Genomic DNA, 72,089 nt, shown 5'->3' on the forward strand with positions numbered 1-72,089 from the left:
GCTGACTGACAATTTGCATGGAAACTGGTAATTACATATATAAAAATCAGGGAGTACAGGCAAGCATACGTCTCGCACAAGAAACGCAATACTGTACAGTTTCACAGATGCATATAACACAAGATTCCATACACCCAGTAAACATACTTCTTTCTACTCTCATGCTGGGGCCAGCCTTGCCATTCGAGTGTAGTTATTTCATTTAATTTGGTAGGCACAGTGATAGTAAGAGGAAGAATTTGGTTTTACAGGTTAAGCAACTGATAGTCATATATCCAAACCAACTCGTCCAGTTTTTTGTCTTCCAGAAGTTTACTGCTGATAGTTGTTATTTTGAATATTGTGTTTGTTTTCTTTGTGAAATGAAATGTTCCCATGGATACACTCAGTGCAGTTGGCCAGACCAATTGGACTAAGATGGTAAGTCTCACTGTATGCAATGGGTTTGACCACGGCCGCTCAATGGGGGCGCACTTGGGTGCGGCCCGTCGCGTCGCCCAGAAGAGCCGTATTGCGCCTAGTTCTCATCGCCACTGCTGCGGCGCCACCGCTCCGGGACGAGTCCGGGCGGAGAGCTGCGCGCAGCGGCCGTGGCTGTGCTTTCGTTTCGGCGTCCGCGTGGTCGGCGCTTGCTCAATTTAGGATTATGAGCGGCGTTTCACACAGTATGTGATGCTATGTGCAAGTTTGCTATTGATAAGGTGATAGCGGCAAGTCATCATCACTAGGCTTTTCCAAGTCATTTGTGGTCTTCCGTTTACAACGAGAACGAGACAGTCGTGTGCTTCGCTGAGTGCGCACCCATTTAGTTGCGTTTCAACCACTGTAATAACGTAGTAGATATTGCAATCTTGAAATCGGGACATGGTTTTGGGTCATTATTCTGCGTGCACTTTTCTGGAAACTTACAATTCAGGATGTAGCGTTCAACATTATTGTTCAGCCTGTTCCTCTATTTTCACTGGAAATAATATTCAAGTGGGTACCACCACCAAAACATACTAGCTAACACAAACTGTTGCAAAAGAAACAACACAAGACAGCCAGTTCAACGACACGCCCGCAGGCTCAGGCAATTTTTTTCTCGTTTGATTATGAAGCCGTGTGATGCACAAAAGACACGCAAGCTTATTTTACATGCGAAGAACTTTTCTCGAAAAAGGTTTATGTGCAAACGTGATTTTTTCCACTGTCTGATTAATGTTGCCTGTCCAGTTGGTCAGCAGTGGTCGCATTAGTTTGGTTAGGTCATTAGTGTGACTGCGGTCTTCTCTCTCGCAAATCAACTCCGAAAATTGCACAAAATAGGGAAGACGGGATGAAATTAACATGTTGCATAGCTTGCTGCTTCAATTATGACCTGCGGGCACTTCATCACCTTGCTAACAAATGTGCATGGTGATTTTCTGATACCTTAGGCGTCCATCATCAAGAATTTTGGTAAGTCCAGGGTTTTGCAGGAATCACAAAGCACAAAGTTAATAAATGGATGGGGACTAATAAAATAAAATTATTGACACTCTAAAGCAAGCACTAGAAGTTATTTAAACTTGGGTAATATATAATTAATGAAAACACGGGCAGGCACTGAAAACAGAATAAATAAAAATGTTTCATGAGATTCTGTAAAAATATTCATACTTTCTCTTCAAATGGACGTGCAAGGTAACAAGCCAAGAATGCAATCGGTGCTAACTCTATCTCAGCTGCTGGTTCACACCACGCATGAATGAATCCAAGCTGACTCGAAAACTCTCTCGCAGCAGACGTGATATGGCAGTTGGCAAGGTACGACTTTCATAACCACGAATGCCAAGTTTTATAGCTGCCTATATTTGATAGGTGCATTTGCAGACATGATGCTTGCAAGTTGCTAACCTACACAAAGCATGGCAAAATGTGTATAATCTCAGTCGATATTTTTATTTTCGCTAGTGGTACCTTCAGTATTTTCTCCGAGGTGAAAACGGCAGCCCTTGCGTCAACTTTGTCGTTCCCGCCTTTGAATTGCCTTAGGCTGCTAAAAAGTGATACTACAGACCCGCTTTCGGAGCCTGCTTTAGGGCGTATCGGAAGCTGAAAATAAGATTCGGTTAAACGCAATGCACTAGTAAGGCACACAGAAGGCATTGTTGTAAGATACTTGATGTGATCAAGAAGGTACTTAATTTGCGCCACTGTGGATCTGGTTGTCATGATTGTTGCTTCGTACGTTTGTTTGGTTAGCCTTTGCTTCGACGTGCCTCCTTGCACCTGAATGTCTTCGATATAGCAAAGTCCAACTCTAACCAAGAGAGTCGCTCGTCATCTAACAAATAGAGCGGCTCCTCTTGGTGTCTCCGTGGCTTCACTTATGCGATGTTGGGCAAGGCATACCATTTTGATATCGTCATAAAAGTGATCGTGGCGCAGCTATCTTGAAACACACATGCTTCAGGATAACACGGGGGGTTTTCCAGGAGGAAATGAAGTGTAGCTATAGCAAGTGGGGAAAATGAAGCTATTGAACTGCGCACATTAATTTTTTCAAGGTTGTTTGGCTCAACATGAGCCCGCGTGAGTAACTTAACTTCTAATGTGGGCAGTTCGGGAACACGGAGGGGACAGCTGAATGAAGCAGGATCTTCAGTTTTATGTTCTTCCTGTAATCGTCATCTGCGAAGTGCAGTGAGTATACCAGTGACTTGTCACTCGACTCCCACCGGCTTCCTTTTCCATCCTAGCCCTCCCGAGATATGTTTTTCAGCCATGCTGCTCGACGTTGTGAATCGCACGGGAACTCATGGTAACCGATCTTTTCTTGCTTTCGTGGTGCACAGCGGCACACAGCAGTTGCCTGGCATGGTGCTGCATACGCTTAGGACGCTGTTGACACAGGCACCGATGACACGCATGCAGAACTATCAGAACCACGCGGTTATGCTGAGTAGTCAAAACGATAGCACACGCCAACCCAGCCAGCGCGCTCCTTCCGCGTCGTCTGCTCGTCCGTGCCGGCGGCGCCTTGTCCTGGAGTGGTGGCGCCGCCGCGGAGAATGACGGCGGAAACTGTAACTTCTCCCAATACGCGCTTCCCCAGCCATTGAGGCGCGACGCGACGGGCCGCACCAAGTGCGCCTCCATTGAGCGGCCGTGGTTTGACAAAGTGGGCTAACCAGTTGGCAAAGATTCATCAAACCGAGTAATGATTTGGAACATATATGAACTGGTTAATACTATAGTTATGCACAGATGGCACTCTAGACTACTTTGCACTAAAGGCCCTCAATAAACTAAAAGTAGCGCCAACATGTGAACTTTGCCGCCCGCCTCCTCTCCAGCGCTCTCCTTCGTCGTTCGACCTTCTCATTGGTCGAGCGCCGTCACGTGCTCGCGCGCGCTTTTTTTTTTGCTGGGCGCGCAGCTTCCTCCTTTCTAGCGGTGCGGGCGGAGCGCGCGCGGCATATATCGCCGTGTGTTTTGCTGCCACGCGGACTGCTGCTAAATTGTTCTCCTCCGCCGGCTAGTTTTTTTTTTTTTTTTCTTTTTTTTTTTCAAGCATGTTGCGCACTTTGGCCGGCGGCTGAAAGAAGCACGGAGGTGAAGGCGAGTTCAACCAACGCAGACATCGCGTACGAATGGTGTCACAAACTGACAGTTGAAAGCGAAACCGTTTCAGCTCAAAATATTAAAAAAAACTGCTACCACGCTTCTCAAGTTCAATGGTAGCTTACAATTCAGTCAAACATGCGAAGAAACCACACAGACTGCAGCTTCCGCCGCCTAGTCAAATTTTTTTCAAGCATGTTGCGCACTTTTATCAACGGCTGATGGACTCAAGGTGAAGGCGAGTTAAACCGACGCCGAAATCGTGTGCGTATGGTGACACACCATGACAGCTGAAAACGGCACCGTCTCAGCACAAAATATTAAAAAAAATAACTGCTACCACTCTTCCCAAGTTTACCGGTAGCTCCCAAGTCAGTCAAAGGTGAAAAGACACCAGACAGACTGCAGCTTCCGCCGCCTAGTTAATTCTGATCTGCAGCTGAAGTTGAAAATACATGGAAGACAACTGCTGCCACACTTCTCAAGTTTACCGGCAGCTCGCAAACTAGTCAACGCTGCAAAGAAACCATACATAGACTGTTGCTGAATTGTTCCTGTCCGCCACCTAGTTACAAATTTTTTAAAGCATGCCGCTGAGTTTGGCCAACGGTAACGAACTACGGACACACTGAGATGACGGCGAGTTGAACCAACGCCGAAATCGCGTACATGTAGTGTAAGACACTCACAGCTGAAACTATTTTGGCGGGAAATCTCTGTCAACATTCGGTAATTATGTTTCAACAGTGAGCAATATTTTAACCTAAACACATTACGGCAAAATGCAAGCTGAAATGCTCTGGTTAGACCCGGCGCCAGCTCTTTTACTGGCGCACGGCCGCCTCGATCGGCGCGCGCGCGCTGTTTGAGACAGCCGTGAGTCGTGACCAGCGCCTGCTCCGGAGAGCGCGCGCTAGTCGCGCACCCCGTAGGTGGAGCCACGGTCGAAATGCGAGAGGAGGAGCGGCGCCGCCGGAGGAGAAGAGAGGAGATGGCGCTACTTTTAGTTTATTGAGGGGTTTTACTTTGCACAAGTAGTTGCAGGATCCAATTGACCTATCAAATTGGAACCAACTGGAATGAGATTTCCAAATGGAATCAACTGTTCCAAATAGACTTTCCAATGGGTTTCATATGGAATATGAATTCCAACCGGAACCCATTGAGCCCAATTTGGCTGCCCACTTGAAAGGAAAATTCCAATTGGAAAAAAATTGAGTGCGTCAGTACCGATTGACATTCCCGTTGGTTCCAATGTTATTTTTTTTTACTGGGGCCACTTTAACTCCCTCTTTGCCATCGCACAAATGAATCGTAAGTGTATCATACTTTTATGTGGTACACTAGCTTCAACGATGACATTTGTTAGCACTACATGTTGACAGAAATTACCAGACAGAATTTTCAACCTCTAGTTGCTTATTTCATCTGGCAGTTTTCTAAATGACATGAAATAAGGAAAGGTTTTGGTCATATATAAACGACAAAAGAATATTTTCCAAGGGCTTTGAAAAGGTTATTCTAAGCCACCTCGACATAGCCAAGCACAATATTTTATCAAAATCTCGGCATGGCTTTCGAAAGCGCAGGTCGATCCGCCCTTCTATGGTTAACACATTAAAGCTGACAAATTCACTTTTGGCATTTTTGTTTTATTTATTATGCCATGTAACTCTTCTTCATAAATTAGATTGTTATAGTGTCCATGCTCTTTTGCAATCATATCTAACCGGCTGAACTTGGTACATTCACATCAATGGCTATCATTCCAATTTGCTATGCCAGGTGAAAACCTTAACTGGTCTTACTGGCTTAAGGAACAAATTCCCAGTTAATGGCAGTTGAATTACAGTTGGGAATCCATTGTTATCCAACTGGGATGAACTGGAAATTTGTTCCTTAAGCCAGTTAGATGGATTTGCGCCTATGTTCCACAGGGCAGCATTCTTGCGCTGTTCTTAAATCTAATTTATGCATAAATGATCTCGTGCATCAACTTAAATTTGTTTTTTAGCTCAACTAATAAACTTGATATGTTTGAAATGGCTAACAGCTAGTGCACTGTAGAAACTACTTGAACTACCAAATAAACAGCCTAAAAATTGATGAAACTAAAATCGAAGGAATTTTATTTGCACCTAAAAACAAACATGTTTCCCCAAGCCTCAATTTAAAATTAGGAATTCATGAAATAAACGTTGTGAAACAGCATAAAATCCTAGGTGTATATTCTCAAGTCGGCTGACGTGGGATGGTCATATTGAGCAGGTATCCAGAAAACTGTCCTGTGTTGTAGGTATGCCCTCTTTCAGACCCAGTATCAAGTTTACCATGTCATATTCTGTTCCCACCTTAACTATTGCATGCTGGTATGGAAGGCAACTACTAAAAAAAAGACATCAGTGCACTTCTTCCTCTAGAAAAAAAAAAGCCATTTGTTGCATAAACAATGTACTGTCAATCTTCAACAGAGCTAATCATGCAGCATCAAATTGTCTATCTATATTATTTCTTTATAATTTATAATTACCATCTTTTTATCACTTGCACTTTGATAACGAAAAATGTCAGCAATTCAATAACCCAATCAGGAGCAACATCGTTTTAATATTTTGTACCTGTGAAAAAGGGATGATTTGAGCGGGCGAGCAACACATTGGACGGCAGTGTAGCAGACGACGCGAGAGCGCACCATACGAAAAGGCCACGCCAACGCAGGTATAAAGCGAAGGCTTCCCCCTTTTTTGGCCTCGGGGCGGAAAGTAGTGACAGTGATTGCAGTATATCATGTTCACGCAGTATGGGGGAATGTAGAGCGCTTTCACAATCCACTCATAACGCACGTACGCATATACTATCTTCGTATTGTAAGAGCGTGTAGCGCGGGCCGTGTTCGACGTGACAGAATGAGACGCTCTCAGCGTGCCGATTTTCGGCAGACAGGAGAGCGCGGGGGCAGGGAGAGAGAAAGAGAGGTGGGGGGGACCTCAAAGGGCAAAGCAGCCAGGGGTTTGTTGATGCTGCAGAGCTAGGTGGAATCGTCTCCTGTGACTTCGAGCGGCGCATATGCGCGGGGTGTCTTGAGTTACCGCGCACAATGCGGTCACCGTGGCGCCGGCATGGTGCAATGGGCGTCGCTTCCTCCTCGCGTCATCTACAAGCGTGCAGCTATAGGATTTCATCTACGAAGCTCGGCAGAGAGGCACATATACACATCCCCTGAAAAGGGCATTATCCCGGCCGGAATGCACACCTGCAGGAAACGCGCGGCATTTTTATGGCAACAGATGATTCAGCGCTGTAGCCGGTTTCGGCCCTCAGGAGTCAGAACGGATGTGGTCGCAGTGGTGAAAAGGTTCTCGGTGCACAGAGAATGGTCATTCTGTTGTGAAAGGATCCACAACGTTCCTTTCTGCCTCCGCCGCGATTTCTGCAGAATCAACTACTTGGTGACACATGTGCATCTCTTACATATCGGATGCGCATCTCGGTCACGAACCAACCCTGTTCTATACGTCCAGAGCGATCCACTCTGCAAGTGAACGAGCATGAACCCTTGTGCCGGGCGGTTTCCTTGCCGTTGCAAACGGTTGTACGAAGACGACGAATATCAAGCTCCCTAACGAAGTGCATCTGATTGCGTACACCAAAGGAACAAAATTCGGATGCTTTGGCGTGCACGAAGGCGAGCCTTTAATTAAAAAAAAATACTGTGCGTCGTGCAGTGCGTCATATGCTCCGAGTGGCAAAAACACAGATACTACAGGTATGTATGCATCTAAACGAAATATGCATGATGAAAAGTACCTACTGGAGTTTGCACCCAGCCTGTAACGCACCAGTGATAGCTGCAATGAGGACTTCTTCGGTGCCTGATTGCTTTAGTTGCGCCGGGGCCAGAAGGCGATGTATTTTGTCGTTTCTTTTCTTTATGTGCGAAAGGGCTAGGTAGCTTAGATATCACAGGCGGCTGTGTGCGCTAGGCCGTAATATTTAGTATGTTTTATCGTGACTGCCACCTCACTAACAAGAAAAAATAGGGCGTTTTAATGCACTGCCTTTCGCGAGCCTCATGACTAGCTCAACCACTCGGCTCGCGAACGGCAGTGCACCACAACAAACGCCCAAAATGTTGTTTTTTTCTTTTTAGTCAGGCGGAAGTCGCGATAAAACATGCTAAATATTACGGTCTAGCGCACACAGCCACCTGTGATATCTGCGCTACCCGGCCCCTTCGCACATAAAGAAAACAAACGACAAAATACATCGCTATCAGACACGCCGAACAAATGCTCATTGCGGCTATCACTGGTGGGTTACCGGCTTGGTGCAAACTCCGGTAGATACTTTTCATCATGCACATTTCCTTTAGATGCATACATACCTCTAACGAAGTGTTTTTCGCACAGTCAAGCGTACGCAGTCGGTTGCTAAGGTCGGCCATTCACATCTTGACGCTTGGTGGCCCTAATTCAAGCTTCACGTCGTTGTTGGTCGCGGCTCGCCAAAAGAAACCTGAAAAACCGCGTCTTGCATCTCGGCACGCTTAGAGAGTGGCAACCGTACGCGGCAGGTGTGGTTGGCATCGCTTTGCCAAGCCTGTGACGGTCACCGTACCGCCCGGCGCCGCCAGCCCCCGTGCACTGGCGGCGCCGAGAAACGCCGTCGACGCCGTCCAATGCGTTTCCATCGGTCGCCGCTACGACTTCGCGCATGCGCCGAAAACTCGCGCAAAAGGCGGATTGCTGATTTGCTTCTTGTTCATTGTTTATTGGCATAGATGAAGCATGTATCTATGAGCGGAAACAGGTCTTGTCATCACCTTTGCATGCGGTTCACTCTGCGGGGAAGCACTTTACGTTAACATAACCGTGCCGCAATCCCGTCCTTTGAGCTGAATTGTAGAATATAGTTGTAGCAAAAGTTATAAATTTTCAGCATGGATCTTTTTTGTCATATTAACCGATCCCTATCACTGCTTGCCGGCTTCCGCCCACGATGCAGCATGACAGCCATAGAAGAGGATATCGAGTACTTTTTTTGTAAAAAAATATCATAATGGGTGGTCTTTACAGCAACATAAGTTGACATGCAGAGAAGCCCCCTGTTTGTCCGTTTGTATACTGAAAACGTCCTTGCATTCCATCATTCCACAGTGTACTTCTTTTTCTATTTCAAAAACAGCGTACCTGGAAAATCATTGGGGCGAGGCAGTAAGTAAATATTTTCCAGCGCTGAAAAATTCGGCACCTCTGTGCCGCGTGACCATAGTTGAACCAGCATGCATTAAATAATAATTTTAGCTTATTAATATTATTCTGCATGATCACCACAGCTCGTTTCGTAATATATTTCACCAGCTGTTATGCCCAAATGCGAGCACCCTGTTCTTTCTGTGGTATATATGTCTCACTTGTATATGTGGCACATATGATAACCCGCCGCGCGCACTACCGAAACCCTAGTGTGATTCGCATTTCATATAACCTAGAATTGCTTACACGAAAGCTCTACGGATAATATATAGCTATGCTCGGTGTCGTTTGGTCGGATGTCCTGTTCACTTCAGTTCTCTGAGACACTCGAAGTTGTATACTATCTCGTGTATAGTGTTCTCGCGTCTCACAGACCGCGTCGTCTGCCATCTCAGCTGCAGCCATGGATGGTATAACAGAATCGGCAGGCGAAAACTAAATCTTACTATCTATGCTAACCTTTACAGAGCCAGAAATTTAATTTTTAGGTACCATATTTTCATTTGTGGTTGCTTTCTTTTTCTTTTTTCATCAACAAATGGTACAGTGCGGCACTGCTGCAAGCTACTTTCACTGCGGGACGTATTACAGATGTGTCGTGACTCTTTCCAGGTACCTTATTACTACATTGAGACCACTTCCCGCATTGAATGTTTTGGTAAGGCTCTCTTAGCATTACTGAAGGTTACATAATAAGAATTCACAGTGGATTTATTGCATCAGTCATTTATCGCAAAATTTACGCATAGATACTTCAATCATTTGTGCTCCTGGAAACTAAGAGGTACGGTTTCTTCACGTCGTTGGGATACAAGCGGGACAGTGTGTGTGTACTTGTGAGGTTTGTGTACAGTGCGAGTTGCTTAGAGCCCCTTCGGTCACGTCTTCTCCAAGTGTGCAGATCTGTACTTACAGTAGTACGTAGTACATATGTTAATTTGGTGCGGTAGCTACCCGTATAGCTACTCTCTGTTGCAGTATTTTTTTTATGTTGCTTTCCCGAGAACTGGCCCTAATATTTAAGTGCATCGTTGTTGCTTTCAGCTGTTTTGCCCCCCCCCCCCCCCTTCCACTTTTGCCCTTAGGCACAGCCTGCCTGTATGCTAGCACACTGTTTGTTGTGTTCCTTGTGTATGCTTCGACCCTCTGTACTTGTCCACTGCAGAGAAGCACCAGGGCAGATGACCATCACTGTATTTTAGTTCATGTCATGGGCCGCCGGGACTTCATGTTCTGCCTTGTTGCACATGCTTACACTTTAGTTAACTGGTAATTCGTAAAATATAAACAAAGGTTAACTTTTCTCATATAGCTGTAAATATTCCGTCATACTGTCCAGGATGCCAAATGAGTTGTTGAAATGTCAGGATAACGCTAGAAATATATTGACCCTTGTTTACCCTTTTCTGCTGTGCTACTACCACAAATTCTGAGCAGAACCAGTCAGTTCATTTTCTATTGCTGTCCAAAAGAACTTAAGTATACTTTCTTTATCAGTTTAAAAGATATTTCTGCTTGTGTTGCCTAATATATGTTCTGTTTTCACACAGAACCTCTCCACCTTCCCCAGTACTTCAAGAAATAAAAGTAGTCACTGAGCCAAGCTTAATTGTCCTTTGCTACTTTCACTAGAAACACGTAACCCTGCTCGTCCATGTCATGGGCACGGTTAATGCAGACTTTAAAGAATACTGCAATATTTGGGCATTTTCAAAACATATTCATCACTGCTCGTAGCGGGCATGCCCATGTGGACAAAAATACTCAATCTTCTAGAAATGAGTCCTGCCTCGGCTTAAGTGTCATGACATCAGCTGTAGTTGATGTTGAAACTTGAGTCACAGGTGCTGACTCTGTAACTACAAAAGGCCTCAAATCAACCGGGAAGGGCATTCTAAAGTGTAAGCATGTACAACAAGGCAGAGCATGAAGTCCCGGCGGCCCATGACATGAACCAAAATACAGTGATGGTTATCTGCCCTGGTGCTTCTCTGCAGTGCACAGGTACAGATGGGCGAAACATACACAACAAACGGTGTGCTGAAAGCACACCGTTTGTTGTGAAAGCAACAACGCTGAAAGCAACAACGATTCACTTACATATGAGGGCCAGTTCTCGGAAAAGCAACATAAAAAAATACTGCAACAACGCGTAGCTACCGCACCAAATTAACATGTACTACGTACTACTGTAAGTACAGATCTACACACTTGGAGAAGACGTGACCGAAGAGGCTCTAAGCAACTCGCACTGTACACAAACCTCACAAGTACACACATACTGTCCCGCTTGTATCCCAACGACGTAAAGAAACCGTACCTCTTAGTTTCCAGGAGCACAAATGATTGAAGTATCTATGTGCAAATTTTGCGATAAATGACTGATGCAATAAATCCACTCTGAATTCTTTTTATATAACCTTCAGTAATGCTAAGAGAGCCTTACCAAAACATTCAATGCGGGAAGTGGTCTCAATGTAGTAATATGGTCCCTGGAAAGAGACACGACACATCTCTTCGCCGCCATTTGTAATACGTCCCGCAGTGAAAGTAGCTTGCAGCAGTGCCGCACTGTACCAATTGTTGACAAAAAAAGAAAAAGAAATCAACCGCAAATGAAAACATTGAACTTAAATTTAAATTTCAGGCTCTGCAAAGGTTCGCATAGATAGTGTGTTTTAGTTTTCGCCTGCCGATTTTGTTATACCATCCATGGCTGCAGCTGAGATGGCAGACGACGCGGTCTGGGAGACACGAGAACACTATACACGAGATAGTATACAACTTCGAGTGTCTCAGAGAACTGCAGTGAACAGGACATCCGACCAAACGACGCCGAAGCATAGCTATATATTATCCGTAGAGCTTCCGTGTACGCAATTCTAGGTTATATGAAATGAAAATCACACTAGGGTCGAGGTAATGCGCGCGGCCGGTTATCATATGTACCACACATAGACATATAGACCTTTTCACGATCCCGGGAGAAACCGGTTTGACTGGGCTGTGAAGCAGGCGTAGGGGGAGAATCCGCAGCTTTTTCCTGTGCTATGAGCACAGCCCAGTCTCCAGTATGGCAGCGCCCTTTGGCCAATTTTGAAAAGGTCCATATACCACAGAAAGAACAGGGTGCTCGCATTTGGGCATAACAGCTGGTGGAATATATTACGAATCGAGATGTGGTGATTATGCAAAATAAAAATAAAAACTAAAATCTTTATTTAATGCATGCTGGTTGAACTATGCAGTCACGCGGCACATACCTGCCGAATTTTTCAGCGCTGGAAAATATTTACTGCCTCGTCCCAATGATTTTCCAGGTACGCTGTTTTTGAAAGAGAAAAAAAAAGGAACAATGTAGAAGGATGGAATGCAAGGACGTTTTTAGTAATCAAACGGACAAACAGGGGGCTTCTCTGCATGTCAACCTATGTTGCTGTAAAGCCCACCCATTATGATATATTTTTACAAAAAGTACCCGTTATCCTTTTCACTGGCTGTCATGCTGCATCGTGGGCGGAAGCCGGCGAGGGACACAAGAAAAGCAGCTGCTGTGGGAGGAGAAAACCTCAGATAATATACTAACTGGTATTTAGAGAGGACATTAATACAAATAATCTCATTTTCAAGAAAAAAAAATATCTGCTGTTATGAGCTGTATAACTGTCTATGACAATTATTCTAATTACTTTCTTTTGAAGCATTAGTAAACTATTAACGTTAGTGCTTGATGTGGTGGCCCAGACCAAATGGCAATAGTTAAGATTGAAATACTGTGTTGTAGATTATCAACTTTAGATTTGGAGAAAATTCTGACATCTGCAAAGGACGCCAACAGACTGTGACACTCTCTTTGCAATATGTGTATTCTATTCTGTCCCTTTCGTATGTGCATCAAAAATGATGCCCAACGATTTAAAGCTGTAGATAATTTCTATTCTGTTATTAATTTTTAAGGTAAATAAAATGGACATTGCTAAAGTTACTTTAAAGTTTAAAAGTCAAAAAAGATTTCTTACTATTGACAATTTTAACAAGTCCATTTGATCTTAACCGTGACTGAAGAACAACGTTTCTTCTTTTTAATAGGTTACTTATATATAGACGAATAGTAAGAAAAAGCTTTTATCATCAGCATACAAAACATATATAACGTCGAAAGCAAGTTTATATAACTATATCATTAATACAATCATTAAAAAGAAACAGACCCAGAAGGCTGCCCTGCGAAGCTCCACATTGTATAGTTCTAAAACCAGGCAGAATACCATCAATACAGACAGCGTGTTTACATTGACTTAGATACAATCGAAACATAATAAGAGGAGAGCCGCGGATGCTGTACCTTTCAAAATTATTAAGTAATATTTTATGATTGAGGACATCAAGAGCTTTACTAAAGTCTAAAAACATACTTAGCATTGTATCCTTACATTCAGAACCCTACAAAATAATTTCTTTTTGCAGCAGCAGAGCAGATTCAGCGACCGTCGTTTGCAAAAGCCGAACGTACTGTCATTGTTATTAAGAGTGTTTATTGAAGAGTTCTCAGTTTTTCTAACTATAACTAGAGCTTTTGAAGAATCTCATAGAATGGATATTGGTCCATAGTTAGATATTTCTTTCTTATTTCATCCCTTAAAGATTATTGAAACCTTGGCAGGCAGGAATGAACAGCTCAGAAATGATGAAGACACAACTCGTCGTTCCTTTTCTTAAAGGAATGACCAGACAAATGAGTGCTCATCTTGTCGTTTGTTGCTATATGTGCCCCTATCCATTTTTGTGTTCTGTCATCCTGTCATACAACACAAAGATGTTCAATCTGCTACATTAGTGAGCTTCATTTCTTGTCATATGGAACACATAATTTGTTCTCAAATTACTTCATATCTTCACATTAACACATTCTGGCGGTTGAGCTGACTGCTGTGTCGGCCACTATAGCTGACACAACAAGGTTGATGTGAGAACCCTCCTGCACTGGACATATAGTAGAATCCTTACAGTAAAGTCACGGGGAGCAGCAAAAGTCTTTACTATATCAGGGTCTTTGCTATATTAGTTGTTGGTGATGACATGGTCCTGAAGATGCTGTCTAGTAGCTGTATGGGCACTTAATGAACATGTCTTGTTGCTTAATAAAAAAAAAACACTCTGAAATAGCTTCCATCCTTCCCTTATCATCTCTTCATGCAATTGTTTTCAGTTGCAAAAATTATTTACATCTAGTGGAAGTACCTCTTAAGCATGATGATGTGGCTACGAATACAAACAAGTTTGATTTCAAGTGAAAATCAAAGCCTTGCATGAACATGGTGTCACATTCTGCTATTTCTGTCTTTTGAAAGGCAATAAATGATAAATGCGAGTGGCAGTCAAATGCTGCAAGACTACACACGCTGCACCTTCACTTCTTGCCTCCGCTGCCTCATGCTTTCTGCTGCAGAGTGCTGGGAATGTTCGCCCTTTTCTTCCCCTTAACTATTTCTTGGTACACCTTTACTCTCTTTTACTTTCTGAACGGACCGCGCCGCTTGCCTTCCATGTATGTAGACAGCTTTTTTTTCTTTTTTTTATCCTACGCGCTGCGTGCTTTTCCTCGCGGCTCCAAGGCCTTCGTAAAGTAGGCTTCTTCTGAATATTGCTAAGCCTGGTGGTAAAGCCACTTAAAAGGACACGGTGTTATTTTTGTTTTGAAATACAAAAAAAAATCTTTTCCTCGCGATTCTAGGTAGTGCACGGGCGGCGATGTCATATCTTGGGAGTCGTCGCCACGGCCAGACCCACTTTACTATAACCGATGTTTACAAAATATATCTTTACTATAAAGGCCCTGGGGGGAGGGGGGGGGGGGGAGTACAGCTGTTTATGGAAGATGAACTGGGACTTCAGTTTTACTTCACATCCGAGTCTATTACAGCGGGATTCTACTGTGGGTATATGCTGCATCAAGTGGTGAACAAAGCTCAGGGTTTCTAAATGCATCCATGAGTTACCAATTAATACTATCGATATTATCATATACATATTCTGTCAGAATCAGTAAAACTGTACGCTGCAGAACATGCATGGTACAGTGAAGTGAAACTGCAGTTCCATTTTGCCACCTATAGATAACTTTATTTTTTGTCTTTTTTTTTTCATTTGATGTGCGTATATATACAGAGTACAATCCACATGGTAAGTATAAGTATTTAAATAGCGCTCCAACCTGATCTGGCTCAGTGATTGGGTGCTCGACAGCTCTATTCAAGAATATGAGATCGATTCACGGCTGTGGAGACCGCTTTTTGGCAGCACCAAAAAGCAAGGTGCCCATGTGCTATGCGATGTCAGTGCACAGGTGGTAAAAATTTACGAAGCCCTCCACTACAGCATGTCGCATAGCCGGAGCCGCTCTAGGATGTTAAAGCTCATCCCAGACGAAAAAAACACTAATTTCCTGCTGGATTATGGAACCGTGTACCGAAATTATCCAACTGGAAAACTGTGATTTCCGGCTGGGAAAAAGCAATTCCAGCTGGAATGACATCTATTTCCTGCTGGATTATGGAACCATAAATCATGTCCAGCTGGAATTTTGAGATTTCCAGCTGCAAACTTTACACCTCCAGTCAAGCCTCTAGCTGGAATATCATTTTTTTCCAGCTGGAAAATATGGCAGTCCAGCTAGAAATTCCGCTAGAAATGTGCTTTTCCAGCTGAAATGGGTACGCTTGAACAAAGTCTACTAGGTGTCTTTTTTCATGGGGGATAAACCGACCTAAACCTATTACTAAGCGCCGTTTTAGTGCACTCAAATTAATTGCCTTGATATGTACGCCAACTTAAATGTGTGTCAAATTCAGCTGCCTATGAAAACAGCTTGTATTAAATATATGACGGTACAATGCAGATGTTTTAAACATTAAATATCTCAGTTTCTCTTAGGCATGAAAATGTTCAACACAGCATGCCTCTCCAGGGCATGTAAGTTTCAAGTTACATATCATTAGCATAATTGCATTCACTATATAGTTAGGACAAAGGCAACTATAGCTTCTCTCCAACTATCCCTCTCCAGTGTAAACTGCTTCACCAGCCCACCTGGCTATCTGGGTCCCCTTGTGACATATATCTTTTCCAGGAATTTATTCCTTTACAACTAACTGTTGGATATCTTGCCTTTGAGCTCCTGCTTGTTCACTAATCCACTAGGCTCTCTTCCTACCTTTGCTGCTGTCTTAGATTCAATTTCAAGCCTTTTTGAAGTTTCTATCTCATCAATGGTCACAAGCAAGGTATCAATACTTGCCTTTAGAGGCATATCGATTACCAGCTGCTAGTCCTAATTTCAGTGGGAATACACTTGCCAGATGCACTACACTAGCATAACAATAAAGGTGCAATTCACAATAGCCCACATTATTATTTTAGATACATGAAAAGATTATCACTTAAAGTCAGGGGGGTGTCATGGTGTCTGAGAACCCTCACCAGTTTTTACGAGAGGTCTGAGACTCCCCGCACTTGAATATATCCGGTGTCCAGCACTGCACGAATATAGGCAAAAGCCTTTATTGCCTCATCATTGTCGTCAGCCAAAGTATCACACTTTTGCGGCAGCTGTGATTGGTTGAGACAGGATGACGTCATGGAGGTCTCGACCAATCACAGAGCACCACCACAGTATACGCGAATGCGTGGCTTATATGGCCATATGGCAATCAATTACTGTTTACTAATTAATGACTATTTAATCAATTAATTGATAATTAATGGCTAACTACAAATAAATGACTACATATTTATTTCATTACTAAGTAGACATTAATGCCTAATTCATTCATAATTACTAATTAATGCCACACTCCCGATAAAATCAACCACACAACAGTAAATGTAAACCAACTGTGAAGATACAAGGAGCGCGATCTTGTCGCTGCGCTGCCAAGCAGAATGCACTGAATAAATGCACTCGCAGAATGTGAAAGATTAGTCGCTCGCTTTACTTGTAGCAGCACTCATGGCTACATGCGACTATCGCGTAGCAGAATGCAGCACTCAGGCTTTCGCCTTTCATCACTTTAGTCGCCAAAGTGTCCTCGAATTTTATTCTTTTCAGTGGCAATCAGAGAATGCTTATGATTGTTAGAAAATTGTACAGCAACTTTTTGCAAGAATTATTACTTAAGTTTAGTAAAATTAGAATTTTCTAAAACCTGTGATGAAGAAAACAAAAGTCAGTCCCTTTACACAGAAGCTGGAACTAATCAAGGTATTCTCACATGACATCTCATCGGTTTTGCCGGTTCGCACTGCGTTTTAGGTGCTGGCTGAGCAAATTGCCAATATGCTCACGCAATATTATTCAGATGATGTACTTGTCGCCAGTCAGACCAAGCTGGTAGCTATTACAATAGTTTTTGCTAATTTTCATTGCGTTCACTTGAAGTGTAAAAATTATAGTATATATATATTTTTACTAAATTGGTTTTACACTTAACATGCAATTAAGATTGTACTTCCCATATGAAGTGCTTTAAAGAACATAGCTTTCTTGCTGCTTCTGTAAAGTGTATTCAAAGACATTTATTTGCAAAATTTCTATTTAAACTTATTCACTCTTATAAAATTTTCTTCGCAACCAGACAGTCAGAAGTTCAGTTCTGTATGCGAACTGTGCTACAAGATAGAGGTTTCAGAAAAAAATATTGCATATGTTACAAATGCTGACACTTTATTGTTTCACTATAACTGCTTTACATCACAGATTATCGATCATCCTGGCGGAGTGCAGGGATCAATTTTTTCAGGTGCATGTCATAAAACTATCACAAAACCTCCTTTATATATATATATATATATATATATATATATATATATATATATATATATATATATATATATATATATATATATATATATATATATATATATATATATATATATATATATATATATATATATATATATATATATATATAATTTCTCCCATTTAAATAGATGTGCAAAGGCCACCAGCCCTTTCTCTCACCCTCTTAGTTCCTCCTCAACAATTGCGCTCGAATTTATAGAGTCTCTCTGATAGAGCCAGACTTTAGGCACTGAAAGTAACCCATTCATTTCAAAATTACTTTTATTAAAGTGGATCACTGCTGTTTCTATGCTTCATACTATGCACTCCCGGTACGACGCCAAGAAAGCAGTAATGATATGCAGCAAGCCTGTCCCACAGTGATGGATAAGCAAAAAAAGACAGAATTGAGTAGAACTACATATTCAAGGCCTCAGACCTGCCCTGTGTCTCCGGGTCACAACCATTCTCTAAGCAGAAGGCATACATGTAAGGCGTTGAGGGTCTATCGAAGTGAAAGATGGTGCAAAATGGTAGAAGGTCAAAACTAGTTGAAAGTGTGCAGTAGCACTCACTGTTGCATATTGGCTATAGGCATAGTGGCGCCTGGTTACACTTGCCATCACGGGCAAAAAAGGGGTTTGGGGGAAGAGACAGGCGGAAATGTTCATGGCGTGGTTGACCATGATTCTGTTTTTGTTGCCATTGTCTTATATTTTTAATAGCCTGTTCTTTAGGAAAAGGGGAAGGAATAGTCTCACTGAATAGAATTTGGCGGGAAGATGAAAGAATGTGCTCTAGTGTTTGGAGAGAAGTTTTGTTCACAAGCTTTACTTAGTTTATATACAGATGAAATCCAGACAGTAATTAATGAGAAGGAATTTGCTCTACGGAAGTAATTGTAATGTCATTACTTTTGGGGAGCAGTATTTAGTAATTTCATTATATCTTTAGGGCTTAGCAAGTAACTGGTCATCATCATCATCATCATCAGCCTGATTATACCCACTGCAGGGCGAAGGCCTCTCCCATATCTCTCCACTTAACCCGGTTCTGTGCTAGCTGCATCCACTTGACCCCTGCGAACTTCTTAATCTCATCCGCCCACCTAACTTTCTGCCGCCCCCTGCTACGCTTTCCTTCCCTTGGAATCCAGTTTGTTACCCTCAGCGACCATCGGTTATCCTCTCTTCGCACTACATGTCCTGCCCATGTCCATTTCTTCTTCTTAATTTCCACTAGAATGTCGTTAACTTGAGTTATTTCTCTGACCCACTCTGCACGCTTTCTATCTCTTAATGTTACCCCTACCATTTTTCGTTCCATAGCCCTCTGGGTTGTCCTCAACTTAAGTAGAACTCTCTTGGTTAGCCTCCACGTTTCAGCCCCATAGGTGAGTACAGGCAAGATGCAACTGTTGTATACTCTCCTCTTGAGCGATACCGGTAAGCTGCTAGTCATAATCTGCGAGTGCTTGCCAAATGCGCTCCATCCCAATCTTATTCTTCTTGTTATTTCCTTTTCATGGTCCGGATCTGCGGTTACTACCTGTCCTAAGTAGATATATTCGCCTACTACTTCCAGTATTTCGCTACCTAGTGTAAACTCCTGTTCCTTCCCGAGGCTGTTGAACATTACCTTAGTCTTCTGCATATTGATTTTCAAGCCTACCTTTCTACTTTTCCTGTCTAGGTCATCAATCATTATTTGCAGTTCATCTCCCGAGTTGCTTAGCAAGGCAATGTCATCAGCAAATCGCAAATTACTGAGGTATTCTCCATCTACCCTTATCCCTAACTGCTCCCATTCCAAGTCTCTGAATACTTCCTCTAAACAAGCTGTGAATAGTACTGGGGAGATTGTGTCTCCTTGCCTAACACCTTTCTTTATGGGAATTTTGTTACTTTCTTTATGCAGAACTATGGTTGCTGTGCAGCCACTATATATATCTTCCAGCACTTTCACGTACGGCTCGTCTACCCCCTGATTTCGCAATGCCTGCATCACCGCCGAGGTTTCAACTGAGTCAAATGCTTTTTCGTAATCAATGAATGCTATGTATAAGGGCTGGTTATATTCCGAGCATTTTTTCTATCACCTGATTGATGGTATGGATATGATCGATAGTAGAGTACCGTTTCCGAAACCCTGCTTGATCATTTGCTTGATTGCAGTCTAAGGTTGTCCTGATTCTATTAGCGATTACCTTAGTAAATACCTTATACGTAACAGACAGTAAGCTGATTGGTCTGTAATTTTTAAGGTCCTTAGAGTCCCCTTTCTTGTGAATGAGGATAATGTTTGCATTCTTCCATGCTTCCGGTACCATCGAAGACACCAGGCACTGCGTATACAGGGTGGCCAGTTTTTCTAGCACGATATCCCCCCCGTCCTTCAGCAAATCTGTAGTTATCTGATCCTCTCCAGCTGATTTCCCCCTTTTCATAGTTTCTAGTGCTTTCTTGACCTCGTCCTTCGTCACTGGTGGAACGTCTGACTGTTTTTCCCTACCGCCAATCTCATTACGGTCCTGACTACTTTGGCTACTGTAGAGATCTGTATAGAACTCCTCGGCTACTTTGACTATCTTGTCCATATTAGTGATGACGTTGCCCGCCTTGTCCCTTATCGCACACATCTGGTTTTTTGCCTATGCCCAATTTCTTCTTTACCGCTTTAAGGCTTCCCCCGTTCTTTACAGCATGCTCAATTTTCTCCATGTTATACGTCCTTAAGTAACTGGTAATGTAATTTAATTGCTTTTGAACAGTAACTTTGCCAAGTATGCTGCCAATTTACCCCAGGCAAAAAGATACCATCTGTCTATTAAGAATGAAATAGATTAAATAAGACATGCCAGCTGGACTTGTGAATCTAATCATGTAGCTCAAATGGTTTCTCTACTTCTGATTGGCACTTACTTTGGAACATTCAATTGGAAGGCCCTGTTGAACATTCAATAAAAAGATGTTGCAACTTAAACTGCTGTGTAATAGTTTGCATAATTTGTATAACCACAGAAGTTGTGATTAAACGAAGTAACTCTGACCCCTGAAGATCCGCCACTTAATGCAAGAGGAGGGTCCAATGTGCAAGGTATATATATAAGCCCCAACAAAGAAAAGATCGTGTCAACTCTTCGGGTATATATAGTGTTCCTATGGTTTATGTCATATGAATGCATGCTTGCCTGTCGCCCGCTTGGAGCTGCCATTTCAGGTCAGTGCCAGCAAAATAAGCATTAAGACTGGAAGCCGGCCTTAGCTGAACTGCCGAATTGGAATGTTCAATTTATTCAAATTGTAGCTTCGAGTCTGTCCCAAAAGCGTATTTAGAAATTTTGCAATTGCAAACTTTAATTGGAAATCACTTTTTTTTTTCTTGACTGGGCCAGTGTCTCGATGAAAAACATACCATACTGCCCATATCGCAACTTTCACATAAGAACAAATCAAAAGACGATGCCACTGCACTGACTTGAACAAATCTCTGAAAGATGACAACTATAGAAATATGGGCGGGGAAGCTCCGCGAAAACTGCTGAGTTAATTCAGATACAGGGCACACTGCCGAGTACAACTGCATCTCCCAAAAACAGGAGTTTGCATTATGTACCCTTTTTGCTGACTTACAGATTGATCAGCCGCACTGCTGAGCCATAATGCAAACCCAGTCAGCGCTCATACATATGTAGTTTCAGATAAGTACCAAAGGCAACCAAAGCAACCTCGAATATTCACCAGCTGTTGCTGCCTACAGTTCCTTTCTGACAAGCGATATGCGCCGGCCGCGCCAACCGGCCATACAGCCTGTATTTCCTGTCTCTATCAGATACATTGAATACTAAATTATCAATTGCGGCCGCGTAGCCTAGCTGACCGCAAAAAGGAATTCGGAGGTATATTAATGCAGTGCCATAACGTACAGCCTTAGAGCTATGGACAGAACCCTGCAGCAACTGCGTATTTGAAGGCGGAATACCTTCAGCAAAACAACGAGATAAGCAGCCCACGGGGAGCCAAACTTCCTTGCGTCGAGTGAATAGCACAATGCAGAGCGCAGCTAGAAATTGCACTACACGACAAAAACTTCGTCTGCAACTGTGCGTTACAATCAAGCGCAATCAAGCGCGTCCAAACTCCGCGCTTGATTGTAGCAATCAAGCGCGGATTCCTCAAATCCTCCTTGCTAATCCAGAAGTTAGCACGCAAAACGCTTCGCCTGAAATAGGCCATGAGTAAAAGTGCGCGACTAACGCGCCAAACGCCGACGATACCTACATAAGTTAAAATTATTAAGAAAATAAACAGTAACCTTTTTTCAGCCAAATCTTTAAATTATAAATTAGTATTATAAATGTTTCACTTGCTGATGCGCCCATTTTTTCTTTTGCTTAGTTTATGATGACGTAGCGTGACGTATTTTGTGCGTGGCAGCAGCATTTTACTGGTGCCACGGTGCGTGTCACCACTCGCCACCAAAAAAATAGCGGGACGTTCAAGGTTCAAGCTTCGCCAGGGCGGAAGTACATACGCACAGTAGTGGCGAAGGCTGGGCACAAAAGCGGTTCAGCGGTACCACAGCATAGCCACCGGTCGGGCGGCCAATCACTCAGATTAGGAAATTATGCTACTAGAAATTAAAAAGTATCAATCAACATAAAAAGAATATACATTTTGATAACTTCGCTGGTGAATGAGGTAAAGTATTTTATAAAGACATTCTTTTTTTTTTTTTAATCTTGCAACACTCTTATCGCTTCCCTTCATGTTGCATCGGTCTTGACGAAACTTTTCAGGCCTCTTTAGGCATAGATAGCCACTGTAGCATAGAGTTCAAGGAGGTTATATAATATAACCTCCTTGATAGAGTTAATACAAAGACTCTAGAGGGAAAGCAGGGCAGGGAAACGAGCTTTCCACTGGTTCGTCTCCATCATGGAGGAAGGAAGTTGTTTCCTTCCTCCATGGTCCCTAGAAATATTGCTAGTCTCTCGTCCGCCGGCCGCGGCGGGGGCTGCCACTGAATGATCGCCGCGGTGGCGCTGCGGTGAAGTGGAGTGCGCCACTACTGACGGAGCAGACGACGCGCGCGCCCGTGCGCTTCGAAATGCATTCGCTGCGCACTGTCTGGTGCCTTGTACGTGCGATGCCACTCTTTAGTTTTTTTATTTCAGTTTAGTCGTAGTATTGAATTCGCGCCCCAGTTATTGGCATAACCATGGAAACGATTTTTTTTTTTTTTTTTTTTGTCGTGACCGAAGTTTTGCGCGCATGTCCCGGAGCCGATGGAGAAACGAAGCCGCTCTTTATACCCTATTATCATCACTGAATACTACCGCGGTGCCGTATTGTAATAACGTCTTCTGAAGATTTTGTATAAACAATTGCGCTTGCATGAAGGACTATACTAGACGCACATTCTAGGCTCAGAGGACCATATGTGCGAGAAAGAGAGTGCTATCGCCGGCGTTTTCGTTCACGATATAATTTCATCTTATCTTCTTGTTAAGTTATAACACGTAAGTAGAACTAGAAGCTTTCGGATGCATGCACGATTAAAGAACGCAAGATGGAAACCCGAGCCCTGCAAATCGCATCGCGCTTCAGGAAAACTGCTGATATGCATTCTTTGATGCTTAGGAAGCCAAGTAGCCACTCATCAGAGTATGCCATCAGTTTTGTTGACTTGCAATTTGCAGCCTCAAAACATGTTTTAACAACCAGCTGCTGCTTGAGAGGAAGGCCACTAACCTTTCTTTCAAACTCTGTCCTTGAAAGGTGTTCATTTTTCATTTCATAGACCTTTTACCAAATTTGTCACCAATTGTACGCCTTTCATACGACAACCTGCTCGAGGCTTGGAAGTCTTTTTATTCGTTACACCCGCCAGACTTGATCCTTTTCGCCTTGACAGGGTGTTTTGAGTTAAGGTTCGCAAGTATTTGCAGGCTATGCATGCGTGCTGCATCAGAAAAAATGGTACAGTTCGTCGCAGAGTAATGCCCATTGGGGGAGGGAAAGGTCTTTGCCATGCATGGGCTTCAATCCTCAGCCAGGACACAGAGTTTCGCAATGTCCTGAAGAAGATTAATTATCTCTTCTGTTTACTTGGCATCTGCTATCTCCTTCACTTTCTTTGCTCGAATGTACACTGCAGCATTCGGGGCACCTTCATCCGTATAACTGCGATGGAGCAGAACTCGCCGGCTTACGTAGATTGCTTCCGGAGATCCGTCCTCGCTTGAGTGGCATGTTCGAATGTTACTTGCTCATCATCAGAAAGATCGACATATGTACATGCGGTGGTGGTGACTGCAGCTTTCTGCATTCCTGGAGCAGACTCGCGTCACACGTACGATCCACCGTCACTGTATTCTTCAATCGGCTCACTGGTGCTTTGGGATCAATGCGCTTCTTTTTCTCTGCAGGTCTCCCTGCTGACTGTTTTTGCTCGCACAATAAGTTGCGCTCATTTCTCTTTTGAGGCGGGGGTTTCGGCAAGTATTTTGGAACGTCAGGAAACACTGTCTGGACGGCATCCTTCGTGAGATAACATCCCGGGGAATCTCAATTAACCTTTCCCTGAATCACAGTCGTCTCAATAAAGCAGCTAGGGTTCGAACTTCGAAGTGTCGCTCACAAACGGCACTACCTTCGTCACTCTGTGGCCGCGCTTGATGGCGCGCTCCCACTCTTGCCTCTTCTCTGCGTCTTTCGGTGTCCTAAGACAGAGCATTTCACTTGAACGAGCGCTACCCGCTCTGAACCCGCGAGCACGAGTTGAGTTGCAAGTCTTTTATTGAATAGGACGGCTCATGGCCATGGATGGAGGTAACGTGGAGTAGGCAGAATCTTTAGTGTTTCCACAGAACATCACTCAAATTGCTCTGATCAGGCCACTAAGGGAGCCATACTTAGCAAATATTATGTGTGTTAGCGTTAGTTCCTAGAAGGCGGTAGGGTTCGAAACACGTGCTGTCACGCTTGTCCCGTTGTGGACATGACGCGATCGCACATCCATAAAAAAGGAGCACCAACACACATGAACTTCATCGGATTCTGGCTCGCAAACGCAAAGAAGTGCACGTGGCGCACAAGCGTTACCACGGCACTAGCGGTTCAGTAGGGCGCAGACGCGCGCGCAGTACGGCACAACCTACACCATGCTCCGATAGAGTCACTGGAAAATTTCAGACTACCGCATTCGTTTTCCGCGCGCCGCCGGCTCGCCTACTGACTGATGCGCGTCACGTGACCTCACGTCGACATATCCCTTCCAAGCGCGCGCTCGGAATACGGGTCTTGAGCTGGAGTTCCTCTTTTTTCGATTGTTTCTCGCAGTGTACACGTGAGAGATTATGTTGGGCCTTTGGGTGCGGCACCAGGCCTGCGTTAGGAAAGGTGTGTTCTCTGTGCCTGAACGAAAAAAGTGATCTGCATTGGTGAACAGTGTGGCTTCACAGAACCGACCGGCGAAAATTCGTGCCTCAAGGAACACCTTGTGCTAGATACGCTGGTTCATTGGTTTCAAATTATTTTCATTCAGCCGCGAAAGAAGCGAAGGAAATACTCAACGTGAACATGGTGCGCCTGATCGCAACATGTGTTTACCTCCCAACGCAGTATATGTGTTTACCTTCCAGCACAGGAATATGCAGCATCCATTTTACTTCAGGAATTTCGCAAAAGCTACCCTCACAGTAAGGTAAATATCTAGCCAGCTGGCAGCAGATGCATCTATATTCAGTTGTGCGATATCACACACCCTACTCGTAGATGAAAGCGTATGGGCGCGTGTTCGTAGGCGGATCGATGACCGGCGACACCTCTTCGTTTTTTATTTTTATTGTTAATGTAAACGTGCATAAAGTTTTATGCACAGATTTATTAGTTATTTATTTATAGTGGCACGTTAAAGAAACCCAGGGGGTGGAAATTTTTGGAGCTCTCCACAACGGTGTTTCATAGTCTGAGTCACTTCGGGATGTTAAACCCCATAAACTAAACCAACCAATCGTATTTGTTGTGTGTTCGCAGCTGGCGACTTCTGGACAATGTGTGTCAACGATCAATGTACGCTGTTGATGCCATTTCAATTTTTGACGGCAGTTAATGAGCAAGGTTCTGGCAAATTGGCGGCACAAGGTGTACGGCGATGAAACATCAGGCGATACCATGAAACAATGAAAAGTACAATATTCACAACCACGCGGTGGTAGCGATGACATAGTAAGCCATGTTTTTTTTTTTTTTTCACGTTGAAAATGGGCGAGGCCAGTGCTTTAGTTCTCGTTCGCCTAATGACGTCGCCGCAAAAAAAAAATTAAGTTCGCGCAAAACAATATGCAACAAATTAAGCCTGCTTGGCGTTCTTGGCGCAGCGACGGCGATACTAAATTGTATATTAATTTGTTTGCGCTGTCTCGGCGAACCTGCCGTTTCACTTTATGTTGCTTATACAATGCGATTCATCGTTTCAGAGCGTGATAACGATCCACACCTCGCTCCGTGTTTTACCATGGCCGGCCCCGCGGCGCCGACGGACGGCATTCTCCACGACTTAACAATATGCCTACACCTTCCTGCGACCTTCGCTGACATGCAATTTCACACTCGGTCATTTTATCATGTTGTAACACCCCAGCACTGCGCGTAGAAAACAAGTCGATTCAAAGGGCCGGGGATTTGCAATAGCAGGCGACCTGCAGTTTTCGCCGATCCACCCACACGCTTATTTTTTTTCCCTCGATTGCTGACTACAGTATTAAAGTTAGCGACCGCACAATCACTGTTTGCACTGTTCTGAATAAACGTGCCATAGCCTTCCCGTTTTGCTGAGCTTAAAAACACGTTCCAAGCCTACAAATGCGGTCACTCGCCGTTCAGACAGCGGCCGGGCCCGGCGGTCTGGAAGGGAAATGGCACCCGCGGGCACCTTTGCGGTACTCTGAAAATTTTCCAGTGACTCTACGCTCCGAAGGTATAGTGCTCTAGAAGATTGGGCAGTGTGTCGACCGCGCCGCGAAATGCATGGGAGCGGGGGGCCGCTTTTGCGATGACGGAGGCGCCGCAGCGCAGAGGGCGCCACCAGCAACTGGTGTGCCAGCCGTCCGGGCGCCCGCGTATGCGCGCTGTGCAGCAGGGTGGATACCGCGCGCACTGTACGTTCTTGTTTGCTTGTGCGTCGCCTCGAGCTATTCACGACAAGATTTTACAAATATGCGGGTCAACAGGGCTCAGTACTGTTAGCAATCACCTAATTTATTTTTCATTTTGGCCGTCGGCAACACCTCGGGGAAGCAACATGACAGGAGTTGGGCTTTGAAGAAAGCAGCTTGGAGAGGGCGTACAAATTCAGACTCGCACAGCACGCTTCACTCGCCGTACAGCTCGCTTTAGCATTCTTAATGCACCTAATTGACGTCCAGCAATGTACTCGTTTTGAAAAGATGGCAGTGTGGAGACAGGACGTATGAAAAAGTCAAATATGTAACACGTGCGTTCGAGCGCTGGCCACAGCGACCCCATTACCAAAACAGTCCAAAATGGTATATTCCATTGTTTCACGCGCAAACTATGCGGTCTACTACACTACGTCACCTGAAGCCACAAGAGAAGTCGGTATTCAGTTCGAATGAATTAAATGTGGACTACCCCGCATGGAGGTATACATAGTAAGGACATGAAAAACTAACGACACTACTCCAGGTAAAGGGCTACTGAATAACGGAACACAATGGGCCAGGAAAGGTGGAAGAAGTGGGAAGTAAAGGTTTCACAGGAAAAAAAAAAAAGGAGACGTGTCGCCTACCAGCTGGGGAGGGAGAAAGGGGTTGGTGGAAAGCACGCAGCGCCGTGAAAAGAGCGACCGCGAATGTGAACAAAGGTTTGGAATTTTCGTGCGGCACGGCAGACGCACGACGGAGAAGAAACGAAGAAAAATGGAGATATATGAAAGACAATAAAAAAAAAGGAAAGAACCAAATGAAGGCCTGGGAAGAGGAAAGTAGTGCACAAACAGGCGGCAATCGAACGCGCATAAAGATATAAGCGTCGAAATTTAAGAGTCAACTGCAAAACTGTACACTAATCTAAGAACAAACCATTTTCTTTTCTTTCCATAAGCTGGAACATTGTTGTAACGGGTAGCTTTAAATACCCAGCGATGCGCGCTATGCTTAAGATATTTAACCTCAATGCACATAGTTTGACAATGACTTAATTGTTCCAAAAAAAGTCTAGGTAGTTTTTATTCTGCGTGCTTAAGCAACCGGTAATATGCAAGTCATTGCCCTCAGAAGATCTCTCTAGTCCTGTTTTGGTGTACATACGAAATGAGAAAAAAAAAAAAGTTTTGAAAAAGAAAGAACGACGGAAAATAGAGGATGCAGAGGCTATAGTAAATGCCTTATTCGCTTCCGCTAGATCATCCTTCTGCGAAAGAGAGGTTGTCAGACCGGCACGGTTTCTCGCCACGAACAAAAACTGCGCCATAGGCTCGAAGCTAGGTAGACATTTACCCAAAACTCTAGATCATCCTTCTGCGAAAGAGAGGTTGTCAGGCCGGCACGGTTTCTCGCCACGAACAAAAACTGCGCCATAGGCTCGAAGCTAGGTGGACATTTACCCAAAACTCTGGCTCGTGTGTACGGTCCTTTTGGACGCCTTTGCACTTCAGAGTTTTCAACCTTCCTGTAAAATGTGGAAGTTCAAAAATTTTACCTACCTGGAGCACCACAAAGCTCACACTTGAAGTAATGAAATTTCATGTGATTTTGCGGCTTCGCTCTTTGCGAATAAATCGAACCACGACAAAATTTCCCAAAGGGAAAACAATTAAATTCCCTTGGAAGTATTCCACGTGTAATATCAACCTTGTTAACAATTATAGCCTAACTAGTTCTGCAAAAAGTAGCCGCGGCAAGTAGCCCGACTGTAGTCTGGCAAGCAGTAGTTGGCGAGTATATCCAGTCGATTACTCACATTTCATACCACACACTCGAAGAATAAACAGGCATTAATGTCCGCATTTGAATTCGGCCTTATATTAATTGCATGCGCATTAGGTGCCCGTCATCATTTTCGCATTTTTCTTCTCTCGGTGCGCGCCAAGAACTGTATCATACCTGCCAATACGAGGCGCAATTATAAGTGCTTTTTTTTTTGCTCAGTACAATTTGATGCCAGTAAAGCGTCCCCACTCAAGTGCCCAAAATATGAACGTATTCTCTCGTAAACTTATGTGACAGGTTTAATTTTTCATATTTAATCTGAAGTATTGCCCTAGCTGTACTTGACTTTTTTTTTCATCTAAACAGCTGGTTCACCCTTTGGTGAGCGGCACGTAAACAAATGTCCACGATATATTTATTTGTTAATCACGAACAAAAAATAAATGCTTGAGTCGTGTACACGCTCCCTCTCTCTTTTTTTGCCGGTAACTGCAGTCCTTTAAATTTTCGCACACTGTATTTGTCATTTCTGTAAGTGGTGATTAGGGCATATAAAAGACAACGATTAAAGAGATTTATTACAGAGAACTGGCAATTCAAGATAAACGTTGTTATGTATTAATACGCACAAGATGAAAAATATGTTCGTAAATAAGGCTCGTAAAAAAATAAGGTGTTCCTAAAGAGGCCTTAGGTAGCACAAGCTTTGCTTCGCATGTATACTGTTTTTCGCCGCGTGTTAGTAGCGCTCCTCGGCAGTAGCCTTTATTTCCTTACTGGAAGAACGAATGCAGAACACCACGCTTCGTTGGAAGCATTAAGTATAAATTGCTCATCTGGATGATTTATGGCTGTCCGCAGGAAGAAGAAATGTTGAAAGAGTTTTCAAATAGCGATTCAAACATCGCGCGCTGCTCCGTAGGACTACCCAAGCGTGCACGGCGTCTCCAGATTAACGTAAAGGAATGGCAGGGATCAGTTTAAGAATTTGGAATAAGTAGCCTCTTTATTAAATATCGCACCAATTGCGTAGCGTGTGAAAATAGCTCCAAAGAGAACCACGACCCTCATCTGTACCGCCACTATCCCCGCGGCCGGTACGCGCCGAGCGGCGAACGTGGCACCCCTGTTGCACGTCGTGCCCTCTCGCGGAAGTCGGTTCCTGTCATCGCAAAAGCGGCCCGCTCTCCGGCGCCGGTCGTCACACTGCCCAATATTCTAGAGCACTATACCGATAAAGCCCCTCAATCAAGGGACTTTATATACCGAAGGCGAGCAGCGCCCCCTGCGCTTTCATCCGAGAAGCGGCCAACCGGTTCCACAGGGAACCCCGCTCGGACGGCAGACTATCAAATACTTCTAGGGACTCTAAAACAACTTAGGACAGGCCCATGCCATTCCCAATGCATTGGAGAAAGTGTGGCGGAAGTGACGTCAAACTTTAGGGTTAGCCAAGTCGGGCCATTAGCAACGGCGACGCTGTTGCTATGAAAACTAGGGACACTAGCAACAGCGTTGCTAAGGGCCCTAGGTACGTGAGCGTCGCGGAGAGTGAGTGAGTGAGTGAAAAGTTTATTGGATATTTCAAGGGTTTCGCGGTTGTGAAGCCTCCGTCGTCTTAATTCTCTGGCTCTGGCGACTTGAGGCTTCTCGTCAGCAAGGGTGGGCCCCTATTCCAAGGCTCCACTGAGTCGTGCTGCATCAGTCGCGTGCTGCACTAAGGCCCTTTGGGTCGCGAGCTCGCCGCTGGTGAGCCGACTCTCCCATTGCTCCGCACTCGGGTCTTCGTGTTGGTGGAATGCTTTGTTGCGTTCGCATTACCACGTGATATTTTAAAGTGTAGGTGTGGCATCGCACCAAGGGCAGGTGGCTCTGTATTGTGTCGGGAACATTTAAAGAAAATGCGGAGGGAAAAGAAGGAGGAGAGACGTTGGAGCGTCCGGTCGCGGCGCGGCGCGCCGGCTTCAGAAAAATAACGTCAGGGCCTCTCCTAAGTTCTTTCCTTCCTCCATGGCCAATGTATTCGTATAGTGCCTAGTATTCGAGTGGCGACCGCGTGACTGCCGCCATCATCACACAGTTTAATGGTTGCCAGATGATTTTTACTTGCTAAATCGGGCACATAAAGATCGTTTGAAGCTGGCAACGTAGATCGTCGGCAGATGGCGGCGTGCAATTAACTGGCGGCTACTGCGCTACTGTAGAGTGGGTGCTGTAAACAACGGCAGAATCGTCGCGTCTGGAACATTTCTGGTGGTATGTTGCGCCGCGTACCTACTGTAACATCACATATGTGTCCTGCCTCTTCCGAGTTGTTATCGTAAGGCGGGCTATCCCTGCGATTGTTACGCGCTTCGTATGCATTTCGTTGTCGAGGACACATGCATCTCCTCTGTGCCCGATCACCTGAAAACAGGTCAGAAATTTGCTTTGGCGCAAGACGGCGACCACAGTATATTAAAAAAAAAATCAGTGACGAATTCCACAGCAACGGCCCTTCTTGGTCTATCCGGGATGGCTATTGCTGCGTACAGTAAATGTCAAAGGGTGCTCGTGTGTGTTTACTGTTGATTTGCCTTGTGTGCGTATTTTTTATTTTGTTTCCTTTTATAAATGTCAAAGGCTTCTTAACTCATGTGGATCTTGTGCATTTTTTTACCTTGCGTTTCGCATAGGATGAAGTTGACGTATCTTTTCCGGCGCTGTACGATGTCACAATGGGATTATCTCACCACAGCATCATCTCCAGCCATTTTAACAGCTGTTTGTTCTTCAGTATACGGAGTAGCAGTTATGAGAAATCAGAAATGCGATAAATAATATCGTCTTTATTACCGCATGTATTAGCGATGCAAAACATTACTCTAAAACAAATTGAGATGCCACAGAAAACACTCGATTATTCACCTTTTAAAATTAGCATCGTGTCCCCTAGCAGGCTGAGGAAATGGCGATAAGGAAGCTGAATATACTTAAAAATAAACAGAATCATGATGGTTTTTGTGCATATCATGGCAAGACATGCACACAGCGGTAGTGCATATCACTGAAGACCTTTTATTCGAGTTGCAGCACAAAGTAAGGGACTGAGCATTTTAGTCATCTCAGTGTTCAATTTCACAGCCATGTAGCATTAAACGAGATCATGTAAGTATATCATAATAATGATTCATTTGTGGAATGCCATGATGCATATATGGGCCTGCCAAAGCCAACAGAAGGCTTGTAGGGCAGTTTTTAGCAGCGTAAGACAAGTCTGAGCATACATGCCTGTCAGATGACATATAAAAAAAAATGTAAAATGTAATTAGGCAGGAAAAAAGAAAGAGGGGAAAAAATCAAGCATACAAATCTAATCTAGCATAACTTGACGTGCTTGAAAAAAAACTCTAGTTGGCACAGGTATTATTATGAACACCTATTATGAAATTTGCAAATACAAAATGTGGCACGTCTACTCACACGTGAAGCGATATGCCGGATCCTTTTAATTACAGCTGTTGCCTTGCATACAGCGCAGGAAGGTGCCATCGCGATGCATGAAAGAGCAAGAACCTGTTTGCTATAAACTTCTCGTTGTTTGAAGTGCCTGACCTCGAGGCGCTCGAAAACTGAAATTTGAAACCGAAACTCAAAGGGCGTCTGTTACGTCTGCTCGCAAACATGGTTTCCAATCGTTCTACATCATTCCTTTACGACCAAGAAGGTGCCTGAAAGATCATATAATGTGCTTGAAACTTAAAAACAATCTATAGAAATTTTCTACAGTTGTGTTACCTGCAGCGATTTTTAAAACTTTTGTTCAAACCTTTATTCATTTTTGACGCAGTGAGCAGAAACTGTGCTGGCCACAATGAAGAATTTGATGATGGCGACCACGGTGGAAGAAAGAGAGGTGCTCCGACGGCGCGGCCGCGCTAAAATTCTAGCTCACTGCAGCGAGCGCGCGGCCGCTTAGTGCGACCGGAAGAAAGGGCAGCCGCTAGGGGCAGCACGTGTTCTGGGGGCCATCCTCTCCGCCGGTTCTGCTGGCGTGCCCATGAAGCACCGGCGCGCGCGCTTATAATTTCGCACTTAAATCAGCATTAAAAGACCCTAACCCTTAGATATTTATTTAGCGATATTTACACCTCAACTTCTGAGTAGATAGGACTTTTCGTAACGCTGACTAAACAATAACTCCATTTCCGAGCAAACAGAGCCGCGTCGTCTGCTCGAGCAGACGACACGCTGCGCTCGTCGCTCCGGAGCACGCACCGAGCGCGCTTCTAGCGGATTGTTGCCACGTCTGGCCAATTAAAGAGAAGCTGCCTGACATCATGCCGCCGGTGCAATGCCTATTGGGTAGCTGTTGAACGCATGTGAAATGAAGGTTCGCTATTCTATCCGCCCCTTGTTCGCATAGCAACCAGACGCCGATTACATGGAGGTGAAGGAAGCAAGATTAAAGTGCTGTCGGGGAGGTTTGCTTCAACCTCGTGGACGCCACAACTGTTGCCATGCGAGAAACTGCGCTGCGCCAGATGGTATCAGAATGAACGAGGCGCTCCAAGTGGCAAAGTGAAGTATCGAACACACACAAAAAAAAGCAAAGCTATCTGTAGCCAGATGCGCGTGTCTCTCTCAGACGACGGCCTCCACACGGTCAGACTGGGGCTTTTGCCGCGCGTTCGATCTGCGGTTCACACTTCATGCAGGCATGCATAGCCTGGACTGCATGAAAGAAACACAGAAACTGTGCACAGGAATGAAGGTAATGTGCGTCGTCGAATGATTAAACTAAATGATTGCGGCTAAGAAACATTCTGTTTTAGTGGGGCAATTCTCCATACCCTTAACAATTTCTTCATTTCACTAGTAATATTTGTAATACGTTGCTTGCTCATTGAACTTTATCGTATTTTGCGCAATCCGTGTTTTGGTGAAGGTAAGACTCGAAAAACATCTCTGTGCTGCCCGATGCCACAAACGCATCAGGAACACCACGCGTACAAATTTCTAGGTGTTTCTTACAAGACTAGGTGTTTCTTACAAATTTGGTGGAAAGGAGTAGCCGGAACCGCTATACGGCACCAACTTCTCCTTTATTGTTCAGGTAAATAAAAAATTAAAAAATCTACACTTCCTAAAAAACAAAATAATCTGAATACAAACAAAAGCATGCATATTTTTAGTGAGGCCATTTTCAGCTACCTAACTTTATTATACTTTCTGTAATCAATGTAATCAATAAGCAAAGTTGTCAAAAACAACACAGAATATAATCGTGGCACTACGCTCCTTCGTTATTATTATATTGCTATGCGCCAAAAAAGAGAAATTTGGCAGCACAACCAATTGCAGATATCTTTTTTTCCATTCATCGGGCAACAGTATATCAAAATTTTAAAATCGGTTTATAAGGTCGGCCGACCATCCTTTGTTAGATCTTACATGGAATCGCCAATCGCCTACCTTCAAATTGTGCTGTAATGCACGACACGCACGTGTAATGGCAATAAAAAGAAATGCGAGCAAAGACGCGCCTATGGGTTCCGCTGTTTAAATTTCTTGCGTCATGTTTACATTTGGGTTGCAGCAAAAGCCTTCTACAATTGTCCGTAATGCAATAAATCAGGACATTAGCGTGTTTTCGCTATCAACCGGAAAAAAAGAACGGCGAGAAAAATTTGAAATAGCGGAGTGCGCGAACGTAACTGTGTTCGTTTTTTTTTTTTTCAGCGCGACAGTACCTGAAACTTTGCACATGTTGGCAGCTGTAAAGGCTCACATAGTCATCTTGCACTCCTTTGGATGCTCTTTACGCGCCGCTCACAGGAGTGCTCTCAAGAAGTATTGTATTACTCGTGTTTGTCGTAAACCGCAGAGCTGCGAGTCGAATTATAATCTAGAAAATGGGCAGAAATATAAAGGTACATAATTCCAACGAAAATAAAAAAAATTTCAAGCAGGCGAACACCCCTATGTGTCAAAAACAAGCGCCCGTCCTAGGCGCGCCCATAGTATGGTGGCTACCCATAGAAACGCCAGCGAAACGAGCGACGAGACAGGCCCCCAGTACCCGTGCTGCCCCTGGCGGCCGCGCCATGCGTAAAAGTCACACTGCGGCCGCCTCTCGCGGCGCCGTCGGAGCACCTCTCTTTCTTCCACCGTGATGGCGACGAACCAGTGGGAAGCTCGTTTCCCTGCCCAGCTTTCCCTCTAGAGTCTTTGTATTAACTATATGCTTCCTCCATGGTCGCCATCATCAAATTCGTCATTGTGGCCAGCACAGTTTCTGCTCACTGCGTCAAAAATGAACAAAGGTTCGAACAAAAGTTTTAAAAACCGCTGCAGGTAACACAACTGTAGGAAATTTCTATACATTGTTTTTAAGTTTCAAGTACATTATATGATCTTTCAGGCACCTTCTTGGTCGTAAGGGACTGATGTAGAACAATTGGAAACCATGTTTGCGAGCAGACGTAGCAGACGCCCTTTGAGTTTCGGTTTCAAATTCCAGTTTTCGAGCGCCTCGAGGTCAGACACTTCAAACAACGAGAAGTTTATAGCAAACAGGTGCTTGCTCTTTCATGCATCGCGATGGCGCCTTCCTGCGCTGTATGCAAGGCAACAGCAATAAAAGGATCCGGCATATCGCTTCACGTGTGAGTAGACGTGCCACATTTTATATTTGCAAATTTCATAATATGTGTTCATAATAATCCCCTTCATGGATCACTGCCTTGTCGTGGCGGAGGGGCTTGCGAAACTCGATGAAGTCGTGAGCTCTGCTGTGAAGGCCACCCAACAGGCCACGGCAGAGAGTTCTGACAAAATGTGATTCACTGGAGAAGGTAATGGCAACCCACTCCAGTATTTCCTGCCAAGAAAACCCTATGGACAGTCACAATACCATTAATGATATGGCGCCGGAAGATGAGCCCCCCAGGTTGGAAGGCGTCACACATGTTACTGGGGAGGAACAAAGGGCGATTCCTAGTAGCTCCAGGACGAATGAAGCGGCTGGGCTAAAGCCAAAAGGACGCTCAGTTGTGGATGTGTCGGGAAGCGACCGGAAAGTCCGATGTTGCAAGGAGATATATCACATAGCAACATGGAATGTAAGATCTATGACGCAAGGTAAACTGGATGTCGTCAAGTGTGAAATGGACAGATTGAACATTGATATCTTGGGTATCAGCGAGCTCAAGTGGACCGGAATGGAAGAATTTAATTCCGGTGACCATTTTTTTTTGTGGGCACGAATCCAGGAAAAGGAATGGGGTCGCTCTCATAGTAAACAGAAGAATGGGCAAAGCAGTGCTAGGGTACCAACCCCAAAAACGACCGAATGATTTCCCTTCGGATCCAAGGTCACCCTTTCAACATTACAGTTATCCAAGTCTATGCACCGACCACTACTGCTGAAGAAGCTGACGTTGAGTGATTTAATGCGGACCTACAATGCCTTTTAGACCGCACCCCATCATCAGACGTCGTTTTTCTCATAGGAGACTGGAATGCTAAGGTCGTGAGTAAAGAAATATCCGGAATTATAGGTAAGTTCGGTCTTGGTGAGCCAAATGAAGCTGGGCAGAGGCTAGTGGAGTTTTGTCAAGAAAACAACCTGACCATAGCTAATACTCATTTTCAACAGCACAAGAGGCGCCTGTACACATGGACTTCACCGGACGGTCTGTACAGGAATCAGATCGATTATATTCTTTGCCGGCAGAGATGGAGAAGCGCTATAAAAGCAGTAAAAACAAGGCCTGGGGCCGATTGTGGCACCGATCATCATCTTCTTGTTGCCAAAATTGAGCTTCGATTGAGGAAAACGCAGAAAACTAGAAGGCCTTTCAGGCATGATCTGGATCAAATTCCATTAGAATATGCTGTGGAAGTGAGGAATCGATATCAAGAATTAGATCTAGATGACAGAGAGCCCGAAGAGATGTGGACTGATGTTCGTGATATAATACAAGAAGTTGCTACTAAGGTAGTTCCAAAGCAAAAGAAATGCAAGAAAGCAAACTGGTTATCTGAAGAGGCTTTGCAAATAGCTGAGGAAAGGAGGATGGCAAAAGTTATGGGGGAAAGAGAAAGATACAAGGTTCTCAATGCGGATTTTCAGAAAATAGCAAGGAGAGATAAGAATGCCTTTCTGAACATACAGTGCCAAGCAGTTGAGGACAACAGCCAATTAAGAAACACACGAGCTCTGTATAAGGCAATCAAAGATATCAAAGGAAGCTTCTGTGCTAAGCTGGGCGTGATAAAGGACAAACGAGGCAAGGACCTCACTGAAGCCTCAGAGATAAAGAAGAGGTGGCAGGAATACACAGAAGAACTGTACAAGAAGGACCCGAATGTACAAACCCAACATAAGACGGTTGTGATTACTGATCTCGAGCCGGGCATCCTGAAGAGTGAAGTTGAATGGGCCTTAGCCAGCCTTGCTAAGAACAAAGCTAGCGGAACTGATGGCGTTCCAGCTGAGTTGCTTCAAAACCTCAACCATGACGCTGTTAACATTCTGCATACATTATGTCAGAAGATTTGAACAACCCTGCAGTGGCCACAGGATTGGAGGAGGTCAGTTTACATCCCCATTCCAAAGAAAGGCAGTGCCAAAGATTGTTCCAACTACCGCACAATCGCGCTTATTTCGCATGCTAGCAAGGTGATGTTGAAAATCCTCCAAGGTAGGCTGCCGCAGTATGTGGATCGGGAGCTTCCGGACGTGCAAGCTGGGTTTCGCAAGGGCAGAGGAACCAGAGACCAAATTGCCAACCTTCGCTGGATCATGGAAAAAGCAAGAGTTCCAAAAACCCATCTACTTCTGCTTTATTGATTATGCGAAAGCGTTTGACTGCGTAGATCACAGCAGATTGTGGCAAGCTCTCCAAGAGATGGGAGTTCCGATTCACCTCATCTGTCTCCTCAGGAACCTGTATGAAGGGCAAGAGGCCACAGTCAGAACTGGGCATGGTCTTACTGATTGGTTTCCGATTGAGAAAGGAGTGAGGCAAGGCTGCATACTGTCACCCTGCCTATTTAACCTATATGCAGAGTGCATCATGAGGAAGGCCGGTCTGGACGAGTCTTCAGCTGGAGTGAAGATTGCTGGAAAACGTATCAACAACCTTAGATATGCGGATGATACCACTTTAATGGCAGAAAGTGAAGTGGAACTCAAGAGACTTCTGATGCGCGTACAAGAAGAGAGTGAGAAGTTTGGACTTAAACTGAACATTAAAAAGACTAAGATCATGGCGTCTTGCCCTATCAGGTCCTGGAGTATCAAGGGACAAGAAGTGGAAGCTGTGACAGATTTTCTCTTCTTGGGCTCCAAGATTACCTCGGAAGGAGACTGCAGCCATGAAATTAGGAGACGCCTGCTTCTGGGAAAGAGAGCAATGGTTAGCCTTGACCGCCTAGTAAAGAGCAGAGACATTACACTGCCAACCAAGATCCGTATAACTCGTGCTATGGTCTTTCCAGTTGTGATGTATGGATGCGAGAGTTGGACTGTGAAAAAGGCTGACCGCCGAAGAATTGACGCGTTTGAATTGTGGTGCTGGCGGAGAATCTTGAGAGTTCCTTGGACGGCCAGAAGGTCAAATCAGTAGATATTGTCGACCATAAACCCTGACTGCTCACTGGAGGGTCAAATTCTAAAGTTAAAGCTCAGCTACTCTGGTCATCTGATGAGAAGAGAGGAGTCGCTGGAGAAATGTTTGATGTTGGGAAAGGTTGAGGGTCGCCGGAGAAGGGGTAGGCAGCGAAAGCGATGGTTAGATGGCATCCTCGAGGCACTGCAGATGAAGTTATGTGATGTTAGGAAGATAGTAAGAGACCGGAAAGCGTGGCGTGACATGGTCCATAGGGTCACGAAGAGTCGGACACGACTGAACGACTGAACTGTTCATATTAATACATGTACTAGAGTTTTCTTTCGAACAAGTCAAGTTATGCTAGATTAAATTTGTAGGCTTGATTTTTCCCCTCTTGTTCTCCTCTTTCTTTTTTCCTGCTTAATCTTTAGTTTTACATTATTTTTTTGTGTGTCAGCTGACAGGCATGTATGCTCAGACTTGTCTTACGCTGCTAAAAACTGCCCTACAAGCCTTCTGTTGGCTTTGGTGGGCCCATATATGCATCATGGCATTCCACAAATGAATCATTATTATGATATACTTACATGATCTCGTTTAATGCTACATGGCTGTGAAAGTGCACACTATGAGATGACTAAAATGCTCAGTCCCTAACTTCAGGCTGCAACTCGAATAAAAGGTCTTCAGTGATATGCCTTACCGCTGTGTGCATGTCTTGCCATGAGATGCACATTTTAAGTGTATTCAGCTTCCTTATCGCCATTTCCCCAGCCTGCTAGGGAACACATTATGCTAAATTTAAAAGGTGAATGACCGAGTGTTTTCAGTGGCATTTAAATTGTTTTAGAGTAATATTTTGCATCGCCAATACATGCGGTAATAAAGACGATATTATTTAGCGCATTTCTGATTTCTCATAACTGCTACTCCGTATACTGAAGAACAAACAGCTGTTAAAATGGCTGGAGATGATGCTGTAGTGAGATAATCCCATTGCGACATCGTCCCGCGCCAGAAAAGATACGTCAACTTCATCCTATGCGAAACGCAAGGTAAAAAAATGCACAAGATCCACATGTGTTAAGAAGCGTTTGAAATTTATAAAAGGAAACAAAATAAAAAATACGCTCACAAGGCAAATCAACAGTAAGCACACACGAGCACCCTTTGAAATTTACTGTATGCAACACTAGCCATCCCGGATAGACCAAGAAGAGCCGTTGCTGTGGAATTCGTCACTGTTTTTTTTAATATACTGTGGTCGCCGTCTTGCGCCAAAGCAAATTTCTGACGTGTTTTCAGGTGATCGGGCACAGAGGAGATGCATGTGTCCTCGACGGACGAAATGCATACGAAGCGCGTAACAATCGCAGGGATAGCCCGCCTTACGATAACAACTCGGAAGAGGCAGGACACCTATGTGATGTTACAGTAGGTACGCGGCGCAACATACCACCAGAAATGTTCCAGACGCGACGATTCTGCCGTTCTTTAGAGCACCTACTCTACAGTAGCACAGTAGCCGCCAGTTAACTGCACGCCGCCATCTTCCCACCATCTACGTTGCCAGCTTCAAACCATCTTTATGTGCCCGATTTAGCAAGTAAAAATCACCTGGCAACCATTAAACAGTGTGATGATGGCGGCAATCACGCGGTCACTACTTGAATGCATTGGCTGAACGGACAGCTTTCCCTCTAGAGTTTTTGTATTAACTCTGTCTTTAGGCTCTTGCGAAAACATCTAATTTTCTGTAATTCATCTTTTTGCCACTTTTGTTTATTATAGTTGATTTTACTACATATCGTTATTTTGTTATGCCTTGCTACATGGTTATCTGTATTTTGTGTACACTGTATCGGTTGCCTTACTTTTCTTCTTCCCTTAACGTTCTTTTTTGTTTTTCAAATTTGTCAATGTTATGCATTTTTGTATTCTTTTCCATTGTTTTTATGCCAATGTATGACACTTTTTCGCTGTTGTCTCCCCCCCCCCCTTATGTAATGTCCCTGATAGGGATCTTTAATTTAAGGGAATAATAAATTATGATGATGGAGGAAGAAAAAAACTAGGAAGGAGCGCGCGCAGCCTCCGCAAGCCAACCTCCTCTGACGCCGCTCCCTTCTCTCTCTTGCGCGCAATGACTCTTGGGAATTCAGCCAACATTGTTGCCAGACTGAAAAGCAGCAGGGTACATGGTATATTTTAGTGATGTTGGATGTCCCCGCGGAAAGCCTACCGGAGTGGTCTGCCGAAAGTTGCGCGTCTCGTCGTAACACATAGGTTACTTTGTTTACAATTGTTGCATTGTACTCTATATTTATAGGCACACTAGTGAGAACTGCAGGTGGCCTTTACATCTTTGGTTTCGTCAGGGAGACTACGAATTCGATATAACCTTGCATGCCTGGGGAACTGGCTTCAGCTTAACGATGTGTATTTGAGGTCTGCATTTCCTAAATGAATCAAAAGATTTCCGTTTCGAACAATACATGCACCTCCCTGACAAACGTTTCGTTTCTCGAGGAGTGCGCATAGCAGGATACTCACCGTTGGAGCGACAGCCCCGAGAGGTATATCCGTGTAGTTCTTGCATCCCGGCACGCAGCATTTCATATGGCAGTACTTTTTGTTGGGCTAGTTGGTTTGATTTCATGCTTGCGAGACTCAGCGCACCAAGCCAGAGCACAAGAACACAGCGGACGACAGGACGAAGCGATGATCAGCGCTTCGTCCCCTCGTCCTTCTTGTTCTCGCGTGCTTCGTCTGATCGCCGAGCCCCGCAAGCATTTCATATGGCGCAGCTGAGAGAACCCAGCCATACTTCGCGAAATACACGGGTGCACTGCGCGGCGGCGGCGCAGCCCCCACGGGATCAGCCCGTCAAAGTCCAAAGTTCCATCTACCGCCTGCCGTCGCGTAGCGAAGGCCACGCGAAGGCATTCCTTCAGAGCGAAGCGTGCGAAACCACAACCGAAACCAGCTACCGGCTACCGCTTGCCGTACCACGTGACTGCTAATTTCCCATGACTCTTTCTATTATATTTTTTATGACTAGGCTTCACTTTTCCGCCGCGGCGCTCCCTCCTAGTTTTTTCTTCCTCCATGATGTTAGCCATGGAGGAAGGAAAGAACTTCTTTCCTCCATGAGACATTCCGTTTCCAGCTCAGATGAGAGCAGACACTATCATCATCGTCGCCATCGCCAAGACGTCACATTACGTCAGTTTCTTTGTTCTCGGTTACCGCTGGTTGCTGTGGCAACAGCTACGCTCCAAAATTCATATGGCGTCACGCATGTTCGCCGTCGCTATAGTGTTCTGCCGTCGCGCTCACGGCATTGCTCACGGTCGTGAGTCAGTTGCCTCGGCTGGAGGATGGGGCTCATTTGGCGTCGGCGTGCCAGCAACAATGCGCGCATCAGAAACAGCATGCTAGCAACCTTCAGGGAGCCTCGTAAGGTGAGAAGCAGTCACAAAAACGTTGCTAGAGATTTGAGAAATGAGAATTTCTACTCTGACAACATAAATTTTGTGCGGGAATGACCATTATAGTGTGCGTCAGAAGCTTCCGATAATTCCTGCAACAAACATTGCTTTCGATGCGCCTACAGCTCGTTATTCCGCTACGTACTTCGATTTTAATTAAGAGCATCGTAAGAAACAGTGTGCTTCCCTTATGCCGCCATCGAGAGGTCAGACTCCCATGAGTTAGTCGGAATTGTGCATATTTAATTAAACTGTTTTGTGCGGCATCGTAAACAAACTTCCTGATGTCCTAGCCATGTCCTAGCCAGGAGGTATTCACTGAGGTCGTACTACCAGATGGCGCGAGCATCGTCCCGCCTCTAAAACCCCTTGATGTTTTGAAAGTAGCGACACTCTCCTCCTTCGCGGCGCATTCCTCCTCGTTTTTCCTCGCCCGCCAGCCGCCCGCGCTGCACACGGCACTCTTTTTCACCCAAGCGCCCGCCGGCCAGCCGCGCCTTTGAACGCTGGCGTGCTTTTTAAGCACCTTTTACAGCTTCGGTAGTGAAAGTAATTCTCATAAACGGTTACCCAAGCGATTAGAATGCCGAGAAAAAATTCTGTGGATTTTTTTCTTTTTTTAAGGCACTTAATTTCTAAATATTTCCCAGAAGAAAACATTCTTCTGCGGGTGTCATTAACGAAAACCGTCTCTGAAAGGAGATGTGATGTTTTGCGGCGTGTAATCAACTAAGTAGTGCTCCAGGCATAAGTTAATGCGTATTAAGCTTATCAGTGCAAGACATCTAACGGTTTGCTAGTGTTTATGGCGGCGTACAATAAATTAGTTGTAAGTGCTGTGCAAGACGATGTGTTTAGTTTCCTGATGTGAACGCAGGTGCATGCAGTGAGATGTGCGGCGCAGAAGTGATGGACTTAAAAAACTTACAAAACTGACAGTTCAAAACACAACACAAAAAGCAAGCACAATTGTACAAAAGCAATATCACGCTATGAATGAATCGGTTTTAGTGCGGCTGAAAAATGACCAACACGGTACCAAGCATGAACTGCTTAAGATTTCCAGACATGTAATGAAGCCGATGCTACGTGGTGCAAGGGCCAGCACATTATTTGGAGCCGAAACTCTCCAGTAAAAGGAAGTTCAACGCACGGAACGCAGTTTTCTTTAACGTTTATTGTCTTTCCTTCACCCTTTGTGGACGTTCTGAAGTTTTTTTTTCTTGGTGCACTTTACCATTGAGCCCCTTCAGTTTTATGTTACAGTAAATTGAAAGCGGATTGAAATAAAAAAAGTCTTTTCTGTTGTGAACAAAATTTATTTCGACATGAAAAGCGAAATCCTCACATTAGATATTAACTACACAGTGGCTGTAAAATTTTAAAATTTATCCCAGGCAGTGGCTTGCTGCTTATGAAAGATATTTATTTTAAAAGTATCACATAAAGGTCCTTTGCTTCGCAAGCAATGAAGCGTCTACACATCATTTAATGCTTGAAAAAGCAACGCGCATGCCAATGCTTTTACTGGCACATTTGGAACTCTCAATAGAAGATCTTTTAGCCGCTTCACTTTTCACTAAAATTTCCATGCGCAGTTTGCCGAATATTTTGACAATGTCTTCAAGTAAGTTATGGCAAGAAGGAAAGCATGTCTGCGAAGTTACGCTTTGGGTAATGGCTTCACCTCCGACTCATGTACAGAATTACGGATTAGCTCTTCCTTATTAGTGCGGAAGTAGTTCTCTGCTATTTTTATCACTTCAATGACCCCTTGCGATGGAGTGGTCAAAGACTGCTGGTGCTTTGAAAAGTTTTTGAGCTCTATCAGCGTCGTAGAGCTGTATCGTTCAATCAGAGAATTATAGCAATTCTCATACTGTACTCGCTTCACAAGTTTTGAAGCAACGTAGCCTGCTAGGTACGTTAATGACTGCTCTATTTCAGGGCTCAGGTCAAGAATATCATCGGGCGCTTGAATAGCATCTGTGTCGCTTCTTGCTTCACTTGTGTCGCGTAAATGTAATAGTAAATAATCTTCCTCCTCGGAGTAGCTTCCTGATTTGCTAGGCTTCAAATATTGACCTAGTGTTGCGTTCCTTAAGCTACATTTAAACTCATATAGTCTCGGGATGGGGTTTTTGGCGCGTAATGTAGAGAAAAAGTTTTCAAGCCCATCCTGGCCTAACCTGCTCAGGAACACATAATGAAAGTTGTACGTTGTGAGAAAGATGTCTTGTACTTCTAGTGCTGTTATTGTCGCTAGTATAATTCCCGATTGTACAGGCTTCCAGACATTTTTTTCACGTCCAATTTGAATTTTAGAGAAGAGCTCGATTATCATTTCCAAAAATGCTACACTGGAGTCATACTCCTCTTGAACTGCGTGGCTAAAGGCTAGCTTTGTTGTCCGTGACGTGATCAGGCGAAACCACCTGAACACGGTTTCGATAAACCATGCAGTAGTAAGAGCGTTTCTCGGAATTTTTCCTCTGTCTTGAAGCAAGCGCAAGCCTGAAGCTGTGTCATTATGGAAAATGGAAAAAGCTGGGCCTACCTTCATTTTATCGTAGTGGCTTGGATCAAGACAGGAAGCATTTAGGTGCGGGGCAAGTTTTATATCATCCGTTTCATCGTGCCTTACAAGTGCTTTAATGAACTCAAAATACACGACATTAGTTGGCAAGTTGTTTTTGCACAACTTCTTCGGGAAGGTAGATGAGGTGCCCTTTAGTCAAATGATTTCTAAGATTTTTTAACAAGTGAGGTACATCGCAAAGAAAAACAACGTGCGCAAGGTCTCCTTTGCTTGAGTGGGTGAAAAATGGCGCGCGAAGAACGAAAAGCTTCACAAAGAATGCAAAAAGCGCGCGTGTAACCATGGCGACCCCGGGGACAGCCAGAGTGACCAATTAGCGCGAAGCGGAACGCGCCGCGCGTCTGCGCGCGGCGTCGCGCAGAGGTGCCCGTCGCGCGAAGATCTGAATCCGAGTAGGTGTCGAGGAAGTGAGGAGAGGAGGTGATGCGGCGGCGGCAAAGTACAAAGCGTGGCGGTACTTTCTCTTTATCGAGGGACTTTACCCGCCTCGTCCGCCATGTCGGAGGTCGCCGGTGGCATCAGCGCGCGTCGGCTCGCGCAGTTTCAGGTTCGCTGTCAGGTGCCCGCCGTATACTGGAAGTTATCCGTAAAGTTTTATCATGCTGGTAAATACGTCCGCATCCACTTTTCTTTGTTGGGCCCTTTATGCGCATGGAGTCTGCAGCGATATTTTGATGTTCCGGGACATCACACGCTGTTCAGTGTTGCACCTATGCATCACCCGTGCAACAGCTCGGCAGCATAAGTGGCCGGTTACCCATTTCGCAAAAAACGACTTGCAGCTCGTTAAACCCGTTGTTAGCTGCCACTGAGGCAGAACACATCTTGAAAAGATAGCGAGCGCATTAAATTCCCCAATTCCAAAGCTGGCATATGGCGGCGAAACGTACACTTCTAGTGGCGGTAGTCGGCAAACTGCCGAAGTTTCCACAGGCGCTGTTCCAGCAGTAAAGCGAATCAATGCAGTTGCTTAATTTGGGCGACAAAAAGGTCGAGAAAAAAAGTACTGTCACGCACTCGCAGAATAAACGGCACACCCAGAGAGCATGTTTTACAAATTTAGTATCGGCTACGTAGCTCTGCTTGAAATGTACATAACTCATGGAACCTAGGTTCGCAACAACGCGATGTGCAGCGATAACGCTTGATAAAGTTGTAACATGTCACTTGCAAGTCGGAGGAGGTGACAGCGTTAGCTAAGCGAACAGACACGTCGCAATGTGCTCACCTCTAAAAACGGCACGCCGGTCATCGACACCCTCACGCACGTGTGGCTCTTGGCCTCGCTTTCTTGTCAAAAAATTAAAACACATTCATGGCTTAGTACGTTTTAATTTCTTCACCTGTCGCAAAACCTAAGACCGCACTTCACATGGCAGGCACCGATGTCAGGGAATTCAACGCGAAACAGCGGTCCTGTAGTACACGACACACCTCGACGAAGTTACCGCGGTTGTACGAGCCGGTGTTTTCACAAAGTCGAACATTTTGTCCAGACAGTCGTTTTTCTTGTTCCAAGAAGTCCACGGGTGTATCCACTCGCTCGCATGGTTTTCGCTGGCGCACAAAGGAATTCTGTAAAGGCGCGAGAGGCTTCCCCCACGGATCAGAGAGTTGAATATTGCGGCTGGGTGCGGCGCCCACACACGACCACGTGTATGGCGAATTCTGCGCTGGCCGCTAGCGCCCCTAGCGGATGACGTCACGTGCATACCTCCATCGAGAAAGGCACTAAAATGAGCACAGTGGTATGTGTGCCGAGTATACTGCTGCAATAGTTCAGCATTGCTTTACCTTCATTTTTTATGTATTATCAATAGCTGCTGGCCAGGGGCAGCGCAACAATTCTGCTCGCGCTGGTTGGGGTATCAAGGCATAATAATGAACAGCTTCGGTGCTGCAGAAACAGTGGTCAGTGTAGACTCTCATTCGGTCGCTTTGTGTATGCTCACAGCTAAGGACGGGTAGATAGAGTTCAAGGTCGCGACACTTGCATCGATTGCCGGTTTTTCTAATACGCATGAGAACGTTGTCAGTTTTAAACGTTAGTTGCTTGCTTCTGCAACACTGCCAATGTTTTGCTACAGATAGTAAGAATAAGCAGACCGCGGTTCTCAATGCATGCAATTTATGTAGCCATTAATTATTGCATGCCATGGCAGTAGTGTGTAATGTGGTTTGCGGTTATTCATGCTATGAAACCACCATGAATGACACATGCTCTCTCACTGCAGGAGACTGAGTGCACTTTGGTGGCATGTACTTAACCATCCATTCCATTGCATTTGATCGCACCATGGGGGTGTGGAGCGAATTGTAGGAAAGAAAGGGTACTGCATTTGTCTAATAGTGCAGTGCTACCTGAAGCTTATCAGCTTGAGCATTCATATAAGCATGAACAGCCTTGCACTTCGTCGAATCTGTGGAATGCATGGAAATACCTTTTGTACTGGCATATAGCCTGCAGTGCCACGCTGCAGATACCACCAGAGTGCAGCTCTGCTGGCCAATCATACTGATGTAAGTGTATGGATCGTTGGATAAAAAAGAAATGCTGTTCAGTTCACAGCAGAAGCACAAATGCAGGGTGCCACACTGACTTGCGCATTGCTTAATAGCGCTCCTAGGTACCAGCATAATGCAAACATAAATACTCAGGCTTCCAACATTAGGAGGCAGCACAGTTGTGAAATGTACTCAGGAAAATAAGTAATGTAGTACACAGTGAATGACATCACCACTCGTGCTCAGTTTCGCTCCATGTTGCACTGCAAAGTAGTAGTTATCACAACAAACTAGATATGTACAAGGAATCTTACTAGAAATTGTTGGCATGAGGACTGTTCTGTGCCCTAATCCTTGCATATTGCATTAGGGCACAGTAGTCAAGTGCCCTAACCACTTCACCACACCAACGGGGTAAAAATCTAAGGGTGCAGTCATTTCCTTCATACTGTTTCTATTGCAACATGTCACACAGCCTATTTTTTAAAGAGCACTCTTTCCCACATGGATGCCACTTCACAATGCCAAAGCAGGGCTAGGTTTCTGTGCTGAAGTATTGACGATTTCAACTGTAGAGGTATGTTTTGAAGTGCCCTTGTAATAATGTAAGCTTCACAGACCAATCATAGAGGCTGCCTGAGCCAGAGAAACACTGAAGTTTGGCAACTCAAATTATACTGGTTGCATTGCTCTTGGAAGAGGCAGCAGAGCAGGTAACAACAAAAAACATAAGAAGCACACACAAACACAAGGACAACACTGCACTGACAACTATATTGACTAGAACCTGCACATCTTCTCCCTTCACTTCACGTCTGCAGCCAACTTCTTCCTTGCTTTTAACGTCCTGCCGGTTTGCGCAGAAATTCTAATTCCTTCTTCAACAATACCACTGAAGGCATACTGAAACATTGGTCTCCCGAATCACTGATTGCATATGCTTCATAAATTTCTCTTGCTAACTAATCCTTCATCCTTTTCATAACCTTAACATTGTGAAGGTCAGCTGGACATTTTTGGTCTCTACAAACAATGCAGTCGTTGCAGTGCACCGCGAGATTAGTGCCAGACTTGTCCGATATTGCCATAGCGTGTTCTCTTACCCTGTCATTGATACATATTCCTGTCTGTCCAATATATTTCTTTCCACATTGCAAGGGAATCTGATAAACAATCCCCTGAATACACTTGGAGTACCTAGTCCGGTGCGAAGTTTTGCATCCAGAGTTGAAGTCCTGGTTGTTAACCCGCACACACATCCCTTTAGCTCTGTTTGGTGCCGTTGAAGTGAAGGGAGAAGATATAAGCATACTGCAGAACTGTTATAAACTGAAAGATACAGGTACTTCAATTTCTGAAGACTTTTCAGTGGCAACCAGGCAAAAAAGGAAGAAACTGTGGGAAAGCACGTCCAAAATTAGGAAATCAGGAAGGAAGGTTAAGTTAGTCTATGACAAACTTAAGGTTGATAATGAGTTCTTTGCATGGGATGATGCTACAAATAAGAGGATACCCGCTGGGAAACGCCCTGAGCCAAGGAAACATGCGTCAGAAGGGCAGCTCAGGAACCTTTTCAATGTCTGAACCTCAATGCACGGAGTATACTTAATAAATCGGAGGATATTGAGAGTATTTTGTTAGCGCACAAACCTGATGCATTGATCATAACCGAAACGTGGTTACACGCTGAAATCAGCGACTTCGAAGTGACACCACCCGGCTACCGAATCTACCGAAAGGATAGAAGTTCTAGAGGCGGCGGAGTTGCCATAATGTTAAGAGGTACATTGCACGCAATTAGGCTGCCTGACATATTTGGTATTGAGTCGGTCGTTATTAAAATCTGCTTGAAGGAGCTTAATCTAATTGTAGGGGAATTTTATAGGCCTCCTAGCACTGACACTACTTTCTTTGATGAAATGAATTGCTTTTTATGCGAGTGCTCAAAATATTCCAATAACTTACTTTTAGGGGGTGATTTTAATATTCCATCAATCGATTGAACTAAAGATTTTCCTGAAGCGTTGTCAACTTTTGCAGAGCCGTTTGTCGATATCATTCTTTTCCATGACTTAGCCCAGCTAATCAGGCAGCCTACACGTATTCAAAATGGCACCGCCTCTATTTTAGATTTATTTTTTGTATCGGGTGAATTGCTTCGTCGTGAACCAAAACTGCAGGTTATGGACGGCATATCAGATCATAAGATGGTATGCCTAAACTTGCATCTCAACGCCATTACGAATTGCAAGAAAGAAAAGCGAGTGTTTCCGAACTTCACACGTGCTGATGACGTTGGTGTTTTGGACACACTAGATAACTCCTTTTCGTGTTTCACGTCTTGTTATGAGTCTGATTCATGCTGTGTCAACAGTTTATGGTTAATGTTTAAAAATCTTGCATTGAAATGTGTGAATGAGTATGTGCCATGTAGTTGCAAATTTGTACACAACACTAATCCCTGGATCACTAAAGAAATTGTACGTCTAAAACGGAAAACGAAAAAGATGAGAAAAAAAATCCGGCAGTGACCCTCTGCGGCCAATGTTCTGAAACTTACCGGCATGCGCCAACAGCTCAAGCGTTCAATAAAAACAGCAAAATATAACTACCACAATATAACATGAAAAACTTTCTTCTTTCATCTCCTGCTAAGTTTTGGTGACATTTTTCATCTAGAAAAGACCCATTCCCCGCTATGTCCATAGCAGATGTAACTTTCACTGACAAATATCAAATAGCGAATTCTTTTAATCAGTTTTTCTGCTCCATATATACAGATGACGATGGCAAGATACCGCAGTTCGCAGTCAGTGACACGAACCCTCCGATAAATAATATATGTATATCTGAAGAAGGCGTTCTATCGCTCTTACTTGATATTGATATTAAGAAGTCGCAGGGAATTGATGGGATACCCAATGCCTTTATTTTCAGGTATGCAGAATGGTGCGCTAAGTATCTATCGCTCATATTTAGGAAATCTCTGTCAGAAGCAGCACTTCCTAACGATTGGAAGTATGCTAAAATCACACCGATACCCAAATCAGAAAACAAATCGCTTCTTTCGTCTTACAGAGCAATTTCACTTTTGTGCACATGCGGAAAAATTATGGAACATATAATCTTTAAACACATTTCCACTTATCTTGAAAAACACAATTGCATAGATCCTCGGCAGCACGGTTTCCGCAGGGGGGTGTCAACGGTCACACAACTACTTGAGGCAGTACATGATTTTGCAGCAGCTATAGATAGACAGAGCCAAATAGATATTATCTTTTTAGATTTTGAGAAAGTGTTTGACTGCGTTTCCCACCAAAAGCTGTTATTAAAACTGGAACCAATACTGAGAAATGACACATTGCTTTTCTGGATAGCAGCGTATCTTTCGTCGCGGCACCAGTGCATGTCGATTGAAGGAGAGTGTTCCAGTTATGGGCCGGTCCGGTTGGGCGTTCCGCAGGGGTCTGTTCTGGGGCCTCTTTTCTTTTTAGTATTTATTAACGATATCATCAGCAATGTGTCCGTGAAAATAAAACTTTTCGCAGATGATTGCATTATTTACAATAAAATTAAAGATCCGAATGACCAGTCTGAGTTAAATTTATCGCTAGCTAAAATAGAAAACTGGTGCACATGGCAAATGAAAATAAATAAGAAGAAAACAGTAGCAATGACAATCACTCGTAAAAAAAAGCCCCTAACCTTTCCCTACTCCATTAATAGTCACCTCTTAGCATCCGTTGAAAGTTGTAAATATTTAGGTGTAATTCTAACATCTGATCTCAGATTGGATGAACATGTGTGTTACATTGGAAAAAAGGCGATGCAAAAACTTGGTTACTTGCGAGGAACCCTACGCCAGTCTACTCAAGAAATAAAACTTCTAGCTTACAAAACATTTATCAGGCCACTTCTTGAATACGCTTCAGTAGTATGGGATCCTTATACTAAGATGAATATTAACAAACTCGAAAACATACAAAAAAAATCAGCAAGGTTTGTTTATAGTTCGTACAGTTGGCACACTTCAGCAACCGCTCTAGTGCAAAAAGCTAATTTAGATCCTCTGCAGTTACGTCGCTTTCATGAACGACTGAAGTACATGCATCTTCTCTACTATTCTAAGCTAGGAATAAACCAGAAGCTATATATCGAACCTGTTATTCAGTGCAATACGCGTGCACATCACTCTAAAAAAATGAAAGAGTACACCTGCAAAACCAACGTGTTTAAAAATTCTTTCTTCCCTAGAACAGTCAGCGAGTGGAACGAACTTCCTGCTGATATTGCAGAATGCCCGACCGTCGAGTCTATGTTATCAAAACTGAAAAATTGTTCTTGATATATTCACGTGTAGTGCTTCTTTATTACTGTTGGCGTTTCTAGTACATGTGGTTTGCCGTTGGTTATCTGTTCGGGTATTTTGCTCCTGTATTGCGCCTACCATTTCCTTGCGCATGTGGTTTCAATGTCTGCTTTTCATGTATATTTTTTTTTTGTTCTTGTGGTCAATTTCACTGTACGAACAGCGTGTTGATGTGCGAGTATTTTAATCCATTTTTTGGTGGCAGATCGACACCAGGATGATTTTTTATTTCTTAGGTTTTTCCTCTTGTTAAGCTGGTTTTTCTTTTCTGCTGTGTATTTTAACAATGCATGTAATCCCACTCCTGCCTAAGGCCTTCTGTGAAGGCTGGCAGTATTTCTGAAATAAATATGCGGGTTCTGGTCAATGTTGTTGTCAGTGCAGCGTTGTCCTTGTATTTGTGTGTGCTTTATGTTTTGTGCTGTTACCTGCTCTGCTGCCTTCTTCCAAGAGATGTGTGACCAACTAGCTCAACGTTCAACTCTATTATGGTTGCATTGGTTCTGCCCATATAAAAACCGTACTTACAGGATCGAAAAAGCACAGGTTCAGTATGCTTGATACAGCGGGCAAAGCCTGGTATGTAGCATAGTAAATGGCTGCCACGTATTTAATATATAAGCGCAAGTTTTTAAACACAAGTCACTAACATGGTAGGTATTGGCCGTGGCTTGTCATTATTATTAAACTCACTGTATCCATCCTTAATGTTGCCTACTAAAGATGGATTAGCTGTAGTTGCCCAACCCACATACCCAGCTAGGTGAAATAAGGTACTTTAAGAAACTTGGAATATTTCATGGGATGCTGCACGCCTAGCAGCAGTCTGCATTTTTGTCTTTTCGAGCTTCGATAATAGAATTAGTATTGATGTGATCATCACCTACTTGCCAACAAAAATGGCAACTGGAGCAAGAATGCCCGCTGTTCTGCAGAATACACAATTAGATGCATGATGTGATCAAGGTCCTGAAGTAACGAGATCTCGTTCTGGACTATACAACACAATGGTCTTTTTATGGACCATTCAGAATTCTGCTCCTCAGCACTGTCTAGTTTAATCAACAGCATAAATAAGCAGTTCTTTGTTCCAGAGCCCCACATCGATGGATGCATATTCTCCTGGACAAGGGTTTTATAAGCTATAAAAATGTCTACAAATGAAATACAGTTGTCATCATTACTGACCATTCCTGTAAAAGCAAACTGAAGCGCACAGTGATGACCTAGTGGCTCAAGCATCTCACGTGCAGAGTTCCTCACGATAGTGGACTTTTTTTTTTGGGGGGGGGGGGGGTGAAATGACTGAAAAGGGCCTCATACTGTCTCACTTTCAAATTTAAATCTGTATCATGCTATAAAGCCCATTTGCAGCCCTTTATTAGCAAAGCAGTGGCCTAGGTGGGCCACAATAAGAAAAAATTATTCGCACACCTTTGAGGCTATGCTACATGACCTTTCACTTTCATATGGCGATTGTGGAGTCATCAGTTTGGTGGCATAATCTTAAATTGAGTGTCAAGGAAATTTTCAAATCCAATTTATGAGTTTTATTGCGAAAGCAATACTACTCTAGGTTTCGACCCTTCAACGTAACGCGGCCGGTAGCCACGTCTTACCCACATGATGCTGTGGCGTCACAGCCCACGTGACACTAGGGTGAGAGCTGGGCTACCAACTCAAGCGGTCGGCAGGAGCTGCTAACTTGGGTCTCGTTTCACATGGGACGGTTATGTCAGAATCAGCCTGCTAGGACCCTGGCATTCACGTTATACCAATAGGCCGCCAAGGCGCGTTCATAAGGCTTAGTGGGGCTTTATATGTGGGCTAAAGAAGAAGAAAAAGAAAAGAACGCTTGGTCACCCTCAGCTAATGCTTTCGCTCAATATTTGGTTCAGCAGCGTTGAACCCTTGTAATTTTTTTCTGTTTTGTTTTTTTTCTGCTGCTGGCGAAACATCATCACAGCCAGAAAGAGCCACAAATTCATTTTCAACTAAAAGCAAAATTTAGATGGAATTGTCTCTTGGTGCATTTTTCTAGAACAAATTTATCTCTCATACTGTGTAGAAGATGGCAAATTCTGGGGACACTCAAGCTCTTCTTTTAAGCATATGACTATATAGCGTCTGCAGCTACCCGTACAGTTCATTTGCATATATGTAGTCCTCGCTTATTTACCAGTCTCTTGGTCTGTGCGTCTAATATATCACACATTCTTATTAGCATACAGTACTAAACTGTCACCTCATCCACCTACCAGATGTAGGCGACCATACATGTAAACCCTCGCTTTAACCAAGCCGTATGAGCGTGCCTGACTTGGCATCCAAGAACAGTGGAAAGTTGATTCTTATTCCACCTTCCCACCCCAAATGAGCAACTAGAGTTGGCAGCTCCTCCCATCTTTCTGATAAGTGATCTTGTTAAGTTGCACTAACCATAAAAGTATCGGTGCTCGGCCATGTCTGCTGCCAGCTAGTACAACCTGCTAGCACCATGACCGTAATTTTTTATTCACAATGCCGTCGCAGGATTTTTTGGGTAACGAGGCCTTCAAGCTATTGCATAAATGGTAATGTTAGCATCTGCTGCATCACATGCACTATATGAAGGTAGCCTGTTGAACATCTGCATTTTTCATATTCCCATCTGCAAGCTAGCAAACTGCCACACCAAAAATTGGCATAGGTCAACTGCTAGAACGTCTCAAAAAAAAGTCCTAGAGCCAGTGCCACAAATTTGGACTTCTGAGCAAAGGAGAGCTACTGCTTTAAGCCCGAGGCCTTCACCTGTCACCAGCTGGACAAGAATGAAGCCAAGGAATGTGTGACGCCAGTTACCAGGAGCAACTGATTTACATGTGGCCTGAAAGGGCGCAAGCTGTCAGCGTGTGAAAGGGCAAGGCTTCGTGCATACAATCTGAAATCTTGAAATGTTCCCCACAAGGAATGGAGGACTTCCGTAGTCAACACACAGCTCTTCAGCTACATAAAAGCTCTTCATTTTCTGCCATGACGAAAAATTGTGGAGATTCTGCGACAGCATTCGAGCAACATTGCTTGCTGTAGGTTTGTCATTTCAGCTTGACATGCTCATTGCTTTACTTTAAAAATTTTTGCCACTTATAGTGGGTTCTGGACAGGGACTGAGTTGTTTTTCTGCTACAGTAGACATGGACAGCATTGAAGGTGATTCTATGAGCCAGCCACTGTTCTTGGCCATACGACTCGACCAGCACACCTGTAAATTTGGCCAGAGGGCTCCATTAGGTTGCACTTTCTACACCAATTGAGAGCATTCTCAAGTACAATTTGTCAGTACGGTTTTGACCCATCTGCACTTCCAATTCGACGCCATGCTGCACAAATTCATCTGCACCAGCCTCCCCGCAAAGTCTCCTTCTCGTGTAAATATCTGCTTGACTTGTTCCATTGCAGACTACTCTATAGTCACGCTTTTTTCAGTAAAAGTGTTTAACATGTTTCCTGCCACACTTTCCATGTGCTAGACGACTATGGTGGTCACATGTAGCCAGTCAGTGCGAATGTGTAGCAGACGGGAGGGGCTTTATTATTATTTTTTTTGTGATGCAATGTGCAGAGACCCATTTCTTTTTGACAAGGTGTCCTCCGCATCAGCATCAGTGATACCTCCACTTGGAGTAGCGATTGGTTTTAAGAATGCTAGTCAGCCTATACCTTCGCCCGTTAGTCTGCCCATGCCTGCCAGTAAATGTCCGACAATCACTCTTCTACCACTGCCTGCCAACAGAAAGCCCAAGTTGTGGAGTTTAAAAGTTGACTCTCTTTAATTGACAGGCAACTGGTGACACATTTTGGATGAGAACAGCAACAGCCTTAATGCACACAAACTGCCTTAGATTCTGCTGTTATCTCTTCGAAGTACCCACTGACTCGGCGACAGTTTGCCTGCATCACTTTGCACAACGCATAAAAAAGAGCAGAGTCAAATACATAACTTTTAGAACTGGCATGGAACTTTTGTGAATTAATGCAGATTGCACCCAATCTGGGAAGATCAAGACGCATAGTCTTGTGAAATCACACTCCTCGCCAACCAATCAGCGCTTGGTCATATACATGACCTGACCTCTCCACCAAGCAAGAAATTTCCTGCCAACACCACGTTTTCCTGTTCGTATAATGAGTTTTCTTATCTTCGGCCTGTCTCTGCATCGGCAACCAGTGGCCCACCCAGTCAATGTTACTCCTTGCGTAGACTCCAGCAGTCAGCCTAGCGACACAATTACGATTAGGTGCCATCTGTAGGATCCCTAGAATATTGCTTAATCTATGCTAATTAGTGTATTGTAAATGGAGGAATACACAGCACTGAGAAGACTTGTCTGTTTTAAATCTTTTTTTTTTTTGAGTCTTGTAATTCTTCATTACTCAATTCTTCATTCATTCAATTCTTCATACGATACACCAATACATCCAGCATAGCTGCTATGGCGAGAATATTGCATGCCATTCTATGTAATAATTCTTGCAGTAGAACAGCGGTAGGGCTATGTCAACTCACCTGCAGAATTGGCATTGGCTGTAACATATAGTGTACAAACCAATATGGCTGGCACGTAAACCTGAACTTTGTAAAGCCACAATCACTCCTAGGAAATTTTATATACAGCATCTTTTTGTGCAAGGCAACAAAAGCAACACATTGTTTGAAAGCTGATCTGGCAGTGGAGGCACTATTCTGCTGTCACTCCCTTTCACTTCAAGAAAACACCACAGTGAAAAACACAGGACAAAGTAGGAGAATTTTGCTATGAATGCTAACTTTCAAATGAAAATTTATTCAGGCTTTCATCAAGATAAAAAATGTGCATACACTGCCCTATTTATTCAGACCAAGCCAGTTACCCACATAGCAACAAAAGTCAAGGCCTATCTCGAGGGAAAGCGCGCTTCTTACGGCCTCCACAATGGGGTCGGTTTCCACATCTCGGTAGGGTCGCCACCACCTCACCGCTCCGCTTCAGCTAGCGCCGTTCACGGGCAAGGAAAGCAAGCACCCCCACTCCATGCCCCACCCGCATCATTTGCAACCTGCAAGTCCTTACATTTCAATCTTTATAGTTAATACAAACACTGCGCAGCCAGCGTCGTGAGATTTGTGATCTATGAGATATAAAATGCTGATAAATCCTGTGCACGGGCGCTCCTCTCAGTGCGACTGCGTGGTCGTATGAACCTCTTGATCTACTGTCATCACAGCTTTCTGCCTCTAAATTTTGAGCAAACACAAAATTTATATGTCATGCAGTGTGTCGAATTACATCTTCAAAGTGTTTGCTTCTATAGTCCAAATAATATCCTGGAATCTCAATCGATGCCATTTTATTTAGCTAGATAAAAAGCGGCATTAACAATCATTCCAGGCGCTTCACATATTGAGGTAGGATGGTCGTCAGTGTGAGTCTTGCGTCTGGTCTGTTGGCATGAACATTGTGTATGAGCGTTTGCATGGCCTGAATCGTCTGTTCTCCGGTGCTGTGTTTCAAGTCGTTAGTACCACAGGGAATGATGAAATGGGTGATGTACCGTGGTGCTGCGGCTATGAGTTTCCTTATGTCATCAGTCTTGGCGCCGCTTTGAAACCTAATGTAAGGTGCGTGTTCTCCTGAAGGGAAGTGAGTGTGAATGTACTTGCACTGACTGTCACCGATAAGCGCTACGTGTGCCAGTGAAAGAAGAGGAGGCTGCTTACCTTGTTCCGTCGTCATCTTCCGTTGTTGAGGATTCACGTAGAACGAAAGGAAGAAGGTGGTTTGCACGGTATGAAAAAGAACTGAACAAGGGTAAATGGGGTACCTAGCACAAACGTCGCCCTTTTCTTGTTGCTAGGAAATTAGCCGCAAAGCACAGTAACTACATATCACATTTAGATACTTACAAACATTATTTAATGAAAGCAATGGTACCGAAAGGACTTAGGATAAGTGTAAAGTGCGCTCTCGGCACACTTCGCCCTGAACTATTCATTCGCTGGAAAAATAGTTTAGATGATGCGTCATTAGCTTTGATAGCCATTTTAAAACAACACTGTCAGAAAAAAGTAGATGAACTTAACGACCAAATGGCCAAACTAGCACTAACTGCGGACGAGCATCAAGTACTAAAAGAATTCGTGAAAAGGAAAGAACAAAAGCTTCAGGCTAAAAAACAGCATAAATTCAGAAGGGATCAACAGTCGGTAGATAATGACACACCTTGGCAGCGAAGAATACCTCCTGCAGTTTCACAACAAAGATGGATATCACCTACGAGACAGGACACAGATGATAGCAACATCATTAACATTTCTAAATCTCTAAGCGATAATGATAAACAGATTCTAAGGCGAGGCCTGACCTTCTGCCCAACGAATAACAGCTTTAATGAATATGAACTTCACCGAGATATAACTGAATTCGCAAGAAGAATGCATATTAAGGAATTCTTCGCTGAAAATCCAAACAATGTACCGGAAGCTTCTAACCTACTCAGAGCCCCCAGCACATGGTTTCCTGATGCAGAGCGCAGCCCCGAACTAGACCTATACATTAAATCCGTCTCAAAAGAAATTATTGAAAAAACAAAGCTAGCTCGAAAGCCCAAAAACCTTTCTATAACTGAACGAGCAACTCTTGACAACCTAGCTTCTAGAACTGACCTAGTTATCAAGCCTGCAGACAAAGGTGGTAGCATAGTGATTCTCCCTGTTGAAAATTACAAAAAAGAGGCATATAGACAGCTTAACAACTCTTGCCACTACGAAAAGTTGAATACCGACCCGACAGAACAGTTCAGTGAAGTCATCCTGAATAAAATAGATCTATTAGCCAGGGAACTAATTACCGAGATAGACTATAAATTTCTTCAGCCGTCAAACAAACAAGCAGGTCGATTTTACCTACTGCCCAAGATCCATAAGGCTTCCGCAGAAGCATTGTTTACCACATACATACCAGGAAGACCAATTGCTTCTAACAATAATACGCCCAAAGAAAACCTCTCAATATTCCTAAATCACCACATAGCAGACCTCCCGACCCAGCTTCCTTCGTTTGTGCAGGACACACCTCACTTTCTCCGAATTATTGAGCATATTAATAACACCACCAATCTTGCAGATGATTGTATACTTGTCACACTTGACGTCGCGGCACTCTACACTAATATTCCTATCAATGAAGGTATCGACGCCCTCTCCCAAGTATTAATCAACAACCACCATCTGCATGCCTCTGAAGCTTATCTCTCGCTCCTTAAACTAGTCCTAACTTTAAATTATTTCGAGTTCGATTCATCCTATTATTTGCAGATATTTGGAACCAGCATGGGTACTCCATTCGCGCCGACTTACGCGAATATATTCATGGGAGTTCTAGAATCCAATATACTAAATTCATTCCTGGAAAAGCCACTTATATACCTTCGCTATATTGACGATATTTTCATGATATGGCAGCACGGATCAGAATCACTTCAGTCGTTCGTCTCGCATCTTAAGGCGGGGGTCCCACGGTGGCCATCTTGGAATTAGTTCAAATTCTGCCACCAGGCTACGCCACTGATTCAGGACTGAGAAAGTGCCTATCGGCCTTGCACCCAGTTGGCCGAGGGACCCAACCATTGCTTTGTAGAGAAGCTTTCTTTTGTTGGAGGGTGGGTTTTCAAAGCCCCCTTCTTCTCCCCGCCGTGCGCAGGGGGAAGTGTTCACCTGTTCTTAGCTTGACTACTGCGGATAGCAGGACTGCAGGGTGCTAGCTTGCCTTACCACGGCTGAACTTGAGCGGCGACGCGGACCGCCGCCGCTCGATTCAGCCATGACCGAATGTGCGTAACGTAAATGAAAAGTACCACCTCGTTTTGTTGTTCACTGTTCTGGATAGAGTGGAAGCTTGAGCAAGTTGATGATACATCGTCGATATATGTTCAGGATAGCTCAAGTGTATACCAAAAATGGAAAGGTGCGATATGATGGAAGATATTTATGTGGCCCTTGTATACTATACTTTGACTCACAAGAGATTTGCACCACTGCTAAAGGCAGGGGCTCCCTGGCCCATTCAAATGCGCACTGTAATAGGTAATTGTGCTCCGACGCACCCCTCGAATCGGCAAGGGCGACAGTGGGAGCACAATTGCCTATTATAGGTGGTGTGGATAGTGGTTATTCAAACAAAAGGAAGGAAAAGAGTCCTGCCGGCCCCTTCAACTGCTACCTAAAATCTGAAGCGCCCAAGCTGCAGCCGGCGGGAAAGCAAAATGATGGGGAGAGGAAAGCGAGGGGAAGTGCAGAGGGGAGCTATAACAAGAAATTACAGGGGGAGCTTTGTACATTAGTTACAAAGTACAAAAAAAAAAAGGGAAACGCGTTTGCCTCGCTCGCACGCAAGTGTCCAAGTGCTCTTGGTCCATGGCGCCCCGGCCTTTCACAGTACTAAAAACATTTTGTGAGACGAAGTATACATCTTTGGTGGTTTCGTCATGAACTCAGGCTGAAATCGACACCTGTATTGTCTTTCCTTTGATACCCATCTTTTGAGCTGTTATCACTTTTGAAGTTATGGCATTTATAGTAGGATATTCTTGCGAGCTCTCTGGTGCAGAACTACTTTTATCAAACGTTATTGCACATAATAAAATTGCAATAAAGTCGGTTTCAATCAACAGTAATCATTCTTTTTTCTTTTTTTTTTTAGTTCAGGCTTTTCTAACGATAGAAACTGACGTTGGTAACCTAATGAGCTGAGAAAAGGGTGATGGCCAATTTCATTTTACCTTAGAGAGGAGAGTCAGCATTGCGAAATAGGTGTGAAATACCTACCAAAAGGGTAAGCACCACGCAGCTGCCGCAATGCATTCAGGCTAAATTTTGGGGGAAATGAATTGGAGAGGGGAGGGTAGCAGACAGTTATGAGGCAACGTCGCCAGTAGAAGCGGGTTAGTTTCGCAAGCGCGTTAGACCGCTCCTTCTCGACCCTTCCCCTTTGAATCTCCTCTGTACTCTTCATTGGTTAGATGTACGTCTTTGCTGCATTGCGAATCCAGTGTACTTTCTATATATTTATTTACTTATTTATTTATTCACTACCAGCATCACCTGCCTTCATAACAAGCATAAAACGGCAATCACTTGCGCTAACCACGGTAAAATGCATAACTGGCTGCCACTGAGGCATTCTTTGGAGTCAAAGGATTCGTTTCCGTCGTTGTATGTGCAACAAAAGAATAATGCAAGACGCCCTTCAGTTACTTACTGCCCCTAGAATTTGTCCGGACATGTACTTCCTCGCGCTGCCCTGATGTGGCCATTTGGCGTGCTGAACAGCTTTCTTTTTTTTTTTTTTTAGAGCCCAGCTCTTTGGCGCCCGTTCCTGCGTTTCGCGTCGCCGTCTGCGTTGTCCCTCAGCTCCGCAGCCAGGGCAGCGCACACTCCTGCCACCATTCGCCGCTGCGTGTCCCCCCCCCCCCTCCCCCTACCTTTATCCTTTGTGGTGGCGACGGTGTTTTCCGGTGTAAGTGGATCGCGGTGCATACATCCTAAGCCGAAACGCAGAGCCATGTTGACTTGACTCGCTAGCGGCGTCAGCAGCATCAGTCAGTCGCTGCTATCTCTTCGCTGCGCAACGCTCCTACAGGTCCATACGCTGCCTTACGCGAACTCCTGATCCACAAAGCTTCCTTCATGACAGTCAAGAACTGTTAGTGGAGTGTTTCTTGAAGAAATACGTGTGAAAAATAAAATAAAAAAGTTGTCTGTAACTGTACATACATGTCTTGCTCAAAATCTTTGCCTCAATCTATCGAAAAGCTGGAACAGCCAATGAGATATGCTCAAATTTTGCATTAGGAAGTAACGTAATCGTCGGTAATTTTTCTGTTGTAATAAAGGTAGAAAAAAAAAAATGCGCGCGCTGATATATGTGGGTGTGCGTACTTTCCTTTTCATAACGCGCTGACCGCTTTCTTTTTTCCCTGGTGGGGGTGGGGGGAGGGGGGAGGCATTTTCATTGAAACACACGAGGCTATATAGTGTTGACGGTAAGCTAACCGCCCCTCCCCTTCCCCCATTTTTGTTTTTATTTAGAATAACAGCTTGGGCGTGTTGCTTATGCATCTTGAGGTGACAGCGCGGAACGTGGACGGGAGCACAAGGTCAGAAGACGACACAACGAATAGATTGATGTTTTAGATTGAGCTCCTTGTGCTATATACAGCAACATGAGCAGGTGGGCTGAAGGCGAATGCACCAGCGCTGGTAGTAAGCGTACATCGAGCTCTAGTTTCAAGTCAGTCTGCGCTCTTGTTGCGACATTTTTAGCTATAAGGTGCGTTGAGAAAGCGGACTGCCATACTAGCAGCACTCGAGAGCGTGAGTGCAACATATTTCTGAAATATATTCAAAATATATGTAATGCCTCCCTGAGGAGTAATGTAAATAAAATAAATAAATAAACATATTCTGAGCAATAAGACGGCCAGAAAAGTGCGACATCACGAGCAGTTATCTAAATATGCGCCGCTTTGCAACTAGCACATGTGTTTCTTGACAATGATTTCATAATTTGAAATTTGCCAGCCCCGGAATTCTTTTGACATGTCTGGGGATCGTACAATAAGATACCCTTGTTGATTCATCTGCGGTTCCAATAAATAAGGGGGGGGGGGGGGGGGGATCGCCCCATTTAGACAAGTACTGGCGAACCTACACCGTTTGCAAACATTGTCCCCACGAATGTGTGAAGGGTTTGTTTCATCATTGATGGAAAAAAGAAAAACAGCCCGAGGAAACAGTACGGAAAATCGAAGAACTGACAAACATGGCTGTCAATCCTCACATTCCTTCTGTAGGTAAACCCTCGTAACTGCCATAAATAAAGCGGGTACTCCAAAGCACTTTCCATGCGCCGCGACGTCAACGCCGCCGTCACGGCAGGCGTCGCAAAAGGGGAATGCACCTGCATGTTCGTGGTGCTGGCTCGCTCACCCTCTCGCGCGGACTGAGAAAATTTGAAAACCGTGAAGAAAACTATTCTGTGAAGAAAAGAAGCAGGGGGAGCTAAGTGGACTTCAGGACGAGAAGAACGGAGTAGGGGACAGCCGCGCGGTCCCAACCCCTCGCTAGTTTTCGACGCGTGTAGCATGCGCCAGATATCTGGCAGGGACAGATCACAGCATCAGAGCTCGCGATGCACGCAGGCGCTGCGCGCATGCGCAGACCGGCTTTGGCTGACGCGTGCGACGACGTTAGCGCGGCAGTGCATGACGCATGTGTGTTTGGAGTCGGGGCTTATGTATTCCAGTAGTTCCCTTCACCCCACGCCACTTCTACCCCCAACATGACGCAATTTTGGATGTACTTTAGGGAAGTGGTATGCCTTTATACTTTCTTCAATCGCCACACTGAGAGAAAAAACTTGACGAATGCTAAGCAGCCCAGGCATCGGAATGTATTCATTTTCATGTTAGACAAAACATTTTCCCAGTGCATGCCCAGATTATTTTGGTCAATTTTGGCCAATCTAGTCTGAATTTACTAGCTTTTGTAGGCTTACAAAAAGCGGCTATGAGCTTTAGGCACACTGTCTCTCTGCAATGCTGTTTCTTGGGCTAGTTGGTGGAGTTTGCTCATTTTGACAAAGCGCAAAAAAGAGGCAGGGATGGTCGAGAGACATGGGACAAAGCGGTTTGCCTGTCCCTCGTGCCTGTATATTTTTAGCCCTTGCCCAAAATGACCAGTCCCTGTCCTTCTCTCTTCCTCTATCATGAGATCAATCATGGTGGCAATTCGTTGACCTCACCCCAATGTTTTGTTGTTTCACTATGTCATGCAGCGTTTCAGCAGGATTAGAGTTGAGCAATGGCAGAGCTGGTTCAGGGCCACTTGTTGCACCTAACCCTTATCCTCCTGCTTTTTTTGTCCACACAAGAACTCCTTAGAATGACTTTCCAATCAGTCGGCTGAAGTATGCTCGTGAACGCTCAAGATGCAAGTTGATAGACCCTTGAAGCAATTTCTCTAAACCAAGAAAATGGCAGATGCTGCGAATATTTATGCAGTTTCTTCTGCGGCGATGCTGTTTCAAGTCATTTTGTTTTTTGAACATTATGTTTCCATTCCCTCCCATTTATTTCCGATTTTATCATTGAAAAGGAGTGGAAATTTGCCTTCCTATCACTAAAAAAAAAAAAAAAAAAAGTAGTCTGCAAGGCGTGGTCACCATTTGTTATCTGTGCACAGCAAAAATGGGTGATGTTCGCTACACGTGAGAACAAAGCTATAGCGATAACTCGACGCGGTCAACTGTGGGTTTCACCGCGAGGTCTCGACATACAGCTGTCTGCATCGAATTGACGTGGTATTGTTATCAAAAATCATTTCGAAACGGATTGAACAGGTTCAGCCCAGTTCGTGAATGTGCCTTCGTGCAAGACTCAGGCTCCTATCTCCTGAGGGAAGCAACAACTGCCGCCTTGGTAGATATTGCCGCGTGTCTTCTGCGTGTTTGCTTGGAATTGCTTTCGCACTGCTAGTTGTGCTACTATGCTTATATTTCTGAATCTTTTTGAGTAAGACCCCGTGGCTCCTTGATGCTAAGCAGTAAGGATTACAACTAGCGTTAGTCTTTGGTTTTATTTTCTTTTACTGCTTTGCATGTTTGTTATCAGAAATGCTTTCAGTAAAAAAAGAAAAATGCCGCTGGTGACCTCAACGTCAAAACTGCGCGCCGAATCAGACTGTCATGTGATTTCCGCTCCACACATCGTCGCATATTTCATTTCGGTGGTGTCAATCGACATTCAGCCATTCGGAGGCAAAAATTCTGAGCCTCCTCTACTTACTTTACTAAAACTAACTGACGTGTTCGAAGGTGTGAAGAAAACGATGTCCTATGTCAAAACCAAACGCGACGTTTATTTACTTTTTTTTTCGGTACAAAATCGAAATGAGGTGCAAGAAACACCCAAAAAGCTTGGAATTTCACCGCGATGACTAATCGGGGATGACCATGTGCGCTCGTAAAGGGAGGCTGTCATTGTGCTAATAAATACGTTCGATTTTTTTCATTGCGGCAGTCTAAAAACAGTGGCGATGTGCGTGTGCCGCGGTGGATAACAGTACTCTCTTCTGCACGACCGCCCGATACAAACACGCGCTTCATTCCGTCAACCCACCCCATGCACTAAATGTCCGCGAAAGCGTTTACGGTGTGTTGCAAAATAGTAATAATAATAATAATAATAATAATAATAATAATAATAATATTATTATTATTATTATTATTATTATTATTATTATTATTATTATTATTATTATTATTATTATTATTATTAAAACAGACCCCTGGCCTTGAAACATGAATCCACGGCTTCGAGGCTTACTATTTTGAGCATAGTGTAGACGCACAGAGAAGTAGAGTGTGCCGGCTGCGCACGCGCATTAGCCCTACTTGGCCCCACTAATGCCACTGCGTGTGCGCCGAAGGAATCCGGTAATTCGGTTTACATGTAGGCAAGCACTTTTCTCTTGTCAGTAAAATGCGCCCAGCTGCTCTCTCGGTGTCGCTTTGTTTATGTTACGCTGTCTGCAGTTGAAACTTCTCTCTTTCCACGCGGCGTAGTGCGGTCAACTGTCCCACCTTTGCGAAGATGTCCATACACGCTTCGTAAGTGACCAAATACAATTAGACAGACGTACAACGGCTGTTACGTTTCATTATCGTTTCATTACGATGATTATCGGTGATGACGTCTGGCTTTTGATTATCTATGAGCACATATTTGTAATGTTTATAAGCATGAAAAGCACTGAACCAAAACAGTGTACAGCCGCCCTGATTTTTAACAATATAGCGCGAGCGTCGACCAAACTGCTGCTCAGCGCCTTATAACGGCGATAAGCGTGCAACACGGCGAGAGTTCGCGCACGCGCACGAAGAGAGAGCGTCTTCTGCTACGCTGGCCGGATCACAAAGACACACGCCCTGCCACAATATCTGTTTGCAGCGTTCCACATTCTTGCGCATGCACGAACTCTCGCCGTGTTGCACGCTTATCGCCGTTGTAAGGTGCTGACCAGCAGTTTGGTCGATGCTCGCGCTATATTGTTAAAAAACAAGCCGGCTGTACATTCTCATTTCAGCTAACGCTCGACATTCGGTTCAGCAGCGTCAAATTCCTTCGTTTCTTTTTTTTTTTTTTTCATCTGTACTCCGTATGAGACGTCGTCCTTTTGCAGTTGTATTTCTTGTAGCGGCTGCGAAGCTACATTCAAAACGGTGCTTTCCGAGAGGACAGCTGCACCTAAGCACACGTGTGCCACTGAAAGCTCTAGGGAACAGAGCACGCACCAACGGAGATGTGAAGGAGACAACCACTCGATACCGCCGGCCGAAACTATTTCTTTTGGTCTACTGTCCTATTCCTTTTTCGACCAATATTTGAGAGTCGCATGACGCACATAGCATCTAAACGGTGGATCATACGCGTGGTACGCCAGCTGACGTATCGTGATGTCACGTGCGAGCATTTTGCCAGCACACCATGCAGCATAACATGGCGATATCCGTAGCACTCGCTGTCAAACACATAATGTCTAGATTTTGCGAGAAATACCACTGGACCAACTGCGCGCACGGATGAAGAACCTCGTCCAAGCAACCTGCAATCTGTCAAGGCATGTCTTAATTTTGATAAATTTGCACTTTTGTCGCCAGCCAAAAAGCAAGCCAGATACATGTAAATTTACCGGAAGATTCTGCGCATTCTGTTTGGTTTTTGCTAGCCGTGTCACTTGCTATCCGAGCCTGAAGCGCCTGGCGAAATACGAATGCGTGAGGGAAAAAGTACAGGGCCAGAAGCATATTCAGAAAAGCACAAAATAGCGCAAAGCCCCTCAGCGATTGGGCGTGAAGGTTAGCGGCTTAGCACTGCAGACGAGCGTCCACTGTTCGCACACAATGCAGGGGTGCAAAGGGTGATGCGGTGACCATGTGCAGGTTCTTCGTGCGAGCGAATAGCCCCCGCATAAACCACAGTGTATGCGCGCAAAACATGTGCACGCACGTAGTGTGCGTGTCATGTCTTGTCACCTAAAAAAACTTTCACTCCGCGGTCCTTCCCTAATGAAATGTTTGTGTTTCCACTTTGAGTAGATGCGTCTCCTTGTGCTAAGAACCAGCGGTGTCTCGCACCACGTTTTCAATCGAGTGGTGCCTCCAGGTATCCATTCATTCCTTTCACTCCACTGACACTCTGCTTTCCTCTATATCATGAATTGTAGCCTCTGCATCAGGTGAGAGAGTTGTCGAAATTCTTCCTCTATGGGATGTTTGAAACCGGATCTGCTGCAGAAAGAAGTTGTTTCGACAGGCAATGAATTTTTGAAAAGTGTGACACTCACCTCACAAACAGCAATGCAAATAGCAACAAGCAAAACACTTCACAGCACAAAAGTAGTATAGGTGGGTTGCTGAAACCTAGAAGTCAGCAGAGCAAAACCCCTTCACCATGGCAGCCAAACCTGTTTTGAGGGCAGAAGTTGGGTTCAGCGCAGAATACTTCTATGTCCAGCCTGATGTCATGCGCAAACGTGTTGAGCAGAATTCCTTCACTATTGAGAGCCTGGAGGAGGTAGGGGCAGGGGAGGTGTTATGAATGGCACTCACAAACGGAGAGGTTCTTAATCCCATAATTGCGACAAGAAGAAGAGGGGTGCAGGAAATGTACGTGGCCATTATTACCACAATAGACGTCTCCTGCACTGCACCTGATTTCTGCCCCCAAAACAGGTTTGGCCGCCATGGTGAAGGGGTTTTTGCACTGCAGAGAAGCTGACTTCTAGGTTTCTTGACTAGCTTCAATACTTTGAAGGAGCGTAGTCACGCGCGCCTCTCCTGGCAATTGAATGATCTCACACTTTTGCTGCTTTTACCTAGATGGCGCTAGCAGTAAAAAACCTTTAATGACCGAATACAGGTGCGAATACTAATTATCACCATGGTTTGTGCTTCTTATTTTAACTTTATTTTACAGTAATACAATATTAAAAAAAGCCAACTCAAAAAAGGCTCACGTTGTTGAGTATGACGGCCTTCTCGATTGAATGTCGTGTACGCAAAATTGATTATATTTGAAGGCTCAGTATAATCGTGCTAATTGTATAAAGCGCAATTTGCGATCATTTTTCACAAATAACTACTATTCTAGTTTCGCCATCCATGATTCCTAGGCTGTAGAATGAGCGGTTTTTCTGGTCAAGCTATGCGATGTGAGGCAGTATTACGGAAATCTTCAAATTGGAAAGGTAATTAAAAACGAACTAGCGAATAAATTTCGATGAAACTTCGTACACTCAACTATTATAATGTGCGCCCGAAGTAGTAAAAATTTTACTGCTGTGCACGTTGATAAAGCGCAGATATTCGTGCCCAAAATAGCCAAACTTTACCATGTTGAAAAGGCTGTCGATCAAATTCTGATTAAATTAAAACTAATTACGCACCATGTTTCCTAATATAAATACCCATTCTATGTGTAGGCCAAAGGAAACTGTTCTAAGTGCAGCAGTTTCTTCAGCAAATTAATCCGAAGTAGGGTATTTCAACGACGCTAGCGAATTTGTCATCTGCAATACCACCTCTCATGCAGTTGATAACGTTGGCACACTAAAGCAGCGCACATCATTTGACAGAGCGTATATTAAGCTTTCGAATGATGCCTACATTGTGATGTTCGAAAAAGAACACCGCACAGAATGCTCACGCAAACATTGCCTAAAATGGCACATTCGCGCTGCCGGAGTGGGACCCCCGCCTTAATAATCATCACACTAGCATAAAATTCACTTGTCAGTCGTCGCAATTAAAGTCGTCTTTCTCGACACCACGGTGTCAGTGGAAATTGGTAAACTTAAAACTTCTTTGTACAGAAAGCCAACGGATAAGCAACAATACCTAGATTTTACGAGTCATCATCCGAGACATTGTAAGCAAGGAATATTTGTAGGACAGGTGACACGGCTTAGAAGAATATGTAGCGATGATAGTGACTACCTAAACGAACTACATTCATTGAAAGCAACACTAATCCAGAGGAACTATACCGGTAAGTCCCTTAATACGGCCCTCGAAAAAGCAAGCACTTTAAACCGCAACGATGTGCACACGAAACGACCAAAGGCCAACACCGAACGCCAGCCTTCTTTTGTAACTAAATACTCCAACACCCTTCCAAACATAAACAATATTCTGCGGAAATACCATTCCATGCTAACGTGTAATTAACGCCTCAAGAAAATATTTTCGGAGGCACCAAGGGTAACATACAAACGTAACGCAAACCTCAGAGATATTCTAGTACATTCTAAACTCGACAACAAGCATCCAACACAACCACACCCTTGCTCTCGACCTAGATGTAAGACGTGCAGTCATATACAAAAAGACACCACGGTTACAAGCAATGCAAGCGATTTCACTTTTCATATAAAATCAGGCTTTAACTGCACATCTTCAAACGTTATCTACCTTCTTGATGCTCCTTTTGTCATAAATAGTACATCGGAGAAACAGGACAACCAATTAACATACGGCTTAATGGACATCGGGCAGACGTAGGCAAAAACCTCCCGAAAGCAGTTTCCCAGCATTTCAATTAGAAAGACCATAAGTTCGAAGAAATTAAATTATATATTCTCCAGTCAGGCTTTCAATCTGCAAGGGACAGAAAATACAGAGAGGCGTATCTAATTCATAAATTTAGAACATAGGAACCAGCAGGAATAAATATATCTAAGGGAACGTTAGAATCCCTTAGGTATATTCCCTCTCGATCATAACTATTCGGGAAAACAATCTCATATAGCGTTAATTGTACAGTTTATTCACAATGCATGTACACCCTATTCCCTTCTGCAATAGCATAACCCTACACGTTCCTCTAAACACATTTCCTCCTTATCACTTGTTGCTTGAATTTGTCCTCAAACACTTTTTCATTATTTTTCATTTCTTTTAATTTGTTTTTTCTCATGTTAGTTGTGGTTCCCTGTGCGCTTATTATCCTGTGACTTTGTATTTCTCACCCCCCCCCCCCCCCCCTTTGCAGAAAGCTTTAAGGATTGTCCCCCTTAGATATATGCCTTATCAGGGCCCTTTGCAAACCCTCCCTTTGTGAGGTGTATCTGCACCAAACCCGCCTAAGTGGTGACTAATCATCTACCCAGTACTGTGATTTTTTTTTTTTTTTTTTCTGGTACTGCAGCTTCTACTTCTTTTGTAGGCCACAGGATCTCTGGTTTCAGGTTGAGATGCATACTTAAGATTATTATTTTTCACTATGCGGTTATTATCCTATGACTATGTACGCCCCCTCTACCCCCTCCTTTTAAGAATTGTCCCCCTAGATATATGCCTTATCAGAGCCCTTTGCAAGGCCTCCATTTGTAAGGTGTATCTGCACCAAACCGGCTTTAGTGGTGACTACTCACCTAACCGGCATTGTAGTTTTTCCTGGTACTGCCGCTTTTACTTCTTTTGCAGGCCACAGAATCCCTAGTTCCATGGCTGATAAGTACATACTGAAGAATTTTTTTTTTTTTTTCCACTTCATGACCCACTTTCTTCTCACCCATCCTCCCCTCCCCACTCTTTCACACCCACTTTCCCCTCCCCAGCTTTTCTTCTTCGGAAGCAAAAGCGTATTTAAACCCCTGCCAGTGATGATCGCTATGCCCAGACGAAGACAAGTCCACTTGTCGAAACGTTGGCTCATCTGCGAACTGAGGCGTACCCCATTTACCCTTGTTCAGTTCTTTTTCATACCGTGCAAACCATCTTCTTCCTTTCGTTCTACCTGAATTCATAATACAGGTCACTTCATTGTAAAAGTCATGCACAGAGCACTGTATCACATGAAATAGAGCATGGTAAGCATGTCTTACAAAAGAAAACCTTTATTTACTGTCAACTGAAGAACTATTTTATGAAACAATTTGTTAATTTTCTTCTAGCTGAGCACTTCTTCTAACAGAATGTGCATCTGTAGCTGATCCTTATCATATCCAGGTTCATGACATGCTCCATGATGAAATCCAAGAGCAACACAAAAGTACAGCAAAAAAAAAAAAAAAGCAGGGAGAAGGGAAATGCCGGCAAGTGCTCATTAAAGTGTCGTTTTGTCACCTTCGGACTGGATCAATGTAAAACGACCGGTTACATCCACCGGCTCCATCGGCATGTTCGCACTTGCTGTTCACAGTTTTCCAGTGCCTACCAGCAAGCGGGAGCATGAAGATTGCTTTGCCTAGTTTAACTTTTTCTGGCGGCAGGTAGTGCTAGTGTCATTCGTCAAGATTTTAATTTTAAGGCAAAGGTCAATGACTCCAACCAACGAACCAAGAACTTGGTTGGAGCCATTGACCTTTACCTTAAAACAAATTGAATTCCCCAACCAAGTCCCTATATGCAGCACAGCTCAGTGGGCGGCAATCACAGCCCCATTATGTGAGTTCATTGTAAAGCAGTAACAGCTGCCGACATTCCTTCATTTTGTAGTGCCATAGATATGAAAGAGGTTCAGCTGGGACATTAGAAAGCCTTAACTATACAGGTTGTTTCATTGCATAGGCGTTCATGTTATTAATTTTAATTTAAGAAAGTGCTGACACCAAATTTCGAGCTATCATTCATTCGTGTTTCAATGATTCATGACACTACAAAATAAGCATGGAATTGAGAACTTTCTGCCAAATAACACATAATTCAATTTCTACTGGCAAGCCATCAGTTTCAGCAGTCGATCGGTGGCTATCATGCAAATGAACATGCAGCTATTAAGTCACTGCTTTTGTATGCCCCATGTGACCCCAAATCTCAACTCTCGTCAGACAAAAAAAAAAGGGGGGGGGGGGGGGACCTCCAGCTCAGCCTTTGAGGGTATGACGCGACAGCATTAATGATTAATGGCTCCCATTTGCCAGCTCCTCTTATTCGTTCGCGTCCATTCACTATGCTACTTGCCTAATCAGTAGTCTTATTTGTGCACCTATTATCCTATGCACACTCATTAGCACAGAGTCGCAAAATATCCCATCGCATATCTGCCAACTTGGCGAGATCAAAAATCGGAAGATTTTTTATTTGCGCTAAGATGGGGTGGGGGGCGGCACGTTCAGGACGCAGTGTCCAATGAGTGATAATCAAAACACAAGCAGCAACAGCATGCATGAAAGAGACCTAGAGACCTCTGCACACTGCCACCGAGTGATCTCGCTACACCTCCGCAGCTGGTCGACGCAAACTGATCGGCAAGGCGCCATTGCCGTTTTCTCTCGCTGTCATCGGCGCACCGTTTTAGTTTAATGTGAAACCATTATTAGCCTCTTCATATGCAATTCTGCCCGCGACTGTTGTTGGTCGTGATGGTTCCGAAAAAAGAGCTACCATGCCATCGACGGGTATAGTGCAGCTCAGTAACATGAGACACGCGGCCGAGGGCAATATAGGAGGATCAGATGACGTCATGTTTGAGCAAAGCTGCAGAAACAGCCCTTCCCCGCCAAGTGCGCTGAGAGGCCGCCCTTTAGCTGCGTGCCGCTGCTAGCTGCCGCCGAAATTGCTGCCTACAAAAACGTCGCCATGAGTCCAAACCGACACAGCCTTCTCAAGCAGGCAGAAACCACTTGTCGGAAGATTTAAAGCAATGATCGTGTCATCGAAAGTCTTCTGTGCAAACCGGAAGGGTTGGAAGGTATGCCATCATTTGACAGACCACCTGAAGTAGACATAAGTCTCCATTTTAAATAAGCCATATGAGCATGCCGGTGTGGTCTAAGGGGGGTGCGTGCCTAACATGGGATCAAAGGAAC

Source organism: Amblyomma maculatum, unplaced genomic scaffold (genome assembly GCF_055883805.1).
Source record: "Amblyomma maculatum isolate TAMU_Amacu unplaced genomic scaffold, ASM5588380v1 scaffold_13, whole genome shotgun sequence".
NCBI classification, from domain to species: domain Eukaryota; kingdom Metazoa; phylum Arthropoda; class Arachnida; order Ixodida; family Ixodidae; genus Amblyomma; species Amblyomma maculatum.